General features: G+C 42.1%; 1 protein-coding gene across 1 annotated transcript; it reads left to right on the top strand.

The window, feature by feature from the left end:
• The first annotated feature begins 45,821 nt into the window (after positions 1-45,821).
• LOC128745391 (muscle segmentation homeobox) lies at positions 45,822-66,517 on the top strand. The gene is made up of 2 exons (XM_053842455.1): positions 45,822-46,793; positions 66,177-66,517. Exons 1-2 carry the CDS (start codon positions 46,196-46,198, stop codon positions 66,515-66,517), a joined length of 939 nt encoding a protein of 312 aa, XP_053698430.1. The 5' UTR covers positions 45,822-46,195.
• Positions 66,518-72,089: the final 5,572 nt, after the last annotated feature.

Below are 72,089 nucleotides of genomic sequence, written 5' to 3'. Positions count from 1 at the left end.
CAATACACTTGCATTACTTACTGGAAAACACAGTATTGCGACAATTAAGATTGCATTATCTTTTAAGAAGCAAACAGTATCGTGAGTCTGCTAAATAATTAAAATTCATTTTTACTTTTTCTCTAGAAATTTCAGATCCTTTGAATAAACACTTTAATATAACACAAATATGCTTTACCTTATATAAACTGTCGGTTTTAAAGGTGAGACTGATTGCGTGTCCTCTGGCTGCAGTATCTCGAACGAAGTAAATAATTAACTTTATTGAATGATCAAATAGATAAGTCTTCTGAGATTTTGCCCCCCTTTCATTTCCTCTTTCTAAAGCCTGGAAACGCTACTATATATTTAGTAGCTGTCCATAAACTACGTACTTATTATTGGTTATTGTAGACCCCCCGAGTAGTTTTCGTCCATACGTTTTATTATAATTTGTAAGGTGTGTTGTGTTTGGTCGTCCCCCAGCTTCTAAGTGCCCACGTGGTTCACGGTTGGCCCAATACGGACTAGTTTATATTGTTCTACATATGTATTGTTCATAGATACGCTACTGTTTATTTATTAGGTTTTTAGCTTAACTTTATGGTTTTGGCACAATGTCTCTCCCTAGAAGGGGTGAGATTGTGCCAAAATTCATGTAATTTTAATATTATCAATGTTCATTGTAACTAAACCAACTTTCTGGCAGTTGTTAACTAAACATTGAAGTACATATTGACAGGCTTTGAATCAACTCAATCGCTAAATTGTGTGTATAACAAGCTAAAGAACAAAAACCTATGCTTTTTTGGCACAATCTCACCCCGGCAGATGGTACATGAATTTTTGAACAGGCTCTGGTTGTTCAGGGAAAATTGATCAATCTTCAATTCTAACCATAAGTAGTCAAGCAGAGTATCAATTTTATGGCCACGTTTATAGACCACAAATTTATTCGGCAGAGAAGCAGAATGATAACGTTCACCGTAAAACGGTTTCCGGAAGTCTTAGAGAAAGTATCCAAACTTTAATTTCCATGAAAACTATTTCACCCGTCACATTAAAATGTTCAGAATCTTATAGAATCTTATGGATGTAATAGACTTGAAATTGGAATTTAAATTGTACCATTTTCAACAATTATTGAAATTGAAATTTAAATTAAACTTGAAATTGCACCTAAAATCGGACATGCAATTGAACTTGACATTGAACATTAAATTAGATTTGAATATTAGAACTAGAAGTTTTACTTCAAATCGGACATGGTCACGAAATTAAACACGAACTTTTATTTAAAATTATGATTGACTTTTTGCGTCTTTTTGCGTTTTATCTATTATCTGTTTCATTTTCATGATTTTTGATCACAATTTCATCAATTCTCGTTTTTCTTCTTTTTCTTTCGTTTCCTTTTTATGTATCCCGTGTTTCATTTTTCATGGTACCATTTTTTTTCATTTCCAGTCTCATTTTTTCTTATTTTCAGGTCTGTTTTGCCTTGTGTTTTCACCCGTTTTTTATTCTCTTTCCCGTATTCCGACTTTTTTGTTCTTTTCTTCTCCTTTTTTTTCGTTTTCAGTATTCATCTTTTTCTAACTATTTTTATCTCCTCCCATTCCCATTTTTCGTTTTCATCTGTTCAATTTTTCCTCTTTTTAATGTCTCGTTTTTCTTTTTTTCTGTTACGTTTATTCTGTTGTTGGCTTTTTTCCTTTCCTTTTTGGTTCCTGTTTCCAGCTTTTGTATTTTCCGTTTTTCGTCTTTTATTCTTCCGTTTTATCTTTTTCTTTGTTTCGCCTTTGCTGTTTTTCTTTCCTTCGTTTTCCTTCTATTTTTCGTTTAGCCTCCTATTCCCATTTTCCTCGTTTCCTCAATCGGTTTTCTTTTTTTCTCTCACATTATTCTTCCCTTTCCCTTTGGTTTTCCGTGTTTTCTGCACCATACTCCCTGTTGTCTCATTTCCCTCCCTTTCTCTCCCGTTTTTCCGCTGTTTCACTGTTTCGCCTTTCTCTTCATTTCCTATTCTTTTTTTTATGCTTTTCCTTTGTTCTAATTTTTGTCTGTTCCGTTTTTCGTTTTGAATAGTATTAGGCCCGTTTATTCTTTTTTCTGTCTCGTTTTTTGTCACTTCCCATTTTGACTTTTTTCTTTTCTTCGGTTCCGGTTTTCGTCTCTTTTTAATCCTGCTTTTTATCTGCTTCTTTTTTCCGCTTTCCTGTTTTCTTTTCATTTTATCCCTCGTGTTTCTCGTGTCTCCATTATCCTACCCGTATTCGGCTTTTCTTTTTTGTTTTATTTGTCATCATTTTCTCTCAGATTTTCTTCATCATATTTACTTTTCTCTAGTTTTTCTCTTCCATTTTATCTTCATCTTTAATCCGCTTTTCTTTTCTTCTTTTTCTGTTCCATTTTCCCATTTTTTGCCCAAGTTCTTTATATATTCCGTTAGGCCTATTTTCCAATTTTCCTAGTTTCCGCAATCGGTTTCCTTTTTTCTATCCGCTGTTTCCCATTTCTCCGTTCTTTCCTCTTCATTGCTTGTCCAATTTCTTATCCGTTTCCCAAATCCCAAATTTCCTCTGTTCCGCATTTTGTCTTGTTTCTTTCGTTTTCGGCCCCTTTTTCCTCTGTTCCTTCTAGTTTTTTTGTATTATTTTCTGTTCCTGTATGTTTCCGTCTTTTTTCTTTCAGTTCGGGACTCTTTTTTCAACCCGTTTTTCATTGTCGTCTGTTTCGTTCTTCCTCTTATGACGTCCTGCTTTTCAACCTTTTCTGTCACGTTCTGTTTTTCTATTCCGCCTGAGCCTTTATGTCTTCCGTTTGTCTTATTTCTCTACATTTTTTTGTTTTTCATTTCCTTTGTTCCTCTTTATCTGTTCTCGTTTCTCCATTTTTCTATTCCCGTATTTTCCCCTTTCCTTTTCCTTCTTTTCTGTTTCGTTTCTTTTTCGCTTCGTTTTCTTTATGCTTTTTCTTTCTTTTCTCTCATTTTTCTTCTTATCACTTCCGTTCTTCATCTTTTGCTCTAAAGCGTCCTTGGGTTTTGCTTCGTTTACTTTCCTTTTCTCTCCCTTTTTCTTCTTTTTTACTTTTTGTTCTTTTTATGTCGGTTTTCTCTCTCATTCTGTCATGTTTTTTCTATTTTTTATGTCAGCTTTTATTTTCCTACTCTAACGTTTTTCGTCTTTTTCTATTTATATTTATTCGCTCGTTTATTTGCCTTCCAGTAGGCCTCGAGGTATGATGCTGGCCTAATAAGCCAGTCGTCTTATGTTCGAATTCCAACTGGGAGAAGCTGTTAGAGTCAAAAGGATTGTAACAACTGGCCCTGTAATTCTCCTGTACTCTAACAGCTGGCTGAGAAGTGTGTCGTAAAACAGAAGGTCAAGAAATGTAGAACCTAAGCTTTGCTTTGCTTTTTATTACAAATTTACACTACAACGACTACAAATTTATTTTATAACTGGTCTGGATATCGGACTTGAAATAGAGCCAGCGTCGTAGCGTGCGGTTGGCCACACTGGCCCCCGCAAAAGGTGCTAACTTTTAAGTCCTTAAAAAGGACTTGTATTCAGTTGTAGTCAAATAACTGCGCTTGATGCTTAGTTCATACTGCCAGCTCCATCCCGTAGCGAAGAAGTTGGACATGGTGAAGCACCCGCTCAATAGAACCAATCTGGTATTTACAACATCCTCCCCCGCGGGAAAGCCGAAAGCGTTGAACGGAAGCCTGGTTCCGGACGCCCGATATTAGTGCGCGACCGTAACGTGCAGCAGAAGCTGAAAATGAAGACTAAGAGCAAGGTGGTCTTGTCGTTCCGCACCTTAGGCCGGGAGGTCTGGGCAACCGGCAAAACGGTGAAAAAGTACTTGGCCAAAAACTTTCATTTCTATGCGGATACGGCAGTCAAAGCTGACTGTGTCCAAGTAGCAGTTAATTGCCCAGAGAACGGCTGAAGGCGAAACAAATATTTTCGGCGAAGCACGATGCCGTAGTCATAATGGACGACGAAAACTACTTGACACTGGTTGGCGATGACTGGCTTTACTTTACGTCCCCCACCGAGAAAGCAACTGATTACGTCAAGCGTCAAGTACATCTTCTGCTTCAAGTTCTCGAAGAAGATGCTTCTGTGGCTGGCGATCAGCGAGAAGAGAATGTTTAAGCCGCTGTTCTTTCATTCGGGGTTTACAGTGAACGAAAAGATACGAACATATAGTAGGAAGTTCCTACCGAAAGCTGCCACCTTCATCAAGAAGTGTCGCGTAAACATTGTGGTCTTTTGGATGGACCTGGCCTCAGTCCATTATTCTAAGAGGTTAGTGGAGGAGATGAACTGGCTGAAGATAAACGTTGTACCAACGGTTACTAAATCGCGCTACGTCCCCCAACTGCAACCAATAGGAAAATTTTTGGGTGAAGCTCAAGCGGAGCATTTACTTTTATAATTTTGTTGCCAAAATGGAGAAGAAGCTGATTACCAATGTCACGAAAGAGTTGAATAATATGCCGACGTCTATCTCTAGAGCGGCCATAGCGAAGGTTCCGGTAGACCGCTGTAAAGCCACTTGACATGGCGTCCAAATATTGTTAGAGAAGGCTTAATGAACCTAGGATTTCAGGAAAATCGTTTTCATTGAACTAGTTTGTGTATTTTTTTTCATAACCGTCCGAAATAAGTCCATTTTTCCAAACTTACCATAGGTAGGGCGTAGTAATACAATATGATGGAGCAACGCTAGATTGATCTTACAGCGATTACTTGTCAAATCGCAATAAATATGTCAGTTTTATAGACCTATTTAAGCCCTAACCAATCCGATTTATTGCTGCTATTATGAAGAATATTAGAGCTTAACTCCGAAATCACTTTTTTTATGCGAGGCCAAATTGCCATATTCTAGCATATTGTTTTAGCACGCAAACAAAAATCATCCGAGCAAAGTGTTTTGCAGAAAGAAAGTTATTATCAAGCGGTTTACCTGTCACGCGAAGCAACTAAAATGATTTTGCTAGAAATTGAGATTGACTAAATGAGTATATTTATTTTGGTAAAACAATCGATTTTCGATTAAAATGGCCACATTTCAATGTTGCATTGATTTTATCCACCTAAAATGCACGATAAAATTCAATGCGTATGTTACAAACCAACGGAGACTGCTGAAAATTTATTAATTATTCCATGGGATATTTTATTATTGTAGCTTTGACCTGACCTATAATCGATCAAAATGATCTGACCTGACAGTAAAACTTTAACTTTTCTGCTCACATATATATGCTTTATTAAATTATGGAGGTTTATGGTTATAAAAACCTTCTGAAGAGTGGGCCCCTAGGTCGGAAGGTAGTTTTATAGCGACCATCAGAAAGTTCCCGTGGAGCTCATAGTTTTATTAGCGGTTTCAAGAACTTAGTCATGAAAACTACTATACGAAGGAAATAAAATTTAGAATTGTTACTAGCGTTATGCACTACGAATCAGGTCACATCTTTTTCTGAAAACAGAAATTAACTGCTTCTTGTGTTGGCTTGAGAGCTTTTATTTTTATCAACATACTGACGGGCTGTTTCTTGAAAAAATTGGTTAAATTTTCTTAAATCTAAACTAACTAAAACTAAAATTTTTATCCGCTGTTCAGATTCTGCCAAACCCCGCAAAACATTTGCTCATCGCTCGGAAGTGACATATAAACGACACCGGTGATTCTCAACGCTCGATTGTTCGCCATTTAGCGTCTTTGTGCGATTCCCAGAAGTAAGTAAATTCCGTGCTGGTCGTGTCAAAAGCACTTACGCGTGGGAAATTGTCATTTACCCGGGACGTTTGTCCAGCAGCGGGGGCCGCAACTAATTGATTGGTCAAACAGTTCGTCCGAGATGGGTCCGAGACACGGAGGAAAATTGTTGGGCTCCTTGGCCGGAACCATAATGCCTTGGCAGGCTGTCGCATCCCCTGCCGAAGCTGCTAGTTGATTAAAATTAATGACCGATTCGGTGAATACTTCATCCTTGATACAAATCAGCACTGATATAGAGATGCTTTCCATCGAAGGGAATTGAATTATTACCGTGAAGGCGCGCAATCAAAATCTGCCTACCAGATGCAGATCGTTAGGGGAGTATTAAAATTGAATGCTATCGTCTCGTAATTTTCTTTCTTTTCTGCCTAAAACGATTATGATTTCGCATCAGCAATAGAACCACCCGAAAGATAACCCGTGCTCGTAAAAACGGGAAAGCGAAAAAGGATCATTAAAATTTCTGCCGGATACCCTATCCGCTCAGCTTGTGGAACTTTTATTTTCCATCGTTATCAGTAGATTTCAATCATAATCCGCTTCTAACGAGGTGTTTTGTTTGCTCACAACATTGACATCGTCGTTCGTTCGTAGTTGGAGATAACCTAATGCTCGGAGGGTAGATCTTTCGTAACCGATTTCGCCGGCCAGGCCCGGCCCGGCAGCGCACCGAGAGAACGGATGAAAGAGATGATGGTGGCGCCCTTATGGCTGTTCCGGCAACGAATCCCGCCCGTACCCGTACTCCGAATGGTTTGCATTTTTCGCGTTTAGTTAGTAACACACGGAGGACGGAAGGTCCTTGCTTGCTAGCGAAATGCTGATCGGATGGCGATTAAAGCAAAGACTCGACCGCCGAATAGTCCGGCCGTTAATTGGATGCTGTGCTTTGTCGAGCTCGAGAGTATGATTACAAAACGACAGGAAGCGGGCAGCTGATGAATTTATCCGGCTTGATGATTAGTCGAACTGATAGGCTAATTGGAAAGAGTGATCGGTTGATTATTATTAACAACGGAGCGGTGATTGATGTTAGAGGCGAGTTAAAATTCACTCCTCTGACTCAATATCAAAAGCACCAGAACCAGAGGATGAATGGTGAATCATTCACTACCACCTTTTAGGTTGCCTTTTAGAAGTGTTGCATTCCAAAGCAATCGTTCGTCAGTCAGTATGCATGAACAGCGCACATGCGTTTAGCTTCTGTTGAGCCGATCGTTTAGCACCTTCCCGGCAGAATAATTATATTGTTGGATTCTATTACAATATTATGGCGCATTTAGCACGTCTCCGTGACCGCTGCACTCAGCTCGGTCTAAAAGCGAGAACTATGACGATAATTGTTTTATTCATCCGCACGAATGGACCACACACGACGCACAGCCTCTTTCGAGGCTCTCGGCTCTAGACTCTGGGTGCTAATCAGTCTATTATGGACAGCGATGAGATGGGCAATTTGAAACAAGGGAAATGACGGAATTCCTTGGATTGTTTTTTTCTTCTTTCAAACCAGCCAAAAAGACGCGGCTCGAACGGAAACGTTAAAATTTTCTTGTCGAAATTTTGAAAAATTAAGCTCTAATTGCGTGCAGCTTGTGGCATTCGAAGATTCCAACATTTTCCGCATCAGCACGATCGAAGGAGGACCGCCATTTCCGTTTCTGCTCGGATAATGATCGGAAAATTCGATAATGTGAGATCATTTCTAATGATGAAAACCATGCAGTGCGGTGCCTGTGTGAGACTGATCAGACTTTTTCACCTAATTAACGCATCCTCTGTCGAACGTAATAAATCCTGCAACCATCAGAAATATGCCACTAATGACCAGCCACAAATTTCCTCAAACATTTCGCACGCCATATGACGGATACAACTTTGTAGCATTCTCCGTCTTTCTCTGAGAAACCCGGTAATAAATCATCTCCTAATTCGAATGCAAAACAAATCCATCTCGTTCCCGAAGCACTAGAACGACTCCAGTTACCAGACCAAAGTCCGCAGAAAAAGGTTAATCTTCGGCCGCGATGCGTGAAATTTTTAAGAGCCGCTTTTACTCGCCCCTTCCCAATGCAACGGCAGTGATAGGCGAGCAAAATTAGCTGGCGCCAGAGGCGTATCCTTGCTAGAGCCGTGCGTGCGCACTGTGCGTTCACCGTCTGCTAGCTAGCAAGGATCATTTCCACTGACACATTTCGGAGTCAAATTATCTCGTTAATATCGGACTCATTTGGTAGGTCATTTTTCTTCCCTCCAGTACACGTTTGAAGTGAGACCGAGTGCCGACTTTACTTATAGTTCAAGCAAGTAGAAAAAAAATACGAGTGTTTATTTTTTCCTTCGGTCTTTTACAATGCATCGATCTAGTGTCGCATTTGAGTGGTACCGAGAAACAAATGTGACTTTAGTTACACACATTAAGCCGTTCGCCTGAGTGGCTGAGGGTTGTTCGTGTTCCAAAAAGTCCCTCCTATTGGCAGCACGGTTAAGACATGCCTTAGGACAACCCAAGCTAAGCAAACGCACAGCATCCAGCGGCCGCGGCGTGTCGGTTCCTTTTGAGCGTGGTCCCTCTTCTTCGGGAACGGAATATTATTTGTGGCCGGCTGGGTGTATCGGCTTTCGGTTCGGTTTCACTTTGCGCGCAGCGCGTAAACATGATCCGATGATTTATTTTGCGGTCAAAACATGTGTTCAAAAGCAAATAAAGCCTTAGTTAGTGAGCGGTTTGTTCTCGTTCACGTGGACTCACCACGCTTTCGGTAGGTCCAGTGCGTGAGTCTGTGTCCGTTTGCGTGTCTGTATGTGTCTGTGGATAAGTGAGTTCCCGAGGCGACTAGGCAGCATCGTGATGCGGCCGCTTAGAGGTCAGGTCAACTTCAGCACTGTATTGTAAAATTTATCGCTCCCGAATGAATTCTGCTGCAGCTTGGGGAAAGAAATTCTACCGGAGCTGAATTTCCTTACCATCATTCGGCACTGTTCAGTTCACTACAAGCCGTCAATGATCTATTAATTGTATGATGCTGCCAAACGGAATTTATGAGAGGAACGATCAAAGCCAATTGTCGGCTGCGAAGTTCCTCGTAGAAATTCCGAACAGTTACACATTGTAAAATGGATATATTGAACTATGGGATCATAAAATTGCCCGAACGGTTTAGGGTTTATTACATTTGTTCAACTTTACTATGTGTTGCTGCAGGTTTGACACTTTCGTAATTTCACGGCTTTTTTTATTGACTGCAAGGTTAGCTTGACTCAACTCAAGTAACAATTCTAACGCCACTTGGGTTTATTTAGGATTTATAATGGTTTTATTGCGATATTAATCATTACCTCGTTTAAAAACGTTTATCCTACATGTGAGTGAAAATTTTAATCACTGGCTGCGACACATCTCTTATAAACTACTATAAGTGGGATGTATAAGTGGAGCAATACAATATGGTGCACCAATCAAAATTGATTTTACTGCGGTTGCATCAAAGCATCCAAAGCATCAAAGCAAATTGTGAGTTACAATTACAATGATTTAGCAAGAAACTAAGGTTGACTCTTCGAATATTTATTTTGTTTAAACAACTGGTTTTCGAAACTTGCAATTTTAATTTAATTTTAATTTTAGCTACCTAACCTTCCAATATGTACGATACAAATTAATGCCCGTATGCTGCACAACTACGGAAACTGTTAAAAATTTATTATACAGTAAGATTTCGATTTTGGTATGCCTCGATTTTGGTAACAAAAGTATCCGTTTTTGGCAGCACAAAATATTTCACTTCCAAAAATATGCTTAACCCTAATGTGGGCGACGGGGTGCACGTGTACCCATTTTGATATTCAAATATCAGAGGTGGGCACAATTCCGCTAATCCGCTAACAGCTAACATTTTGGTAAGCGGTTAGTGTTTTCGCTAATTTTTAAAACCGTTAGCGTTTTTGTTAGCTTCCGCTAAATTTATGTGCCGCTAAATAAACCGCTAACTTTTTTTAGCAAGAGGAAAATTGTTATAAAATATGACATTTTTCTTTTAATTTGACTGTTTAGCTATTATCTATCAATATTATCGTATAGATCTGGATCGAAAGATCCCAAAACTTAATAAACTTTTGTATGCGAGCACGGTTGATGGACTCATGAAATAAATTAATAATTAAAAAAGATATATTCTTAGAAAACCTCAAGAGAAACTTTCCGATTTATTTACTTCATTTACATCGCATACATTATTTTAAAAATTCATAAGTATTGAAGCATCATTTCAAAAATGTTGTGAAAATGAAACCATTTGATTTTTTTTAATGTGGTTTTAACCAGTGTGTCATTCACCACGCAAGAAAATGTAACCAAGTTTACACAACAATCCAGCAAAATTATTATCTGAAAAACAGTTTTTCACAAAATTTTTCGTGGAAGCGAAAAACTCCATAGCAAAATTAAATTTCCTAAATATTTTTTTTGTTTCTTATTCTTGTTTTACAAGGTCGGTAAACGGCCGGATAATGCGGAATATAGACCCCATAGTGGTCGTTAGCCTCTTATCCAGCAACTCCGATCCCGACCTCGTCGTGGTACCAGCCGGAATACGAGCAACCTTAGCGGAGATCGGGTAACCAACCCCGGTGGAAACTAAGGTCGTATACTAAGCGGGAAGGAGGTAGTGAGTCTCGGCACTATAAGATGGCAGCCCCATCGCGAGACTCGGTAGTGTTACCCCAGTACGGCTACACACCTAAATAAACTTAAACTAACAACATTCAAGCATTTTCGAAGCGGAATATTCGGCATCGACCTAGGCGACGGAATAAGGACGACGAATGGAGACTCGGGACTTGGAACTGCAGATCGCTAAATTTCGCAGGTTGCGAGCGGGTGCTGATTGAACAGCTGGAACCCCGCAAACTCGGCATCGTAGCTCTGCAGGAAATCTGTCGCAAAGGAGAGAAGGTATGGAAGATCCGTGGCGGAAAGGCCCAGTTTTACCAGAGTGGTGGCGCTACCAACGAACTGGGAACGGGCTTTGTAGTGCTGGGCGGAATGCAGGATCGCGTGATAGATTGGAAAGCGATCAACGAGAGAATATGTGCATTGAGGATAAAGGGTCGTTTCTTCAATTATAGCATCATTAACGTGCACTGCCCGCACGAAGGTAGACCCGACGATGAGAAAGAAGCGTTCTACGCGAGGCTGGAGGCAACGTACGACAGCTGCTCGTCACGGGACATCAAGATCGTCATCGGGGATATGAACGCCCAGTTCGGTAGGGAAGAAATGTATAGACCGGTGATAGGACCCCATAGCCTGCACACCGACACAAACGATAACGGCCAACGATGTATAAACTTCGCAGCTTCCCGAGGCCTGGTGATCCGAAGCACCTTTTTCCCGCGCAAGGATATCCACAAAGCCACCTGGAGATCACCTGACCAACGTACAATGAACTAAATTGACCACGTTCTCTAGAGGGCCGGTTTTTCTCTAACATCACGAACGTACACTCCCGTCGGGGTGCGGATATTGATTCTGACCATTATCTAGTAGCAGTACATGTGCGCTCAAAGCTGTCCACCGTATACCGGACACGTCAAAGCCGCCCTCCTCGGCTGAACATCAGGCAGCTAGATAACCCACAAGCTGCCGAGAACTACGCGCGAGTACTGAATGAGGCACTGCCTTCTTCCGAGGAGTTAGGTGCTTCAAACCTCGAAGACGGTTGGGGCAGAATACACTCGGCCATCGGAGAGGCCGCTACCGCGGCACTAGGTATTGAGGCTCGGAGTGCACAAAATGATTGGTTTGATGAGGAATGCCAACAAGCGGTGGAGGAGAAAAAAATGCTTGGAAAAATTATCTAAGTATTGCCACTAGAGAGAACCTGGCCAAGTACCGACTAGGAACAAGTTGACCACGATCCTGAGGAGAAAAAAGCGCCAAAAGGAGGACAGAGATCGTGAAGAATTGGAGCAACTATTCCGAGCTAATGACACGCGCAAGTTTTATGAGAAGGTGAACCAAACTCGGAAGGGCTACACACCGAAACCTGACATGTGTAGGGACGAGGGAGGGAATCTAATTACAAACGAGCGCGAGGTGGTCGACAGGTGGAAGCAGTTCTTCGATGAACACCTCAATGGCGAAGTCGCAGAAGGAGGCGGAACGGAAATTAACCTAGGAGCGCCCATGGAAGATAGTAATGTCCTAGCACCTGATCTCCAAGAAGTCAAACGAGAAATCAGGTTGCTGAAGACCAATAAAGCCGCTGGGAAGGACCGCCTACCGGCAGAGCTTTATAAACATGGCGGAGAAACGCTAGCAAAGGCTCTACACTGGGTTATTTCGAGGATTTGGGAGGAGGAAAAGCTACCGGAGGAATGGATGGAAGGAGTGGTTTGTCCCATCTACAAAAAGGGTGATCGGCTAGACTGCTGCAACTATCGCGGTATTACGCTGGTAAATGCCTCCTACAAGGTACTCTCCCAGATCCTGTTACGCCGCCTGCCACCGATAGCACAAGGTTTCGTAGGGAATTATCAGGCGGGTTTCATGGGGGCTCGCGCAACTACGGACCAAATTTTTACAATCCGACAGATCTTGCAGAAATGTCGGGAGTACAACGTGCCCACGCATCACATCTTTATTGATTTCAAAGCAGCATACGATGCAGTCGATCGAGACAAGCTATGGCAGATAATGCACGAATACGGTTTTCCGAACAAACTGACGCGACTGATCAGAGCTACATTGGATCGAGTGATGTGTTTCGTACGCATCTCTGGGACACTCTCGAGTCCCTTCGAGACGCGACGAGGGTTGAGACAAGGTGACGGTCTCTTCTGCATGCTGTTCAACATCGCTCTTGAGGGGGTGATCCGACGAGCGAGTATCGAAACAAGAGGCACGATTTTTACCAAGAGTAGCCAACTTCTAGGCTTTGCAGATGACTTCGATATCATTGCCAGGAACTTTGCGACGGCGGAGGCAATCTACGCCAGACTGAAAGCGGAGTCTAGGAGAATTGGGCTAAAAATAAATGCGTCGAAGACCAAATACATGAAAGGAAGAGGCTCAAAGGAAACAAATGTGCGCCTCCCACGGACGGTAACCGTTGACGGCGACGAACTAGAAATGGTAGAAGTGTTCGTGTATTTGGGATCGCTGGTGACCGCGGACAACAACACTAGTAAGGAAATTCAGCGGCGCATCCAAGCGGGAAATCGGGCCTACTTTGCCCTTCGTAAAACGCTACGATCAGGAAGCATACGCCGCCGCACGAAGCTAACAATGTACAAAACCATTATTAGACCGGTAGTTCTTTATGGACTTGAAGCCGTGACGCTGCTTACGGAGGACATACGCGCCCTTGCCGTGTTTGAGCGGAAAGTGCTGCGGACGATATTTGGCGGAGTACAAACTGAAAGCGGAGAGTGGCGGAGGCGTATGAATCACGAGCTACAGGCACTGCTTGGGGAGACTCCCATCGTACATCTAGCGAAAGTTAGCAGGCTACGGTGGGCCGGACACGTCGTAAGGATGCCGGACGACTGTGCGACGAAAATAGTCCTCTTCAACAACCCCACCGGCACCAGGAACAGGGGGGCCCAACGTGCACGATGGCTCGACCAGGTCGAAAGCGATTTGCGACTTCTGAGACGACTAGGAAATTGGCGACGAGTGGCCCAAGACCGAGTTGAATGGAGACGAGTGCTTGAAACAGCACGAGCCACCCCGGCTCTATGCTGCTGAAGAAGAAGAAGAAGAAGATGAAGAAGGGATTAAAATTTCACGATAGTGTTATTTTTTATTTCTGTGATAGTGTGATGACCAAAAAGGTCGAATTCCTAAGATATTTATAGCAGCACAGCAGTCCCCTAAATTAGGCGGTGAGTGGTGCTACATGCCCACTGCATTTTCTTAGTTTCCTGTTAGTCAATTTATTTGGTTTTTGGTAGTTAATAAGCTCATAACGGGCTCTAATAATATACCCAGAATTAGTTTTGTTGATCGATAGATGATCTGCATAGCTGATGGGCGAACAGCATCACGCATCGCCTTATTCGGAGAATTCCTGTACCACTGACAATTCATATCTCAGGAACCAAATGTATGGTAGAGCTAGAGGTAGAGTAGGATTTTTAAATGAAAATGTTAGTGATTTTTTTTGGCAATCCAGAAAAATATTGTTCGGAAAAATCTTTTAAAAAATTTCCACAGAAAAAAACTATGCCCTGCCTCATGGAAATTGCCCTCGTAATTTCATTTCATCCAATTTAAATGTGGTAATGTTCTTCAAAACATTTTTTTTGTGAATGCCTGCAATTTTTTCACGAAATTATTTCATGTTTTTCCAGTACATATTTTTTCTTATACCTTTGCAACGAAGATTTTCTTATTTTCAAAAATGGTTTTTTAAAAAGTATTGCTAAATTTGTGCTGCTAACAAATTTAGCGGTTAGCGGGTAGCATTAGCTTCCGCTAAATTTTGGGTTCATTTATCGGTTAGCGGTTATCGAAGCTAACGTTTTGGATTAGCGGTTTAGCTGTTAGCGTAGCTAAAATTTCGGTTAGCGGTTTCGGTTAGCACCTCTGTCAAATATTAATAAAATCTTGTAAGTGATGTGTATCACTATAAAACTTTCTGACATCTTCTAACAGGTCACAATGAACTAGGGTTGTTGATATTCTGAAAAAATATCGATATCAGCAATATCGATATTTGGACCCTCCGCGATATTGCCATCGATATTTAGGCCAGATATCGATAGTTATATCGATATTGCAAAAACCCCGAATCTTCAAAACTGCGTAATCGCACGAAATAGTGTGGTTTTACTTTTATGATCTTGATGCATTCTACACATGTTTTCGTTGTAATTCAAGGAATAAGTGTGCCAAAGGCATCAAAACCCGTTAACGTGAAATCGCACTTTTACCTTTTTACCTTTGTTATATAATATAACAAAGGTTTAGGAATTGGTCGAAAAACACGAAGTCGATCTGAGGCCCGGAGGGCCGTGTCACATATACCAATCGATCAGGTTCGACGAATGAGCAATGTCTGTGCGTGTGTGTGTGTGTGTGTGTGTGTGTGTGTGTGTGTGTGTGTGTGTGTGTGTGTGTGTGTGTGTGTGTGTGTGTGTGTGTGTGTGTGTGTGTGTGTGTGTGTGTGTGTGTGTGTGTGTGTGTGTGTGTGTGTGTGTGTGTGTGTGTGTGTGTATGTGTGTATGTGTGTGCGCTTCAATTTTCAATCGCCTATTTCTCGGAGATGGCTGAACCGATTCGTCTGCTATAACTTTTATTTGAAAGCTATTTTTACCTAGTATATCACTATTAAATGGTTTTGTGGTCTGACTTTTAGTTTAAAAGTTATTAGCAAAAATGTGAAAATTACGTGACACGATTTTCTCCGGAACAACATAACCAATTTCATCGATCTTAGTACCAAATAAAAGCTCTTACTATTACTAAACTTCACGCCAATTTTTATTGAAAACAAACAAGCGGTTTAAAAGTTATGCTTAAAAAACCAGTTTTGACCAGGTTCAAATGATCGCCTGTTTCTCAGAGATGGCCAAACCGATTTACGTGCTATTAGTTTCATTTGGCAGGTAATAAAGCCGGATAGATCACTATTGAAGGGTTTTTTGATTGGATGTTTAATTTGAAAGTTATGAGTAATTCAATACACCACACCAAAATTAACAATAATTTATAATGATTTTAACCAAGAAAAATAACCTAATTTCAATTATTTTAATATCAAACGAGAGGTTTTCACACTACGAATATATATGCAAAATTTCATAAGAATTGGTTTTACCGGTCAAAAGATATTAACCCTCGAACACTCGCGCCAACTTTTATAACACAGTTACTCGCGCGCAAAATAGCCCCAAACCAAAGAACGTGTGCACTAGAGTTTTGACTGGGAAAACTTGGTTTTAAGTTTATCAAACCTTTGGAAGAGTTTCTTAAAATTGAAAGTTCTATCGTCTGGTAGAATTCGAATTTTGATTAATCCCCCTAAAAGTGAAATAAAAAAATTATTTTCCTTCCGTTTCAATATAACACATTGATGTGTTCTGCAAAGTTTTAGAGCATGTAATTACAAGAAATTTTGCTGAAGACAGTAACCTTCTATCTCTTCAACGAAGAGATCTTATTTATTGTATGTGAATTTGTAAAATCAGTTTTTCTATTTTAGCTCTTTTGTAATTGTTGTATGACTTTTTCATGTATTACAAAGTTGTATAAATAATAAAAATACACAACTTTGCTGAACATGTTTGCTTGTTTACGAACTGTAGAACTTTGATTATAAAAAATACCCTGATTTTGACCCCGAATTACTCGACTACCAACAGACGGATACATTTTAAACATTTTACATTTGCTGGTAGTTTTGCTGCACACAGACACCATTTTTCCATATGAAGAAACGAAAGAAAATTCCAGTTGGGGCCAATTGCGGACACCTCACATGCTACTTGCTTCGTTTCTGTGATGTCGGTTTATGCTAATCTATTTTCCTAACAATTTAAAGTAATAATGCATTGAATAATTCTGACATTTTGCTCATAACAAGTTTATTGAAGAATATACGTTAGTAGATACGTAATATACGATTTGCAACTATATAACGATATGGCATTCAAAAACCTATATATGGAGTACAAAATACAGCAACGTGAGCAACCGAAGGTTCATAAAAATTGATGAAATTTATTCAAGAGAACTTTATTGTTATGAATCAAATGGAATGGCGTTACAGGAAATTATGCATAGTTCAAAAACTTATAAACTAGACCTTTACTACTCAATGTATATGTTAAAGAATAATATTTCATCTTACACCTTACTTTTACTTGCACTTACCCTCATTAGTAACAACTTACTCAGCAATTTCATGAGAAAAGAAACTATCAAAATTTATAAGTGCTTCTATTTGTTTCAAATTTTGTAAACTTATTCAATTTCCAAAAATTTCATGTAAACCAAACGTGTCGATTTCTATCTCAAATTGCAAGTAAGACGGTATAACAAAGGTTCCTTTCACCACTAGGTGGATTAAATCAGGTTTTTTATTACATTAAACTCGGCCGGGTGAAAAATATCAGCAAAACTGTGATAGTCACAAAAAAAATTCGCTTTGCGTTACATTACTGCGTTATTTACGGTTTCTACACAAAATTTAATTGTTGTTTGTGACAAGACAACGGAATAAAAAGTTCGCATTTCTTTATATGAAACTAGCTGACCCGACAAACTTCGTATTGCCACAAATTAAACTACGTTGTACATAAATCGTGAATCTCGGATGACCTTTGTCACAATCTCGAGTTTTGCAAGTTTCTGAGGAGTTCATGGGTGTTTTATTATACAAATTTTCCTCACAGTAAAGTAGAAAACAACTCCCCCCATCGCTCAGCCTGATAAAATAAAGCGAATAGCATTTAAATATTCGCCATCATTACGAACCATTTCGTCGAATACCATTTTGCGGAACTCCAATTCTCGGTTAACCATAACGCGGAATATAGAGTTTCGCAGAATACCATTTCGCGAAAAACCTGACGCGGGATGTACCATTTCATGGAAAATCTTTTCGTAGAAAGTACCATTTCGCAGGGGTGACCCAACTGAAGGAAAGTAATAGAGTTCAGTAGATCTAGGAAAATAAATAAACCTAGATAGAGGTGATCTCTACGGGGGGCTGCCCTCGCAGTGGCCGGCACTTCCGACGGCAGGTCGCCGGCAACACTCGCGGCCTATGGCCTACTCGCCCTGAATCATCTAATGGTAGTCTTGTTATTGATTAATGTTTTATGAAAGAGTCTAAAAATTCTCGAGTTCGATTAGTTTTTGAGTTACGCAAAAATTTCTGTTTTTTTTGTACGAGAGTACTTATCCGCCTACCACAGAGGTGAGGGGTTCAAACCATCATTAAAAAAATTCCTGGCTCCAAAACCCCCCACATGCCAAATTTGGTTCCATTTGATTGATTACTTCTAGAGTTATGAGGAAATTTGTATTTCATTTGTATGGGAGCCCCCCCTCCTAAAAAGGCAAGGGGTCCTAATTCATCATAGAAAAAATTCAAGCCTCCAAAAACACCCACATGCCAAATATGGTTCCATTTGATTATTTAGTTCTCGAGTTATGAGGAAATTTGTATTTCATTTGTATAGGAGCCCCCCTCTTAAAGTGGGAAGAGGTTTCAATTCACCATAGAAAAAATTCTTGTCTTCAAAAACACCCACATGTCAAATTTGGTTCCATTTGCTTGATTAGTTTTCGAGTTATGAGGAAATTTGTATTTCATTTGTATGGAAGCCCCCCCCCCCCCTCTTAAAAGGGAGAGAGGTCATTATTCCCCTCCTAAAGAGGGGAGGGGTTTCAATTCACCATAGAAGAAAAAAATTGCCTTCAAAAACACCCACATGCTAAATTTGGTTCCATTTGCTTGATTAGTTCTGGAGTTATGAGGAAATTTGTATTTCATTTGTATGGGAGCCCCCTCCTAAAGTGGGGAGGGGTCTTGATTGACCATAGAAAATAGAAGACGATCATTTTTTCCAAAATCATGGCGAATGCTAATAAAACAGTCTAAAAACTTATTTGCCGCCCGTGAAATGAACTGAGATAGCTGTCAAACGTTGCCAAAACATCAGAAGAATCAAACCCCATCCATTCCATACTGTGCGAAATGCAAGAAAAGTCCATTTTGACCAATTCACCCCTAAATACACAGTAAAACCAAAAGAAAGACGAAATTATCACCAATCGATTTCTTGCATTTTTTTACATAGGAATAGGTTTCTTGTAAGATTCCAAACCAGCGGCTTCAAATTACACTCAAGTCGATTTTTATCGCAAAAAAAACCGCGTAATTTCCAAAATTCGCGTAAAAAAACCGCGTAAACTCCAAAATTCGCGTAAAAATACCGCGTAAATTCCGAAATTCGCGTAAAAATAGTCGCGTAAAAAACAAACCGCGTAAAAAGCGACTTCAGTGTATTGGGATTACGAATTCAATTTTGCCCATTGTGCATTAGCGGATCAAGCGTGCGTTTCTGAAGAATTTCCCCATTTTTGGATATGGCAGTTGCAGTAAATTATAATTTTTGTTTAATTTCTCTTTCCAATGTCAAGCAACTACCAAAACTATGTCAAACATTTACTAAAACTAATCTTGCTTTTCTTATGATACGTTAAAGCCTGTTTCAGTTAGAATTTGGTCGCCTGAAGTAGGATATTTCTCAGCATGTAAATAAGGTATAAATAAGGGAAGGATGTCGCTTTGTAGGTTTCTTAATAGGTGTAAGGCCAAAAATCGTGAAAATTATTCGTTTGGTGTTCGGATGAATTTTCTAACTTTTTGTGTGATCATTTGCTTAATTTTTCACAGTACTGCTGGTAACCGTATTTGCTTTCTTGTTCCATCACTTTTCTATTTACGCTGGTTTATTGATGGGTTTGCCACATTTCTTCAATTTTCTTTGATGATTGCCTAATATCTCTTGATTGGACGAAAAATCGGACAAATTGGTGAATTGATAGTTTTTTCATTGAAATCGATATTGTTCTTCTTATACCACTTGACGACATCCCGGCTGTAATGGCAGCTTACCAAGTTAGTCCAGAACTTCACCGGACATTTGTATGATCGAACGAATGGCAAAGTCCTGTTCTGAAGACTTGTAAACTTTGCCATTCATTGTTGCCCCAGTGATGAAAACCTTTGATTTCTCTCCATTATTACAGATCTCTTACCAAATCTTCAACTTACGGGCAAATTTATCTGCGTTATGATTTGAACCTACCCGTGACACTTTCTTTAAGCTTGGCAATTTTTCAGGAGGGGGCCTTGGGGGAGCACTTTAAAAAAAATTCGTTATGATCCTATTACACCGGCTGTCACCGATAGCACAGGGTTTTAAGGAAATTATCAGGCAGACTTCATGGGAGCCCGCGCAACTTCGGACCAGTTGTTTACCATCCGACAGATTTTGCAGAAATATCGGGAGTAGGAGAATGTCCCCGGTTATGAAATAGGTTTTGTTTCTTGGTCATAGCTTTTGAACGGATTATTTAATTCCAAATAATTTTATAGCATTTGAAAGATTGAAGACTTACGTATGTTTTTGCTAAGGACAGCATATATTTTTTGCTTGAAACAAAAAAGTTATAGCGAAATTGGGAGACATAGAATTTTTAAACCAAAAAAGTGCCTCCCGATTGTGAAATACTTCGAAAAATCCATAAAAGGAAATAAAAATAAAGAAGAAGATAAAGAAATATGAAATGAAAATAAAATATTACATTCATTTATTAACGGAAAACACCTTAAATGCAAAGTAATTTATCAGTTTCTTAATTTAATCATCTAAATCTAAATTATAATCAATGCATGTATATCAAGAGGAGAGCTACATTGGATCGAGTGATGTGTTTCGTGTGCACATCTCGGGGATACCTTCGACCTTTGATAGGCAATGGTTGAGACAATGTGAGCGATGTGATCGCTGGTAATCGCGGACAACAACACTAGTAAGGAGATTCTGCGGCGCATTTAAGCGGGAAATTAGGCCTAATTTTTCTGCCGCAAAACGCTATTATCAAGAAGCGCATGCCGCCGTACGAAGAACATACGTGACATACGCGCCCTTGCCATATTCGAGCGGAAGGTACTGCGGATGATATTTGGCGGAGTACAAACTGAAAGCGGAGAGTGGCGAAGAGGTATGAATCACGAGCTAAAGGTACTGTTTGTAGAGATTCCCATCGTCATCTGGCGAAAGTCAGTAGGCTACGGTGGGTGGACAAGTCGTAAGGGTGCCGGACGACAGTGTGACGAAAACAACTCTTCAACAACTGTACCGGTACCAGGAACAGGGAGCTTCATCGTACAAGACAGCTCGACCAGGTTGAAAGTGAGTTACCATTTCTGAGACGGCGGGGAAATTGCCGACGAGTGGACCAAGATAGAGTTGAATGAAAACGACTGTTTGAAACAGGAAGAACCGGGGTGGCTACTAGGCTACTGACGACGTCGGCAATTACGCGTTTGCGATGCCTAGTGAGTTAAAAAATACATCTACGCAGTGGGAATTGGCCTGACTTTTTGTCCGGTTTATAGATTCCAATGGGCGAAAATTTCTGGAGGGGGCCTGCAGACTTCTGGGGGGGAGAGGGCTGGTCCCCCAGGCATGGAAGGAAGGAAGTCCCAGGGTTATTGTGGACTGTTTGAATCACCTTTGCCTGTAGATCCCGGTCATATGTTCCACCTCTACGCCTGATTGGTTTCTCTGTCACGGTCCAACGTAAACTATTTTATTAAAGTGGAGAAGCGTTTGGTGAGATGAATGGTAGACTGGATGAAACTGCGAAACTTCGATATGAGGCAAAAAATAGATTGCGTAGTTCAATTGGTAAGTGGGACTCTAATCCACTCTCTCTCTCGGTAGGCGCCTGAGTGTTTTGACAATTAAACTATCTGCACACGGTACCCTATATTAGAAACTATGCCATACATTTTTGGCCTCATATCGAAGTTTCGCAGTTTCATCCAGCCTACCATTCTTCTCACCAAACGCTCTTCCATGTTTTATGCCCGTAGAGAACAACCGGTCTAAAGAGGGTCTTGTACATTCGTATGGAAACTTAGTCTGGTCGACTGTAATTTGTAAAGCCCATAGCCTAAAAAAATATTGCGCGAATATTCCCTTTTTAATTTTTGAAGAAAAAGGATATTCAGAACAAAATGATTAACCACAAAATTTTTCTATGAAAATTTTTATTCTTTAGTTTAATTTTATAATATATCTGAATTGAAAAATAATTGGAAAGAGCGTTATTTATGGAAAACGAAAAAGAGAAATTGAAGTTTTTCCTGCCTTGTGCTTCTTCAAATAATTATTTTTGCAACAAAATCAAAACTTGAGCTGATTTCGGGTCTATTTTCATGAAAAAATTGTCATTAGCTTGATCGAATCGTTTTAACAATGTTGCCCGTTCGAGGGTTAAATGCTAGGGATGCATCGTTACAGTTGCTTTCGGCTTTACTGCGCAAACATTCACACAAGAGAAGCATGCATTTTCAGCATTGCGAATGACGACAGCTGACACTGACCAGCGAAGCCTAAATGCCAATTTGCTCTCTTCGGGATAAGACAAACTGGCACAATTTCTTTGAAGCACCCCCGGAACGAAGTTAATTATAGCTCGCACCAGACACCACACGGCTTGAGACAAGATACATGGCAAAGCAGGAAAAAAGTGGCCAGTGGACGTTAATACAGGGCAGCAAAAAAAAAAGCTTCACTACCTTCAAATTGCGGCAATACCTGCTTTGTTAGTCCGTTTGCATTCTCCCAGCACCACCCGCCACCCGGAGCCAGGGAAGGCAAACGATTGCCAAACAAAACCCGAACGAAGAGTGTTGTTGTAATTGTTTCTCGATATCCATTTTATGACCCGCAGCAGCGACAGCACCAGCAGCCAGCGTCAGTGCACTGAAAGACAGCCAGCTTCGGGCTCTATGGGAACTCCTGGGGTGTTTTCGAGAGCCCACTTCGGCCAATTGCATTGTTTTGGCACTCCAATTTGCGCCCTCCGATCTGTCGCCGCTAGCAGCTCTTTGTTCTGTCACACGGCGAGGTTTCGCAGGAATTTTAAGGGTGTCATCTTCGCCGGGGCTCGCTCATTAGAAGGTTCGGCCCGGTTCCGGACAATGCCGGACGATTCGCCACGGGTTCTCGATCAGCTTTGAGCCAGATAATGGAATGTTTTCGTTAGGTGCGATAATTTTCAGCTGCACATTTGGTTTGGCCGACCGACCGGCCGGCCGGACGGGCGGTTTGCACTTAAGCTGCAATCAATTCACAATATAAACGTGGTCCCGTTCTGGACCTTTTGAGAGTTCGCCGCCCATCCGAGTGTTGGCTTCTTGAGAATCGTATTAACGTTATTTATTGATCAGCGCGTCTTAAGAAGCTTAATGTGCCTCCGCCTCTGCGACCTTCGGCGGGCGTCAATAAATTATCGTTTAATAATTCTTGAGTTTCCCGGCCGCGGACGCGGAGACCCACCGGAACGAACGAAGTGCAATATCCATTTGCCAAAATCAATGATCTCGGCCAGGCGGCCGATTGCTGAAACCCTGAAGGGATATAAATTTGGAATAAATTTAATTTGCTGACATCGTTAAATAATTGGAATCATCCACGAGTGGCACACTACGGAATCCGGACGGACGGCAATTGCTGGCGAGGCTGGCAATTTATGGCTCCATTGTGGCGCAATTAGCATTCGGCGGCTGATTACGATTTCGTCACGGGCAATTTGCGTCGAACGGTGGAGTATTTTTGCTGCCATCTAATCTCACAACAATATGCCTATCGAAATTGAACTGGCAAAAAGCGAAACGGTGTGCACATGCGCCACGACTTCAATCCGCAGCTTCACATTTGGCTATTCTTTATGTTACCACAGATGAAAAGAAGCCTTGTAACTTTCAAGTGATCCTCATTAGAGTCGTATTTACAACCGATTTTCCTTACCCCTCAACGACCCAGCCAGCCAGAATCAACCAATGCAAACCGAGAGCTAGCAAGCGTCCTGGCCACTCAAGGTGTTGTCACAGTGTGACGTCCTAAGTTCGTTCCCTTTGTTTTGGCAGAACGAATCCTTGAACTCTGCAGTGCCTTGCCTGTGCAACATTCAAACATAAAGCAGGCAGGCAGCTGGCCATGATACCTTGGGCAAAAATTTTCCCTCGCCACACCGCAGTTGTCCTCAAGCGAAATAGGAGAAATAAAAAAAACTGTCATTTGTTTGTTGTTAATTTCGAGGACGTCAATCGACGGCAAAAGTGCCGTTAATTGGGCACAATAGGATGACTGCTACTCATTGTACAATGGCGACCGTTAACGTTGTTGGTTGCATTTTGTTGATGCTCGGGATGCTAACCGCAGAAAAGGTGCATCATAAAATCAAATTTATATACACCGGTAATTTATGAGGGGTTCCCTTCGTATATTCTCCTTTTCGACAGGGCCAGAGCAAACGGAATTGCTTTTTATAGCAGATTAATTACCTCTAATTATGGCCAGACTTGTCTGCTCTGCGGTAAAGGAATGCCAGCGTTCGTTATATGGACGACACGGAGATCCTTAATCTGTGATCGATCACGGCAAAAACGAGAAGTCTGAAAATCCCTGCCTGCGGTGGGTTCAGTACAATTAAGACGTTCATTTGAAGCTCATAATTCATGTGTCATAAAACGATAATAATCTGCTCAGCTTTGGCACTCCGGTGATCGATCGCTTCGGTACAGTTTGGCACATTGACACATGTGGGACTCATCTCTCCCGTGAGAATTGACTGGGAAGGCTGTCACTGCTGATGAAGCTTTGATTGACAACTTCGTTTGTGTCATTTCCAATGAAATTTTAAAAGATGTTTATCATTTATTTGCAATAGGTCATGAAAAGATCAGCAAAATGTGTGTCAAAAAAGAGTTTTCAAGACACAATTTCCCCAAATGACACAGATGATTTCAAATGAAAATGGTTTATTGATTTTAGCTGAAGGATTTCAAATTTATGTAAAGCTTGGTTCATTTAGAATTGGAACAAACTTTTGCTCATATTGTGGCGCTCTTGGTGGACGGATTTGGAAGTTGTTGGCGCCCACGGGTAGGAAATTTTGTTAGCTTCACCTATGTATTTTTGAGATTTCGCCAAACGACTGTATTTTGTAAACAAACAACATGGAAGCCGAAAGGAGGAAAAAAATTGTGCACAGTTATTTGAAAAATCCATTGTAGTCTGCATCTAGGCTAGCCAAACAGCTAAAAATTGCCCAGAAATACCGTATGGCGCGTTATCAAACGGTATAAGGAAATATTGACGACGATTCGGAAGCCTCAAGTTAATCATCGAATTTGAAATGTCGACCGGAAACTGCGTGGTTAGATTTTGAAGACCATCAAGAGGAAACCCAATCTGTCGGACCGTGATTTGGGCAGAAAACTCGGTGCAGCCCATAGCGCCGTGAGGAGAATTCGACTCCGGGAAGGAGTCAAGTCGCCTCGAGCTAGCAAACAGCCAAACCGAACCATAAAACCGAATAGTGTGGCCAAAATCCGTGCTCGAAAGCTATACGACCGGGTACTGACCAAGTTCGACGGGTGTCTTCTGATGGACGATGGGATTCGGATTCGGAGGGATATTCCAAGCAAATTTAAATTTGTTTTTGCCGACAAATTTGCTTTATTTAAAATTTATGATTTGGCAGGGCATTTGTAGCTGTGGCAGAAAAACGAAAGTTTTACAAGTAAGACAATGATGTCGGAACTGTACCAAAAGGAGTATCTCCATAAACGAATTTTGCCGTTCATTCGATCCCACGTGATGTTTGGGCCAAACTTGGCAAGCTGCCATTACAGTAAAGTCGTTCAAGAATGGTATGGAGAGAAAGGGGTCCAGTTTGTTCCGAAAGGTTTTAACCCATCCAATTGCCCCCAATTCCGCCCTATAGATAAATATTGGGCTATCATGAAGAGGAGACTCAAGGCAAAGGGAAAAGTTGTCAAAGGCATCAATCAGATGAAGACCTGATGGAACAAGATAGCCAAAACGTTGGACGAAGAAAGTGTGCGCCGCCTAATGAGCCATATTACAGGATAAGTTCGAGAATTCCTTCGAAACCGAGACGAATAATTTTATCCGTATTTTTTATTAAAAGTATGAAGAAAATCACTAGACACAATCGCGGACAAGACACTTCTGCACGTTGCACAAAAAATTTATTTGTTAAATAATGAAGAAAATGCTGTATTTCTGTAAGAAATATCTTGAATTCAGTAATAAATAACTGAAATACACGCAATTGTTTTTGTTCCAATACTATTTGAAGCAAGCTTTTTAAGGATTAATCGCTGAAAACCTTAAGTTTTTGAAACAACCTGATATCCATAGTACCTCAACCTCCAGCCGATCGAGATCGAATCTCGATCGGAAATTTATCCTGAATTTAGGTTAAAGATTTAACCGCGCACGCCGATCATGTAAAGAGCAGACCGACGAGCGACCACATTTACATTCGTTTCATTTTAATTTGCTTTGAACTGCATGTTCTAGAATACAGCAGGCAACTCGAGTCCGAAAAAGGAAACAACGGCATGCCTTGGCGTTGTGAAGCAGTACGGTCGCTTGACGCACTTCCACGCCCAAGTGCGCCTCAGCAGAACAGCATGCTGAGTGCCCTTGAAAAATAAAAACTTCCGTGGTTGCACAACACCCATTGTCAGTGACCATGCACGCAAAATCGCCGGCATGGGTGCGCAAGGGTTAATGGCTCTGGAGACCGAGGGTCTCTAAGTACCACACGCGAGTGAAGAGATCTCGCGCGCCGCGGATTAAATTTAAAAACAATACACTCATCCATCCAATACAATCAATCGTCCATCCTCCAGCGTCCAGCGTTCAGCGTGCGGCGTCCAGTGTCTGGCGTTAATCGTCTAACGTCCAGCGTCTATCGTCTAGTGTCCAGCGCTTAGAACCATCGAATAACATCCAGCGTCCAGCGTCCATCGTCCATCATCCATCGTCCATCGTCCATCGTCCATCGTCCACCGTCCATTGTCCATCGTCCATCGTCCATCGTCCATCGTCCATCGTCCATCGTCCATCGTCCATCGTCCATCGTCCATCGTCCATCGTCCATTGTCCATCGTCCATCGTCCATCGTCCATCGTCCATCGTCCATCGTCCATCGTCCATCGTCCATCGTCCATCGTCCATCGTCCATCGTCCATCGTCCATCGTCCATCGTCCATCGTCCATCGTCCATCGTCCATCGTCCATCGTCCATTGTCCATCGTTTAGCGTCCATCGTCAACATTTAGTGTCCAGCGTCCATCGTTGTAAAACTTCTAATCTAGCGTCCGGTGTTCGGCGTCTAGTGTCGAGCGTCTTACGTCCAGCCTCCGTCGTCTGGCATCCTGCGTCCATCATCGTCCATCGTCCAGCGTCCAACGTTCAGCGTCCATCGTCAAGCATTTTGTGTCCAGCTTCCAGCGTCTATCGTTCTATAACTTTTAATCCAGCGTCTGGCGTTCAGCGTCCAGCGACGATTCTCAAGCGTCCAACGTTCAACGTCTGGCGTGCATCGTTCACCATCTAGAGCGCTGCGTCGAGCATCCAGCGTCCGGTTCAGAGCACAAGCGCCCAGCGCTGAGCGTCATGCGCCTATTTTCTATTGTCCAGCGTCCAACGTCTGGGGCATATCGCCCAACGCCAAGCGTCCAGCGCCTATCGTCTAGCGTCCATCGTCCGGCACCCAGCGTCCGGCGTCCATCGCCCATTGTCCGGCGCTTAGCGCCTAGTTTCCATCCTCTAGCGTCCAGCGCCCATTCACTGGCATCCGGCGTCGAATGAATAGCGTCCGGCCTCCAGCGTCAAGCGATCAGCGTCCAGCCTCCAGCTTTCAGCGTCAATCGTCTATCGCTCAGTGTCCGGTATCTATCGCCTAACGTTCATCGTCTGGCATCCATCGTCCATCGTCCAGCGTTCAGTACCCAGCATCCAATGTCCATCTTCCAGCGTCCAGCGCCCATCCTCTAGCATCCGCCGTCCATTGTATAGCGTCCAGCCTCAAGCGTCTGGCGATCGGCATCTTGCGACCAGCGTCCATCGTTCAGCGTTCAGTCTCCAACGATCAGTGGATAGCCTCCAGCTTTCTGCATCAATCGTCGATCGTCCAGTGTCCAGCGTCCGGTATCCATCATTTAACGTTCATCGTTTGGCATCCAGCGTCCATCGCCTAGCATCCATCGTCCAGATCCAGCATCCATTGTCTAGCGTCCAGCGGCCAGCGGCCAGCGTTCAACGTCCAGCGTCTAACACCCAGCGTCCATCGTCTAACGTTTAGGGTCCAGCGTTCATCGTTTCATAATTTTTAATTAATTTTTAGTTTTGGAAAATATTTTGTATTGTATATTGTATTTTGCACTTTGCATTTTGTGTTTTGTTCTTTTATTTTGTATTTGTATTCTGTATGTTGTATTTTGTATTTTGTATTTTGTATTTTGTATTTTGTATTTTGTATTTTGTATTTTGTATTTTGTATTTTGTATTTTGTATTTTGTATTTTGTATTTTGTATTTTGTATTTTGTATTTTGTATTTTGTATTTTGTATTTTGTATTTTGTATTTTGTATTTTGTATTTTGTATTTTGTATTTTGTATTTTGTATTTTGTATTTTGTATTTTGTATTTTGTATTTTGTATTTTGTATTTTGTATTTTGTATTTTGTATTTTGTATTTTGTATTTTGTATTTTGTATTTTGTATTTTGTATTTTGTATTTTGTATTTTGTATTTTGTATTTTGTATTTTGTATTTTGTATTTTGTATTTTGTATTTTGTATTTTGTATTTTGTATTTTGTATTTTGTATATTGTATTTTGTATTTTGTATTTTGTATTTTGTATTTTGTATTTTGTATTTTGTATTTTGTATTTTGTATTTTGTATTTTGTATTTTGTATTTTGTATTTTGTATTTTGTATTTTGTATTTTGTATTTTGTATTTTGTATTTTGTATTTTGTATTTTGTATTTTGTATTTTGTATTTTGTATTTTGTATTTTGTATTTTGTATTTTGTATTTTGTATTTTGTATTTTGTATTTTGTATTTTGTATTTTGTATTTTGTATTTTGTATTTTGTATTTTGTATTTTGTATTTTGTATTTTGTATTTTGTATTTTGTATTTTGTATTTTGTATTTTGTATTTTGTATTTTGTATTTTGTATTTTGTATATTGTATTTTGTATTTTGTATTTTGTATTTTGTATTTTGTATTTTGTATTTTGTATTTTGTATTTTGTATTTTGTATTTTGTATTTTGTATTTTGTATTTTGTATTTTGTATTTTGTATTTTGTATTTTGTATTTTGTATTTTGTATTTTGTATTTTGTATTTTGTATTTTCAATATTCAATATTTTTCAATTTTCAATGTTCTTTGTTTTTTGGAAGCCTGTAACTAGAAAAGCTATTAATCTTTTTAAAAAAGAAATAACGAATAAACCACGTCGTAGACTGTCAAAGCCATAAAAACGTCAAAAAATGGTGTCCATCCATATAATAAACAAGCATAATTAGATTTTTTTCCAAATCATATTATCTACCTACCTGCAACGTCTTCTTCAGCTTTTTCCTGGAACAGGATGGCCGCCCAGCCGCTGCACACTTGTGCCAAATAATTACCACTAATTTTGAGCCAATTTTTTCCGCATTTTTCTTCCGTTAATCCTCTTGAAATCTGGTTCTGATGATCATCATCACCTTTTGCAGGCACCTCAAAATTCCCCGAAAATGAAAACTCCAAGATCAATTCGACCGGGCCACCTCTGAGTGACATCGAATAGGGTTCAGATTGTAGCCAACGGCAAACAAACAACTCGACAAACAGTCAAAAAAAGTCAGCTGAACAGAACCAAAATCCGAACTCTGGAAACGAAAAATAATTGACTTCCATCTTTTGTTGTTCCGGAAAGTCGTCGCCTGCTGCGACCGGGATTCCATTACAAAAGCCATTATGTCGATGTGTATACAATACGCATCATCATATACCTAGCATACATGGCGCGGACAATAAGAGAACAGACGAAGGTACTCGAGATTTGCACACATATAAAGCCGCGTTCGTCAGGCACAAATCGCACCTTGTAGCAAGGACTGCAGTCCTGCAGGAAAAGTAAGAAAAAAAAATCAATGGTGCACAAACTCGTGCCTTACCAAAAGATAGGATCCACTTTTCCAGGGAACAATTGTTGTCAGGCTGATTTGGGTGTTTAAAAAGCAATTTATTACCATTGACTGATTTCAAATACGCAGCCAAGCCAGTTGGTATTAGATCCCTGGAGAAAATATCGATTGAACTGTGTTGCTGGCAAAGGTAGATTGAAAATTTACATTTGAATGACATTAGTCTTTCGTTAATGACAACGCAAAATAAGAGTGCACTGGATTTTATGCTGACTTTCGTCTTGCTCGGGAAAAGTTTTTTTTTTGAAACCACGATTCAAATCAGTATGGAAAGTTCTTGTAAGGAGTGTGCTCTCCGCTTGTACGCATGCCATTTCCCTCCAAATATCCGGCCTTTTGCGTTCATTGTAATCACGTGGCAACGAACACTTTGAATTTCCGCTCTCGCAGTGCGCGGGATCGTTTATTATGGTTTTGGAACCACCGCATCACCCATTCCGGTTCATCATCGTGGTCTACTGTGATATGTATTCAGATGCGCATACTCGTAGACTGTCGTAGGCAGCCATGCCATCGTCGTCGTCGAGGTTCGCTCAATTCGAGTAGTCATAGGGGAAAACCAGGCAGCAACTAAGCTCAATTACAATCACTTATCTCGTTAAAATATTTGTTTTCCCTTAGTGCCGGTTTCCCCTCACACCGCGGCGAACTAGGAAATCTGCTGGGTGGAAATTGTTCGGAACGTAGGGCGAAAAAGTGGTTCCGAGATTAGGCATATCTCCGCTGGGCCGGGCCTGCACGGGGGACAACATGATGCGAAGCTATGAGGAGTCTGTGAGGCTTTTTCCATTTCGTCCTTTCACTCTCTAGCTATACAGTCGGCCATCGCATCGGTGGGCTAATGTTTCGAACAGCAGGACGCTAGCAGAGGGCAACCGTAATCGCCGGTTGGCGAAAAATTCATTACCACACATTTATTTTCCACTGGCATGGCATTCACTTGACGGTAAAGGCAGCACCGGGTGCGGTGCCGCTGCATCGGAAGTTACGGGCAATGTGTCCTTCGATTCGAAATAGGAGAATAGTAGTAACAGGGAGGCCAAATGTGGTAAAGTTGGCTGCTTTTGCCTTGAAACAAGTTTGGTTGCCTAAATATTTTGGATTGCAACTTTATTGTGGGGTCAAACGGGAATGAATTTGGGAATGATTTGAATCATCTCGACTTCTATGCATGGGATCACATGCTAAGAAAAGTAGGGAGCACCAAAGAATTAACTTGGATAAATACTTTCAAGCATCGTTTGGAGAAGATTAGCAAGGAAATGTCTCAGGATTATGACTGTTAATTAAAACAAAGGAAGAAAGACTTGAATTGGACTAATTTAAAACAAATGTTATGGACATACTTTACACGAAATACACTCAAAATTAAAATTTTTGCAAGCTTCTTATTTTTGTGACCATTGACTTTACTGACAGTTATTACTACTCACCCTGTAATTTCATTATCCTTCCAATGAATGTTACGATTTTTCCTGTAAATCAACGTGATTTTTAGGTGTAACAATAAATTTTCTCACAAGTGTCCCAAGTTCGCGTTTACCAAACGATTTTCTTGTTACAATTATTAAGAAAGTTGATTAACAAAGTAAGCTTTCACCGAATGTTAGATGCAAATACACACGTTCTGTGGGTTTTGTAGTATTATTGTCCGAAGGATTCGTCTGCGAGAAGGATTTCGATCTTTTTGGGCTAGTAAGCAACCAAACAGGACACTGAAGCAAAATCTAGTGACCTAAAGACGTCCGCGGAAGATGTACAATGAGGTTCTTACAAAGTTCGAAGAATGCATTTTTCACATGCACGTCAAAAAGTATAAGACGAATGATTACGAGAAGCTTCCCGGACGAAAGTTCTATAAAGTAATTGGACGAGGTGATGTCCGGTAAATTCGCAACAAAGCTTATGATCAAGACAACGCAAGATATTTGCAGCTGCGATGGTTTTTGTGACTAACAAGACTGAATGTACAAGCAGAGTTGCCTGAAAAAACGTTTTCTTCCGTACAGTAAAGCTCACAATGGACCTGTAAAATTGTGACCTGATTTGGCAAGCTACCATTGCAACGAAGAAGTATTAGGAGGCCCACACTCGTGTCGGCTAATTTCGTTACACATTCGTACGTGTACGCCGCCGTAAGCATCTGTGTATTTAGCTAACAACTACAGTCGTCGCTTCCGTTTGTCATTGCAGCCCGAGCAATCGCGGCTCCCGCCCGTGAGTAGAATCGAGGACGAAGATGAAGAAGAAAGGAAAAAGTAATGCCAAATTTGTATCCCAGTATGCCACCAGCTCTCACGGGCATCCGGTTGCTCACGAGTTATTTGTCTCGGGAGTGGATTATGCAGAAAGACGATATGAGACTATGCGTTCGCGAGTGTGTAGGTAGTAGAATGTCAACACACAGCAACGGCGGCTATTAATCTTACGCTAGTGAGAGTGGCGTAAGCGTTAAATGCTATGCTTCTCATACTCTCTCACGTGAGAGTAGCCATCGTTGGCTTCTCGGTCGATTTGCAACATTGGTGATATCGAGGCAACGGAGTGGATCTCTTCAAAAAAGACATCAATCCATCCAATTGAGAAATATTGGGCAATGTCAAACAGAAGTTTAAGGAGAGTAGTAAGGTGACTCGAGATGCGATAGAGATGAAACGATGGTAGAACAAAATGGCCATTCAGGTTAACCAAGCGTGTGTTCAAAATTTGAAGAGCGAGTATTAATCTTCAGCATAGGATGTCGCCCGTGTGCTGCTGCTTTGTTAATGACCAGGACCGATGAAAATTGCAAAATGATGGCTGGTAAAAGCATACTAAAGGGACAGTACATTATTCCTCATTGTGCAACCTTATCAGGTCCCTGCATGCTGATCAATACCGACGCCGATCACGTCCGAATACGGGTCCTGATGAGTTTAAAATATTAGTCCAATATTTGTTGTAACTAAAGACCACGGAATTCTCTGGATCTTCACAAGCATTTCTGGAAAGGGAGCTAGATAAAGATCCATCGTAATATTATAATGTATATAATCGATAATGCAACAGATACCGTAAATTGTTTCGTCTATCTTGGTAAATGAATTGCTTATTTATGTCGGCACACGATGTTTTGTCTTAAAATGTCATCGAGACATATTTGAATACCTGACTCCTCTTTCATAAACCCGATATATTGGTAGCGAAAGTCATCAAACGTTGTTTATTCGTCAGTATAAAGAGCAGTATATAAGCACAAAATTACGCGCGGGAGACTTTGATATCATCGTTAGTTTAATGCATCGACCACGAGAACTATCCGACATCGAATTCGAAGGCCGTCCACCCGAAACAACACGATATCTCTCAAAGAAGAGAGTCATTATCCTCCCTCCACAGAGGTGAGGGGTCTCAAACCATCATAAAATAAATTCATGCCTCCAGAAACCCCCACATGCCAAATTTGGTTCCATTTGCTTGATTAGTTCTCGAGTTTTGAGGAAATTTGTATTTCATTTGAATAGAAGCCCCTCTCTTACCCCTGCATAAAATTGCTCTCTTACTCCTTCTATAAAATTGCTGGAATCAGTGAAAGCAGTTCTTCGATGAACACCTCAATGGCGAAGTCGCAGAAGGAGGCGGAACGGAAATTAACCTAGGAGCGCCCATGGAAGATAGTGATGTCCTAGCACCTGATCTCCAAGAAGTCAAACGAGAAATCAGCATTGGCGTAGCTAGGGAATTTCCCTGGAGGGGGCCTAGGGGGTACCTTCCAAAATTTTTTTGATTATCTGACGCAACTGAGCGGAGCTGCATTGGAGAGAGTGTTGTGTTTCGTGTGCATCTCGGGGATGCTTTCGAGTTGCTTTGAAACCCGGCGAAAGTTGGGACAAGGTGACGGCTTATTTTGCATGCTATTCAACATCGCACTTCAAGGGGTGATCCAACCAAATCAAAATCTAGGACAAGTGTTCTAAACATAAATGCGGCAACGAACTAGAAGTGGCAGATGGGTTCGTGTATTTGGGATTGCTGGTGCACACGGACAACAACACTAGTAAGGGGATCTAGTTGGGCATTTAAGCGGAAAATTAGGCTTCCTCTGTTCGCTATGTTCGAGCGGAAGATACTGCGGACGATATTTGGCGGAGTGCAAACTGAAAGTGGAGAGTAACAGAGACGTATGAATCATGAGTTACAAGCACTGTTTAGAGAGATTGTCATCGTCATCTGGCGAAAGTCAGTAGACTACAGTGTGACGAAAACTGTTCTCTTTAACAACTGCACCAGTATCAGGAACAGGGAGGCTCATCGTGCAAAATAGCTCGATCAGGTTGAAAGTGATTTGCGACTTCTGTGACAGGGAAATTTGCGACGAGTGGCCCAAGATGTAGTTGAATGGAGACGAACGCTTGAAACAGCATGAGCCGGGGTGGCTACTAAGCTACTGACGATGTCGACAACTACGCTTTGCGAATGCCTAGTGAAAAAGAAAATATCTACAGCGGGAACATATACACTGAGTTTTTCCCCGGTTTCCGATTCTGGAGGGAGCCTGCAGAATTTTGGAGGGGGCCTGGTACCCCAGGCACCCCCTCTAGCTACGCCAATGGAAATCAGGCTGCTGAAGACCAATAAAGCCGCTGGGAAGGACCGCCTACCGGCAGAGCTTTATAAACATGGCGGAGAAACGCTAGCAAAGGCTCTACACTGGGTTATTTCGAGGATTTGGGAGGAGGAAAAGCTACCGGAGGAATGGATGGAAGGAGTGGTTTGTCCCATCTACAAAAAGGGTGATCGGCTAGACTGCTGCAACTATCGTGATATTACGCTGGTAAACGTCGCCTACAAGGTACTCTCCCAGATCCTGTTACGCCGGCTGTCACCGATAGCACAAGGTTTCGTAGGGAATTATCAGGCGGGTTTCATGGGGGCTTGCGCAACTACGGACCAAATTTTTACTATCCGACAGATCTTGCAGAAATATCGGGAGTACAACGTGCCCACGCATCACATCTTTATTGATTTCAAAGCAGCATACGATACAGTCGATCGAGACAAGCTATGGCAGATAATGCACGAATACGGTTTTCCGGACAAACTGACGCGACTGATCAGAGCTACATTGGATCGAGTGATGTGTTTCGTACGCATCTCTGGGACACTCTCGAGTCCCTTCGAAACGCGACGAGGGTTGAGACAAGGTGACGGTCTATCCTGCATGCTGTTCAACATCGCTCTTGAGGGGGTGATCCGACGAGCGGGCATCGAAACGAGAGGCATGATTTTTACCAAGAGTAGCCAACTTCTAGGCTTTGTAGATGACTTCGATATCATTGCCAGGAACTTTGCGACGGCGGGGGCAATCTACGCCAGACTGAAAGCGGCGTCTAGGAGAATTGGGCTAAAAATAAATGCGTCGAAGACCAAATACATGAAAGGAAGAGGCTCAAAGGAAACAAATTCGCGCCTCCCACGGACGGTAACCGTTGACGGCGATGAACTAGAAGTGGTAGAGGAGTTCGTGTATTTGGGATCACTGGTGACCACGGACAACAACGCTAGTAAGGATAATCCAGCATCCAAGCGCGAAATCGGGCCTACTTTGCCCTTCTTAAATGGCTACGATCAGGAAGCATATGCCACCGCACGAAGCTAACAATGTACAAAACCCTTATTAGACCGGTAGAAAGCGATTTGCGACTCCTGAGACGAATAGGAAATTGGCGACGAGTGGCCCAAGACCGAGTTGAATGGAGACGAGTGGTTGAAACAGCACGAGCCACCCCGGCTCTATGCTGCTGAAGAAGAAGTAGAATAAAATTGCTGGTCATTTTATCTATCCAACGAAATAGAAATTGTTCAGTTTCGTTCAGTAATTTAGTAGTTATAAACATTTGAAATCTTTCATTCAAACGCTACACTTCTATTTTCGTTTTCATAAAGTGCTACCCAGTCCCAGTATAGTAAACAAAGACGTAGTCCTACGTCATAAAAATATCTAAATGGCTTTAAAATAGTTAATTATTACATTTTGTAATTTTAACTGCCGAAAACCACGATCCTCTGAGATCTGCTTCCTAAAAACATATTTAGAACAAAACACGAGGCCAAACCAAACTGGCATCCCAGTACCAGTAACCGCATAGCTAGTGTTTCGTCTCCAAACGGTATCTATCTACGCACCATTCTGATTTGGTTGCCCCTCCCCCCAACCCTCCGCTCCGGTTCGAATTTCAACCACGGCACCTCCCCCATCGCATGGGCCGGCCCGCGCTCATCCGGTCGATTACGCCGAAAATTTTATTGTTGTTACTCGTGTGCGCGATAAATAGAAAAGCAATATCGTTTGTCTATTGCTCTTTTATAGCTTTTTCGCATTCGCTCCTCGTATCGTATCGCACAACACGGACGCTCGGTTTGCTCTCTCACTTCCGCTCCCGCGTGGTACCTCTAGTCCAACAACAACCAGAGCCGGAACGAAGGAGACAACTTAGCAGTATCATTCGCATACACATTCACAGCTTGTTGGTTGCTGCTGCTCTGCTGGTGCTGCTTCTGCTGCTAAATGGTCCTGATGCTCTTATAAATTGTCTGTGACAGGGGTGAATTTCAATCGAGCAAACTTCAACTGATAACGGCTGGTCTCCCGTTGCCGTTCTCTTCTCAAATCGCTACCAGCAAGCGCACCGTTTCCACAATCTATTATACTCATAACGATATAATAGACTTACGGGAAGAGTCTTTTGAAAAACGATGACGATGCCGTCGTCCTCGTCGTTGTCGTCGTCCTGAGGCAGGGATTTGTTGCCTGGAAAAGGATGCACCTTTTTAATGGTGGCTTTTATGGTGGGGGACCCCTCGTTCATCATAGCTGATTGTTATAGTAGTTTATCTGCCCGTTTACCGCTGCTGTTCCCTTCCCCGCTTTTCGTACGTTTTCGCCACCCTATAGGACTGGCAGAAAGGATCTCGAGTTGTGAAATTTTCACATTTTACGACGATCTCGAATCTCGGCGTACCCGGGGTGGAATTTTACGATTATTTGATTGTGCTACTTTGGCTCCACAGCCATTGTAATGCCGTGCAGGGGGACCGTGTTGGACGGGGAAACTGTTCCGGTCCGGCCATGGCCTGTCCGCCGTCCCGGCCGGAGTCCTGTCTCTAATTAACAATAACAGAACTAATGAGACTTAATTTTCCCCTTGTGCGTTGCTCTTGCCTCGGCTGGGCGAACAGAATCCGGAATCCGGGTGGAGCGGCGGTAGAAGCGAGTTCGAGGTAAGGTAGCAGAGTAGAAACTGTTACGGTTCATCGGTGGTCTAATTAATGGCATATTTTGTAAGTATTGCGCTTCTTTTTGGGTTTCTTATGTTTGTGACGTTTTTTTTTTGGTATATGGGTTGATTCGGTTCGAAGAAGTGTTGGGTAATAAATCACTTCAGCTCGGTTGACTGCCGATGAAGCCTTAGGTCGAGAGACGGACGTGTGTTTTTCCGGAGCGAACAGCGAACAGCGGAGTGCTCAGGATATTTGTCCGAAACGGCGACGGTCAATCGAGCGACTTCCCTAGAATTTACGCAGATGGCGGAAGACGAAATGAAGAGAAAACAATCACTGTTTGTCAGTGTCATTTACTTAGTTGCACGGTTGACGCCCTGACATTACTCACTAAAACTCGTTACGCTGAAATTACGATTTGTGTAAGAAAGTCTTGATGGAGTCACCCACTCGTTTGACTGCCTTTCGAGCGGCTCAGACTGAATCGTACGTAGAGTGTTGCGATTGCGTGGGTTGTTCGGAATTGCGGTTAGAAAATTGGCTTCAATATTGTTGGTTAACCATCGCATCGTCGGGACCTAAGTACAGCAGAGGTGCAGTGGGCAGCGTTGAATGTTATTGTTATTGTTCAATTAACGGGATTTCTTTTTCTCGTTTACTCTTGATTCCGACGGCGGAGAACTTCCGGATTCATGGCTGTGAGGCAATCGAGCGAACCGGGGGGAAGCTGACAGAACAGTGCACCATAAATTGGCCGCTAGTGGCACGGGGAGTTGCATTTCGGTTCTGGTTATAATCCTATTAGGGACTGTTTAAGGGCAATTTGAGCCCGACCCACGCGCACCGTTCCACTGTGTTATGCTGGGCAAAACGAGTGAATTGTGGCACAGTTTAACTAACAATTTGGAGCTAATTGAAGTGCTTTCTTTAATCGGCTCACGTCCGCCGGGGGCTGCCGAAGCCGATGCGGGCTGCGTCGGGATGCATTGGACTTTAACGAGATGTTAACTAGAGCAAGGAACGAAAATGTCAGGAAGTCGAGAATTTGTTTTTCGCCTTTCAATGAAATACCTTCAATCTAGGGAGAAAATGTAATTATTTATCACACTGCTGATAAATCTTGCATTTATTGTCAATAAGGCGAACTTTTTTCCAACCACTCATAAGGCCATTTCGCCATAAGGCGAAAAACAGATTTTTTTAATCAGGGAAAAAAATAAATAAAGATTTTTAGTAATTTTTGCTTTCGATTCATAGGGTATGTTGCTGTTTCGTCGTAATTGCCGATTCCCGTCCTATCCAACTCAAATTATTAAAAAAATCAGCGATTTTTATGACACACAATGCAAAATTAGTTATTCCCTAATATTTTAGTTTGTTGACTATCATACGCGATCAATCAAAGTGAGCTGAGATCCTTTTAAATGCTTTTTTTTGACGTAGGACTACGTTTTACGGCAAGTTTTGAGATAGGGTGTCATTCCAAAAAATCGAAAAATGCGAGCGTCACGTAAAACGAAAGGTTTTGAGCGCTAATAGCTCAGCGGTTTTCCGATCGATTTTCAATATTCTTACACCAATCTATCGGAAAATCTTCTAAGAATTGACTCAAATGAAGAAAAGTATGGATTCTTGATGTTGAACTAGTGAAAAATTGAAAATAATGAACCTATGTTTTACCAGAGTTCTCGCTTCGTGATTGGTTGGAAGATTCTATACGATGATCTAAACCTATACCAATTTGATATCTGTGCTTGGGAAGTAAGCCAAAAAAAGTGATAAAGCTTCCTCATTTCAACAAGATTTCTTAACACCGCGGTTCAACCTAGACCATTTTGATGTCCTTGCTTGGGAAGTACGCCAGAAAGAGTGACAAAGCCCCTCGTGCCAACAGATTTCTTACGAACGCGATTAAATCTAGTCCAATTTGATGTCTGTGTTAGGGAAGTGAGCCAGAAAAAATGACACAAGCTCGTTGTCCCAATAGATCGCAAATTCTTTACTGCGAGACGATTAAACCTAAGCGATTTTGAAATCTGTGTTGGAAAAATGTGCTACAGCTGTAGTGTTCGGTTACAATATGACTCTGTATGAATATGCATGCTTGCCGTTTCATTAGAAGTGTAGTGAAAATATGTGCTGTTGATAAAATAGGATTGAATCTGTAAAATCGCTTCAACGTGGGAAGCCATGGATAATAAAAACAATCTTTAATTTCAGTAAGGTAGCAGGAAAGCAATAGTTTGTGTTTTTAATTTTGTTAAATTGTTTTCAAATGCACAACCTTTTGAGAATTGAACGTATGCAATGTTACTACTTTGATAAATGTTACATACAACGCATGTAGCATGTATATATGTTACATATAGCATGTATACATGAAGAATCGAATGATTACAAGCATGGATACATGCTACTATCACTATACAAAGAGACTTACGTAGTCCTGCGTCACCTATATATGCGGTCGTGTCTTGTACACAACCCCTTTGATTGTTCAATAAAGAATTCCTAGCAGCCTAATTTTCTACGTTTTTTCGTGCGACGAAGAAGAAAATGTCGACTAATCGTTTCAATTTCCGTCATTCATAAAATGCAAAAAGCTCACGCAACTCATTGTCGTTATTTTGCAGCCGGGAAAACTTGCTTGACCGGCAGAAATGTTGCAGAATAACATCTGTCATCACGTCCTACACAAATACATACGCGCAAGTTTCGTAAACATTATTGTGTTTTTAGTTCGGACGATGAAAAATTTTGATGAACGGATTTTAAAACGGTACGACGAATTTTAGAAATAAAGTCAGTTGCGTAATTTCAATAAAATGCTTTACTATAAATCGCATTAAAATCGCTTTTTAGTGAATTCAAAGTGCACGGATCGGAAGGTAAATATGTTTGAGTCAAATCAGCGCAAGAACTTTTGTGGTATTTATTAAATCCACCTAAGAAATGATGAAAATTGAGTGGCTTTCCTTACTACGACGGGAATTAGAAATAAACCCTACATTGTTCTTTTCCAAGCAAAAACCTTTCAAAATAGAGTCAAAATCGAAAAACAAAATTTTTTTGCCGGTTTTCGGAAGCTACATTTTTTTTACTTCCATTTTTGATTCATGATAGAAGCGTTAATACCCCGCACACTCTTTTTTCGGGTTCTTTAGGCTGTAAAACCCACAGATAGTTGATTTTTTACAAAAACTTTTTACTCAAGTTTAACAATTTTTCCCCCCCGATTTTTAAAGACAATTTTGAAGGGCGGGGGGACAAAAATTTTAAAAATAATTTGCCATGGCCTAATTATTTCGAACTCTGTACCTTTATTGGGATTTTAGACTAGTAGACGAGACTTACTATTTGAGTTATCATATAATACCACTGATTCACTGATTCAGTCTTAAATCAAACTTTAAGCTAAAATTCAAGCCCAAGTCAAGTAGAATTTCAAATTTAATTTCTATTCCAAATTCAACTTTAGTTTGTAGTTTAATTTCAAGTCCCATCTCACTAGAATTTGCGGTTCCAATGCAATTTCAGCTTTAGTGGCAACTTGCAGTTCAATTTGAAGTTAAGCTGCTAATTTAAATTGGTTCAAGCTTAAGTCTCATTTCATACTAATTTTCACGGCAAATTTCCTATTTTGGATCCAATTTCAAGTATAATTTGAAGTTTAATTCTAAGTCCTGGTTCAGTTTTTATTCAAAGTCGAATTCGTGATCGATATCAAGTCATATTTTACGCCTATATTCAAGTTCAATTTTATGTAAAATTTTCTGTTAAATTCAAGTAAAACTAAAAGTTCGATTTCAAGTCCAATTTCAAATTAAAATTAGCTAAATTACGCATTCGTGCTCATTTTTTTCAAATTTTAACTCCTATTATGATTAACCAATTTTCATGTCAAACAGCCCAAGTAACAAATTTAGTTTTGTTGCACTCTTATGATGGTAAAAAGCAAAGCAAAGCCTAGGTGCTACATTCCGTTATCGAAACTTGACCTTCTGTTTGTATACGACAAACTTCGCAGCCAGCTGTTAGAGTGCAGGACAGTTGCAGGGCCAGTTGCTACGATTCTGTTGATCCTATTAACTCTAACAGTATAACAGCCTCTTCCAGTCGGGATTCGAACATACGACGACTGGCTTATTAGGCCAGTATCACACCGCGATGCCAACTGGGAGGCAAACTGGGGAAACTCTTATGATGGTATTTATGACCAATTTTGGGCATAAAAGTTAACATAAGTGTGTAATAAAATCCTCATTGTTACTTGGGAGAGAAGAAACTAAAAGAATCGAACAGAATAGTTTACTCTATTGAGAAGTGTATTAAAATGGGAAGATTTGTGTTAATGTTGCCATGCGGTCAATACGAACTTGCATTTTTCACTTTGACAGCAGATAGAACACTCTTATATGAGTTAAATGGCATTATATTCTTCACTCTGCACTTTCAGACTTTCGCTTTCTGATCGTAGTATATTCCCATTTATAGTAATAATAATATGTTCCTTGCTGGAGTACGGCAAAAAGGCAAAATATTCTCATTTCCATTTTTTCCCACATTTTGACAGATTCTAATATGATTTCTGTAGTGCACCAGAACTTCAAAATCAAGCGAATAAGATTATTTTTAACCAAGTAGCAGGAATGCAGGTTCTATATGTATTAATGATCCATCTGCTTTTAGACGCGATAATTAAAAATTTTCGACATTTACGCCTTCAGAAAATGAAGAAAAGATGACTAAAATACGTGGAAAAGACAACGAAAAGATGGCGACAGGATAGCGGAAAGCTTTGTTTCTCGCGTGTAAATCTCAGCCGCATACATTCAGGCTTCATAGCATCGCTGAATATACGAATATCGTATACAACGCAAAAGTGCGAAATAATACGTTCTGTTGCTTCAAAAGTAAATGATATTACATTAAACTATTCTCTATTCACGGTAATACTACTTAGAACACTTTCTGGCATTCCCGGGTATATTATATCCATTAAATCGGCCGCGTTCAAAGTTCAACATTCAATTTTTGAACGAACTTATGATGTTCATGATGAGCTATACTCGTGATAAAGTCAAATGCCGATAAATGCATCTTCCGCAGAAGAAGACAATAGTTAATGTTCATGAGGGACGTTCATTTGTCTCTTTGTCGAGATAGTAGCATGTATCCGTACATGTAAGCATTCGTTTCTTCATGCATACATACTATATGCAGCAAATACATATATAAATGCAACAATTCGTTGGCACGAGGGGGCTTTGTCACTCTTTCTGGCGTGTTTTCCAAGCAAGGACAACAAAATGGCCTAAGTTTATGCGCGGTGTTAAGAAATCTTGTTGAGACGAAAAAACTTTGTCCCTTGTTTTGGCTTACTTCCCAAGCACAGATATCAAATTGGTATGTATAGCTTTAGATCATCGTAAAGAATCTTCCGACCAATCACGAAGCGAGGATTTCCAGTTGGACAATGCTTCATTATTTTCAATTTTTCAATAGGGCTTTGGAATCAATAGGTTTCATTACTGGTGTAGATGCGTAGAAGATATTCCGATCGATTGGCGTAAAAATATTTAAAGTTGATCTAGAAACCGCTAAGCTATTAGCGCTCAAAATCTTTCATTTTTCGTGACGCTCGCATTTTTCGATTTTTTGGAATGACACCCTATCCCAAACTTTGCCGTAAGACGTAGTCCTACGTTAAAATTAAGCAATGATTTTGTTTTTTGCACAAAACTTATCTGTCAAAATCGTTAGCAATGATGCCAGAAATGAGGATATTTGTAAATATGTTTCAATTTTTTTGTTTTAATGTAAGTTACGAAAATCGTACATATGTACCAGAAACAGAGGAAACTTACAAACTGAAGTTTCCCACACTAAAGAACATTTTGAGTAGTTTAGTGGTTTAACCTAAGTTTAAGCACAGTTTAACATATTAAAAATTAAATACAATGAGAGATTCAAAAAATCTAATAATTTGAGTATGACGAGAAGCGGTTAAAATGATTTCCAGATCGATTTTCAGTATTTTTGCATCAATCGATCGAAACGCCTTCTACGCATTTTGTCCATCAAATATAGTATTACAAAGGTAAAAAGAAAACTATTGATTTGCAAGTATGCGCTGTTGAAAACATGGCAAATTTCATGCCATGGGTAGTTTTTGTCATTTTTGTTTTCTACCTCGTTTTCATACAAGTCTTCAATTTCTAGCGTATTCTTACAATTATCGATATTATCGGTTGAGCGGAAGAGATGGTTGCTCTTTTCTACGACTTCATTTTACGTTCAGAATAACGATTTGGTTTAGCTTCAATGTTCAACTATAAAATTGGTTAAAGATAAAGGGTAGTTTTACACTTTGTTGACTTTCAGCGCAACAACTTGGTTTAGGCTTAATCGAAATAAATAATTTTTTACGTATTGGACGGGAAATCCTTGTCACTTTTTTCTAAAGTCTAGGTAGTTGAATTCGCAAGTGTCTAAACTTGCCATCGCGGACCAAGATAGCAAAGTCCTGCTGTTGGAGGCAGATCACCGCGTTCAGGAAGTGCAGTTTGGATAAACTTATTAGTCTACAGCATCATATTAATTGCTGGATAGACCGGTTAGGGGAGAGTGTCGTGAATGTTTGGGCGCTAAATGAATTGATCTTAGACATCCTCCGAAAGCTCGGTTCCCGAGAGAGAGAGAGAAACGTTACCATCTTTCCGCTTTGGTCCGTGAAAGTGAACATCATTTATTTCCGTCGGATTATAAGCGACGCTTTAAAGCCACAATCACTTGTAGGGCCGCGAAAGGCCAAATTTCGATTGATGTCTGTTTATTTTCCCAGTGAGCCTTGTGACACACACAGTGGTCCGTCCAACAAGCTAGTCATCGTATATTCCAATCTCGCCTGGGAGGAACTGGTAGTCTATTAAGTCGTAGCACTAACCCGCAGTTGAGTTGTACACCAGCAAGCAGTTGGCTATGAAGCCTGTCGCACAAAAATTCCGGTAATTCTCCAAATGGAATATAGCACAAGGACTTTGCTTTTTTTAACCAGCCAGAAATGATGGTTTACAATTATGAATTAATTTTATTAGAAGTTTTTCGGAATATGCGTTTTTAAAATTAAATCCAACTTGTTGAATCGCAAATGCGCATACTTTAGAATATGTGGGGCCAGAAATCCTATTTTCAGTGTCACTGGAAGTCAAAACTGTAACATTTCTTTTCAAATTGTATTTCTATTATTTTCTCATTACTTGTAATTCCAGCACATTTGCTACACTTGTACCAAATTTGAAGTCCGTGTTAGTAAAATTAGCTTTATTACTTGGATTCAATTGGCGATTTGAAACAACAAATCGTTAACGAGACACTTTATTAGAAATGAATAATTCCAGGGTTAAAGTCATTTTAAAATAAATTATGAATGAATACATAATTGTCATTTCGCTACTGGATCAAATTCACCGAACAGTGCAAGACCAACCATATGCCGTCGGAAGACGGTCCTGACGAGTTGCTCAACCGTCTAATACAAATCTTGGTTCACTTTCATGTTTTATTCGCGTCTCGAAAAAATATTCACATTATTCCATTCGTTTTCAGCTTAATTAACACAGGATAATAAAACAAAAAACACAAATTTGATGCGCGGTAATTATCCGCAGAACAAATCATTGATGGTGTCGAATCTCGGACAATAATTATTACCAGTGTATATAGCTACAGCGACCCCAATTTTGCAGCCGGAAAATGGGAAAAACATGAACACGCGTGAGTGCGGCCCGAGTGCACGAAACCCACAACCCCCGAAAAAAAAGTAATAATAAGTAAGAAGTACGAAATTGGCCAAAGCTCAGCTTATCAGCAGCACCGCATCGTTTCGTTTCTGCTGGTTGGCATGGAATCCATTAAAAATTAACAAGAATAAAATGAGCTGAAATAAGGAAAATTACCCTCAAGCTTGCCAGCGACAGCAGCAGCAGTAGGGGAAACCAAGCGAAGAGACTATTTTGTCCAAAATTAATTACACAGTAAATAAGAAATTATGGAATGAAAATTGAATATAATCGAGGCCCCGGTTTGCTGTTCACTCGCTCGCTCGTTCGCTCGTCGCCATCTCGTTTTCGCTCACGCGAACACTCCGCGGGCATGCAGGCAGCAGCGAAAAACGAGAGGCTAATTGAATTCGCGCTCCCTAAAGCAAAAGAAGCTGACTGACTGACAGCAAGCATGCCATGCAGCTTCGCATACAAAACACACACACATAGGCGGATGTGCATAGCGCAGAAAATAGGAGCAGACGAGCGAACGCCAACTTTGACACCAACACCACCACCACCCTGCCGGCCCCCAGACGAACCACCAGCCCCGCTGTCTACATATCGTCGAAAAGGTTGCTCTTCTGGGGGTGGAGAGGTTGGTTGAGGTAGAAGATACACGCGGACATAATCGTAAAATATGAACAACTTCATTTATTGGAATAAAGCCAGAAGCAGCGCAAAAGAAGGGAGAATGGCGAGGTAAAGTAGACAGGCCGTCCCCGCTCTAACGCTCTAACGCAAGTGAGTGAATATGTGTGTAAATGCAATCAACAAAACCAGCAACCAGGAGGCTTATGTACTTGGCGCTGATTGGTCTGTAGGACGGTGTGAAGCATCGAGAGGTGAGTATCACGGCAAAAGGAAGAGTGTGACTCCGCCCCTCGTGGTCGGGTTTCCGAGGCAACTTAAACAGACCGATGCGATGGTGTGAGTGAGACGAAAACGACAGCAAGAACCGGATCGCTTTCGGTTGGGTGCCCTGCCAGTGGACAAACTGGTTGTTTGTCAGTTGTCAGACAGTCGTAGAATCGTACGCACGCAATTCGCAAGTTGATCGAGACAAACCCGTTGACGTGTTCAGTGCCCTGTCAGTCGCCGTTGTTTTTGTTGTGTTGACTCTCTGATTCCGACGTGCTGCCGTCGTTATACGTAGAGGCTTGTGCTGCCAATAGACGTGGTGAGCAGATCTGAGATCGTGTGACGTGAAGCGGGCCGATAGATAAGCGATATCGATTTTTCGGTTTATTCTATTCTTCCGTTGAAGGTTGAAAGTGTGCGAAATTAGGCTGGATGTAACACTTATAGAAGACCATACAAGACAAGTAGTGCGTTTCGAACGGAAGTGCTAGATGTTGTTTTGATTTTGGAACGTTTGGAAATTTTGCTTTCGAGTGTGTGTTGTTCTGAGGAAGTGAGTTGGCTGATGCGAGGAAGCATCTAGCAGCCAGCCGGAAGCTGAAGAGGCCGCCAACTACTTATATATGCTAAAATCATCAGGAATGACTGTAACTCCGGTACGAATGGCGATGACCAGCCCGACGGTTCCCATGCAACAGAAGAGCACTTCGCGGATCAGTAACTTCAGTGTGGCATCGCTACTGGCGGACACCCGACCGAGAACACCGTCCAGCGTGACGGCTGCGACGGAGATCCTGTTACCGGCTAACCTATCCCATGCGAGTAGTTCTCCCCGATCGGCACACGATAGTGGTTCCATTAAGAATGACCTGGATCGGTCGGACACCCCGCACAGTCTGCTGGAATCGGATGATTACGACTCCAATCAGGAAGACTCGATTGTAGACATTGAGGATATCAACAATGATAACAGTAGTTCCGATCCTGGACATCCGGATAAGGGTTCGCCGGCTCTGCTGCAACAATCGGCGGCTCTGGCAGCCGCGGGCCATGTTCCTATCCGACCTACACCCTTCAGTGCCCTGGCAGCGGCAGCAGCAGCTTGGGGTGGCATGAGTGGCGGAATGCCCTGGCAGGCGGCCGCAGCACGACAGATGGGTCCCTTCGGACCGCCCGGTCTATTTCCCGGCCAGGGTTTCGGCACGGGACAGCTTGGTGGAGGTGAGTTCTCTATTTGCCACTATCTATTTGTCCTACTATTTGCTAGTTAGTTCAATGACTTTCCTGCTGGGTCAATTAGATTCTAGTTGTGTGTGAGCTTTGCCCCGGCTTAGCGATTCCCGGCGCGGTGGCGCTCGAATTTGTGTATTAATTAGTGGTTTCGAGTTTGCTCTGGTGACGAACGAGCCAGCTGGATCGCTATTACGGGTTTCCGTTAATTAGTTGGAACGTTAATGTCTTAATCGAGCGAATCGAATGCCGTTGAGCGAGCAAAATGGCGATCATTTTGAACCCGGGAATGCGTCTTCGGGTCTGCAATCCACCGAAACGACGATAGTCTAGTCAACCAAACTGTAACTAATTACCAACACCGAACGGGGTCCGATTCCCGGGTGAAACACAGCGCCTAATTAAATTGGAGAATTTAGATTGGGAAATTATGTTAATAAAGAGTTGGCACTCTTTCACTTCGTGACTAGGTTTGGCCTGTTCGAAGGGGAGAAATTTATCGCCTCCTTTCGCAGCCTTCGCCACTGGATAGTTTACGAAAGTCTGTTGAATTTTGGCTGATAGTAGATGGCCTCTACTGATGCACTGCAGTGCTTCGCATTATTTGCAATCTAATTAAATCGCCATAAAAACTATAACAACAAAATCAAACAAAGGGTTGGGCAATTATGAATGAACTTCCTCTTTTGCCGATTGCGCGGAGCCTGCGAGAAACTAATTACAAGATGATTAAGCCATTTGGCAGTTCATAAAAAAACCGAAGCCCATTAGCTTAGCCGTTTCTTTCCAAACTAAAACGCGAGTTCGCCGGACTGTGGGAATTACTACCGCTCCGGCGAGAATTCTTCCACCGAAGGAAGCTACCTGGTTCGCTTTTTTTGTGTTCCTCCTATTTGTCGAGATAAAAACCCATGTATCTAAAATCTATTAATTAGCGTTCTTATCTGTTGTCCACCCGAGAATCGAAAGCAGGAAAAAGCAGAGAAAAAAATCGGTCCAAGTTGGATGAACGAAACATGTCAATTTTTCGAATTCTTTGCCGTTTCGACTGTTTGCCTCCTGGTTTGCCCCGGCGCGGAGACGACGGGCCAGACGCAAGGAAGCACACTCGAAACCAATTAATTATGGTGTGTGATCGATATAAATTCGAGGCGGATTCTGGGAACCTGGAAGTTGTCCTTTTTTTCTCCTACCGCTTGTCATGTTTCCTCCGTTTTGCTTCGTTTTTTGTTTATGTTACTTTTTTTTTCAGTGAACCGACGGACTTTGAAAGCCCGCGCCCGAAATTGCTCCTGCTGCTGCTGCTTCTGCTGATGGAGAAGACAGTGCGGCAATTAATTTGAATGTTATTTATAACAGTTTCGGTTCGTTTTTATTGATTTTTTTTCGGGTCTCTCGTCGTATGTGATGTTGGGAAAAGAGCGGACAGCGAACGGTTGAGCCGGCCGGTGAGATACAAAATGCACTTCTACTCTTTGTCATCGCCAACGTTGGCGACGGTTTCGATGATTTATTCGATTATGATTTAACCGTTTACTTCGACTGACATGCCTCCCAGCGCCCAGCGATTATCCTCGATTTTTTTGGTCGGAGTTTTTTTGCTGCACGGTGGACGCCACATGTGCGTTCGTTCTCTAATATGGAGCGTGTAATTAGGTTCAGTCACAGCTTTAGTTCTTGCGAGAGAGAAAAAAAGTAACCCGAAGCAGTCAAAACTCTGGCAGGCAAAGCTGTTGTCTTCAATTAGCTCGTCAAAGTGGTTTTTATTGGACGCTTCCGGATAAGATTTCGGCAACGGCGAAGGGCGCACGGGGCACGCATGTGTGATTTTGTTGAAATTCACGGGAATTTTTGGTGCGGCCAACAACCATCGACCGAACGGGTTGTTGTTGTTGCTGTTGTACCGGCTTGAAGATGCGCACTCGGAGTAAGCGATACTTCTGTGGGTGACACTATGGATGGATGGATGGCGGTCATGGTGAGCGAGAAGCTGGCATCTGCTGTCGATGTGAATAGATTGTGGATCAGTGGAAATGCGGATGACACTGGTAGCTTGCTGTGGCACTGTGGGGCAGCGGAGCAGGGCGAGTTTTGACAGTAATAGGCAGGCTGATTCAGTTTAGTGGTTTCTTTTTAAATTTTATATCTATCATTTTGATAGTGATTCAAATTTACACGTGTTAGAATACAATCGGTTATAGTTGATGACGTCTGTGTTAGAAAACCAAGTTTGCTGAAAATCATTCAAATTCAAATCAACATTCAAATTTTGTTTCGTTTATGAGTGTGAAGTGATTTACTTTTCCAAATTAAACTTCTATTAACTATCTTTACATAAATTATTTTGAATTTATTAAAAGTATTGATATCTTCATAAAATAATGGAATGTAGAAAAGCTTATTAATAAGAGGTAAGAGCTCTTTTTGTGTCATTTGTATGTTTCCTTAACGAAGTAACTTGCAGTCCATTCATTAGTTTAACTTCTTTGCACCAAATTTTGATAGAATTTTTTTCTGGTAATATTTGCACTGTGATCGATCAATCGATCAACATCAATCGATTTACAATCACATAAATTGATTATAAAAGCTGAAAAAAGATGAAATCTAGATGATACTATTTACAACGTAAATTGAGTCTTAAATTTGCTTATGCCATATGGGATCAATTATTCATGCAATGTTACTTGAATTGTCACCAGGAGTATAAGATTACTCCTAAAGTCGGTTGAGAACCAACTAGTAATACCACTTATAGTGCCGCGGAGAGCCAAATTTCGTCTGATGTCCGTGCTCCGTGGACACTGATCCAACTAACTCGGTTGTAGTCGGTATTCGAATCTCGCCTGAGTGATACTGTTAGAGTCAATGGGATCGTAGCACCAACTCCGCAATTGACTTGTACACCAGCAGTTTACTATGTAGCCTTGTCAAGGAAAAAATCAAACAATTCTCCAAATTGGATTGTACAAGAAATTTGCTTCGTTTTTTAACAAACCGTAATTGACGGTTAAAACTAAGAAATTGATTTAACGTTTTTCAAATTGAACCGAATTTTTTGAATCTCGAATGCCCACAGTTTAGTCACCGGGAGTCAAAACTGTAAAATTTCTTTTTAAATTGTATTTCTCTTATTTTGTCATTATATTTAGTTCCATCACATTTGCTCCACTTACACCAAATTTGAAGTCCGTGCTAGAAAAATTAACTTTATTACATGGATTCAATTGACGATTTGAAACAACAAATCGAATGATAAATTGAAAAATTTAAGCCTTTCCGGAAAACCTGCACCCCGCTTCGGATCGAATTTGTTCGAGGAAATCGTCCGTCCGAAGGCATAGTTTACATTCCACTCTTCTCCTCGCCCTTCGTCGGACACCAAATCTCTATCAACCACTTTCAAACGCTCGCGAGCGAAGATTTGCATTTCAAATTTGCAGCTTCTTCGTCGAATTGAAGGCGAAATGAAATCGTTACAAAAGTTCCCTTCTACAGGAACAGACTCAACTCGCAAAAAAGCAACAAAAAAAAAAAAAAACAAAAAGAAAACAAACAGAAACAATAGTTTCCGATGTAGTTTGTCTCTTCTTCGGGCTGATTCCGATGCACGGCTCAAATTTGCAATCTCAATCGATTTTGGCCCCCTGCGCTCGAACTTCCAGACCTCCTTCTTCCGATTTCTGGGACAATCAACATGAGGTCGACGACGATGAGGCAGCCGGGTAAAGAGTACCACAACCCACAATAAAATCATAAACTATTGCTGGGTTTCTTTTATTATTGTTGGCCGATTCTTAGCGGGCCGATTTGCGGGAGACAAAAACAATGGGGTAGTAAATTATCTTTCACATCCTCGGTTCTTCCGCGGAGTGGATCCAATTCCACAGCGTCGTTGTCGTCGTCCGCTCAGCTCAGGTCTCACCGTCGATTCCTAGCGAGCAACGCTTAATGATAATGTTAAATCGTTGTCCTGCATAAATTCTCCCGGCTTGCAGGCAGCCCGAGGGTGCAAGCAATCGATTTGTCCGTAGAGGAATTCCTGTTGACACAATTTTCCCCATTTACCAGCGCATGGTGGAACGCCATTTTGAATGATTCCGAACGGGTCGAACAACACGGAACAGGTGTGGGGGTGGAAATTAGTTCGAAAATGACCGGCCTACAAGGGACGGACGGCCGGAATGGCTTAATTAAGTCCGAAATAGGGCGAGGAAAATGGTTTAATAATTCCAGCCGGGGCGGCTTTCTTGGTGCGTTCGCGAAACAACCAAACTCATTAGCATGCCGAAAGAATCGATTTTGACATCTGAAAGAGAGGGAGAGAGAGGGACGGACTGCTGGGAGTCAAATCAATTAATCAACGTCGGTTTGGCCGGAGGGCGGAAAAAACCCGCGGAGACAGTGACGATGCAAAATGGCAGCCAACCAAGCGGCAGATCGCACGGAGCTCAGGCGAACACGATTTTGCACGATCAATTACGGTTGCTAATTAATGTTAAAAGCCAGAGAGATTAATTAATTTAGATCTTCTTCGGCTGCGCTAGAGACTGGCGAGGTCTTTAAAAACCGTGATTTTTCCCCCCGCGCAGCCGAAGAACATTCGAGACGAAGAAAAACATCGCATAATTAATTGAAATTACACTTACGCTTACGCTGCTGCTGCATGTTGTTGCTTTTCTGTTGCCAACGGCCGAGCCGAGCTGGCACTGACGTTGTTGGGTCAAAGGCTTTGCTAATCATTCTTGGTGTGGAATTTTGAACAAACAAACGACAACAACAACCAGAAACCGGTACGAGCTAACAAATTTTTGTGACTAGTCCGACGATCCGATGACGAGAGGATGGAGGGGGAGAATGTTGCCTCCCTCATTGACATTTTGAGCGGGCTTGCTAGAGGGTTGCTGTTTTTCAATTTAATCGTCCGCTGTAGGCCAGAGGCCGCCGATCCAAGTAATCCGAACCGGGCAATAAAATGGCGGACGCATATAAATTGATCAATTGCAGGGCCCCTCATGTTTTTATTTTTATTTTCGAGGTAGCCGGTAGTGGTTTTGGTTGGCTGGAATTGTTTCCTAATTAGATTCGGCTAAATTTTATGTCTTGCTAGGTTTCGTGAGAGGAAGTGTGTTAGACTAGAGTGGAGCAAGCTCTGTTCCCTGCCTTTCTGCCGTGGACAACCGAATCGGAACTAATCGAACTGACCTACTGATTTTCAGTTCGGACAGATACAATTTTAAACCAAATCTGATTCTACCTGATAAACCACCGACTTCAGCTTGTTCGGAGTAAATTAAGCCATAAAAGCTTCTCGCAATCCCGGTTGCAGTTGAATCCCCCCAACCAGCCGCCGAGCCAAAACGACTGTGAGCAAACAGAAATTAATATTAATTTCCACTAATTACAATAAATAATAATAAAACGAAATAAACTCTCGCTTGTGCGAGAATGGGCGAACCACACCGTGGATCCCGAACACCGAACAAATGGAAAACACAGACTCGCATAAGCGAGCGCGTTTTCGAGGTGAGGAAAAGCAAGCCCACAACAGAACAAACACATTGCGTGCCGGGATGCCATTACCGGTGCGAATTTCTGCCCGTTCCTTGTTCCCCGCCAGGCCAGGCTAAGAGTTCGCCGGTCTTCAGGCACTTCAGACCCCATCGAACCCGGTTTTGAGTGACCACGGCGAAGTGATTTGAAAGTATTATTACATTAATTTGATACTTGTTTATAATAAAAGAAAACATGGAAAGATATTGTTGTTAATTTATTTGTTATTATAATTTTTAAGTAGCCACTTTGCTTAAGCCGTTGCTCGGCAGACGCTCCGGCGTAGCAGCGCCGGTGGAAAGTGGAGCTTAATTTGTTTCGTTGTTACTGCGCCTCCGTTCGCGGACCGTTGCGAGTCTTGTAGACTCGAATCCGAAAATTCGGTAGGAGATCCAACGGGCGGATAACTCCGGTGCGAGCGAGTGACATATTTTGGCTGCTTCGCTTTGGTGGAAACTTCTTACGGTCCGGCCCGGTTTGGCTCGGATGCTGTGCGGCAGTCCTCCACTAATTGGGCTTCGATTCAGGTTCCGGATCTGCTGCTGCTGCTGTCGTCACGTTCGTTCGTTTGGGAAAAGAGAATGGGCGAAGTTCTCGAGGACGTGCCGTCGTCGCGTCGCGTCGCGTCGCGCCGAGCATGAATCGCGCAGCTTGCCATCAGCCAGTGACGGAAACCGAACCAGCTGATTGACAGTTGACAGTTTTTACAGTTTCAGGACTTATTGCTGTGCTGGCGCGCCGGCGAGGGAGAATGCTTGGGGTTCGTGGCGTTGTCGTTGATTTCTATCGATCGAAATTAGGAGTTGTTCTATATCATGAGCACTTGATATTGATCGATTGGTGGCAAGAGCTTCTGCATGGAAAAGTTAGAAGATATACTTATGCAACTCATAGATTTGGTGGTTATGATAAATTAATGCAGAAATATCAATGAACCAGGCATATTTTCTCTCTTCTAATAGTAGTTTCTAATCATAGCACTCGGAGATTTGACATCCGATTCAAGGCTATCTTGGTTTTGATTTGATTCGCACACTTTTTAATGTCAGTGTCGATGTCCAAACTTGTAAAATCGTAAATGAATGTAAAATCGTATTTTGCATTACAGATAGTAGGCGGTGGGTAATTGAAGGACAAGGGCCTAACTTCTATTTCTATTTTGGACTAAAAAAGCAAAGTCTTGGTTCTTGATGACTAGACCCTACTTTATCGACAGACTTCGCAGCCGGTTATTAGAGTACAGCACAATTACGGAGATCGTGCAATGATCCTACTGACTCTAGCAGCACCGTCTAGCCGTAATTCGAATATTAGACGACTGGCTTGTGAAACTAGTTTGTGTGGTTTTGAACTATATTCTGTCAATAGCTAACATAAATATATTGATTATAGATTCTTTTTCGTTCAATATAGATAAATCTTATGATAGTACAAACCAAAAGTTGAACTTCTAGGGTACTTTTTCAGTAAAAATTAAGTTGCAGGCTATAGCTGGTACGTCGTGTTTCGTGTTGGAGTCGTTGAGGTCGTGATGGGTAATGCAACTGAAGAGGGTATAGCTACATATTTCCGCTAGTATTTTATGGGCCGTCGAAGTTTTGATATCTTTCCGTCGTTGTTCAGATGAAGTGACACCGATCAATTAGCAAAGCTCCTCGTAAGGTGGCCAATTATCCGGATTACTGCACGGTAATGTGCGGCATACACTTTGCACAAAGCGTTTCCGGATGCTTTCAATCTGCCTAGGTCCAAAACGCAAACCGTGGATCCCATACAATACGGCTTGTTTCAAAGAGTGATCGTACAAGTGATTTGCAATGTACCTGGGTCTCGAAACTCCTTCCCATTCCTTAACTAATGATAAGCCCGAGTTGGCGATTAACCTTGCTAATTATGTCATAATACTATTGGAAGTTTAGTACAATGCCGAGATCAGTTACAACATTACTACGATGCAGATACTGGACACGAATGCAGTAGTCATAGACCAATGTTTGCTTCTCGCGGAAGAAACTAATAACTGTACATTTCGTTCCGCTGGTTGTCAATTAGTCGCACCACTCCCCAAGCAGTACATTCTTGGTATCTTTCGATGTAGTAACTTATTTATGAATAAAATTGGACGCAAATCGGTTGCTACAACTGCATCGCAACAACTGTGCTAGTAGGGTCCGCAAACGTGTTGATCAGCTGATGCAGTCTCAGGCAGTCCATTTCGGTGCGGATGGTTGTGTAAAATGTTGCGTCCTCTTTATGCATAAAATAATGACGTGCGAGGCGATAGAATTCGAGCTAAATCATTTATAACCAACCAAAACAGTAAAGATCCTAGAGTGCTACCTTGAGGTACTGCTGAGCAATTTCCGATAAAAGGCAAGTTATGTTGTAAAAGTTGCCGAAGCTCCGAGTTGATTGAGTTTAGATAACAAAATACCATGGCCAACTCGGTTCAGGCTGCCTTCAGGTTGGTATAAACGAGGTCAACCTGCTCTAGTTGGTCCAGCTGGCATGCACAAGGATGTAAAATCTATCAAATTTGACTTCCAAAACGCTTGAGTAAGCACAAAGAGAGGTAATTCCTCGGTAGTTTTCTACGTTATGCTTGTCACCTCTCTTGAAAGCCGGAAACACGAAAGACGACTTCCAGTGACTAGAAAACTGCTGGCGCTTAGCAAAGTGAGATTGAATATCTCTCGGTGACCCATCGGTGTTTTTGAGACATTGCAACATTTCTTCAGCAGTGCAGCTGTAAAAGTTGTGGTTCCAATTTCGTTGTTGGGTGCAAACCACAATGCTCTGGCAATATTGTCAATGTTTAGCAAACAAGTTACATTTTCTGTGTAGAGAAGTCGCTTCGACGTCATTCAGGAAATACGCTGGAGGATAAACTATCCTCCTGAGGTTTCTTGTTTATAAATCTCCGAAAGCTTTTAGGATTGAACTGCTCAGATTTCGCTCAGCTTTCCGAATATAACTGAGATAGAGGCTCCTATTAAGAATTTTGTATTTTCTACTGTATTTTGTTCTCCGATAACCGCCCGACACTAGGCATCAACTGTCTTCGTCAAACTACTTCGTAATGATTGTTGAGGTCCATTTTTGAGAATCATGGTTATGCAATTTCGTAAACCACAGAGGAATACTATGTGTGCTGAATCCAAAATATTCGTGATTGCTATGAAAGACACGTTATTTGCAGCCAACCAGAATTATATAAGCACACTACAACTTGGATTCTTTCCCGAGCGATTTGTAGAAACAAATTTGGTGAACTTCAGATCGTTCTGCCAAAATATTATGAGTGGTAAAGCCCAAGTTGATACAGTTTATGCTGATTTGAAAGTCGCTTTTGATACCGTTAATCATACTATTCTTTTGAGCAAGTTGGAGAAATTTGGATGTACCACAAGATTTGGCAGATGGTTGGAAACATACCTTATGGATAGGTAACTTTTCGTACAACTTGATAACTGCCGGTCTGCCGCGTTTAAAAATGGTTGTGGTCTAGCACAGGGTAGTAATTTGGGACCACTGCTTTTCTGTATCTACATAAACGATGCAGCGTTACTACTCAATGAAGGTGGAAGGCTTTTCTGCGCTGATGATTTGAAAATCTATCTTGCAATCAGACGAATCGAGATCTGCACAATCTTACAGAAGCTTCTGGACTTGTTTAGTTGCTGGTGCGTAAGGAATCAATTGTTATTGAGTGTGGAGATATATTGCGTCATCAGTTTTTATCGCACTAGAAGGGAGATAGAGTTTTATTACGAAATTTCCTGAGTCAAACTGAATAGGGTAGAACATCAGCGCTCTATTACTCTATTGTACGGTCAACGCTGGAATTTGCGAGCATCGTTTGGAACTCGCACGAGTCTATCTGGTCCACCAAACTAGAAAACGTCCAGCGAAAGTTTGTTCGATATGCACTTCCCAGCTAGCACCAACTTGTATATCAATGTACGAAAACTATCGTAAATATCTCCTAACAAACTCGAAATGGTAACTAAAGCTGGATAAAGTGGGATCAAGTTGATTTTCTGTCGTATATAATGATAAAGACTGACATACATACGATTTTCGGCACAAAATCGTAGAGTAGTACGGAGCGACTCGCGCTTAATCGGAAATTATCGTATATAAATACTTATATAGTCGTAACGCTCGAAATTATTCGTAATCACGTATATCGCCTCCAAAATAGTACGGATATGCCAATTTTGCGCATGAAATACGATTTATTCAGCATGTATATCTGTACGTAATGCTGATTTTTACCTTTTTTATACATATGAAAATGCTAGCTGGGTTCGTCATCTTCATTGGAGGGATCAGCAATACTTAACGTCGTACGAAGACCATTGTCGTCTGTTGGGTTTAAGCACGCTAATGAATTGTAAATTCAATCCCGCTGACGACGCCATTGTGTCGGATTACGTTCAGATTCGATTTAGGACTTCACTGAATCAGAAATTGGGACTCTGGAAATTTGAGTTCTACCGATTGATGTGCAGCCATTTTGCACTTTGCACTAGGTTTTGACCAGTTACTATCGGCTCTTCCGCTACTTCTGACACCATGTAAGCTATTTGTTAGTGAATCAACTGACGTTTATTCAAAGTACATGTAATATATAAAGGTGTTATAATAATAGAGCTTTCTGACAGCTCAAGCACCCACACTAGCGAACACGAAATAAGCGTGCATATAAATGATGTTTGCCTCATGTTGGGGAACAGCTGATGCTGGAAGAACAAACCAAAAAATAGGGTTTATTTCTAATTCCCGTCGTAGTAAGTAAAACCATTTTAATTTTCATCATTTGTTTGATTTAATGAATGACTCCATGATTTGTTTGATTTAATGAATACTCCAAAAGTTCTTGTGCTGATTTGACTAAAACACACTTACCTTCCGATCCGTGAACTTTGAAATCACTGAAAAGCGATTATTAAAGCAGATTATTGAAATTACGCAGCTGACTTTATTACTTAAATTCGTCGTACCGTTTTAAAATCCGTTCATCAAAATTTTTCATAGTCCGAACTAAAAATCACAACTATGTTTACGAAGCTAACGCGCATGTATTTGTGTTGGACGGTATGCCAAATATTATTCTGCAAAATTCCTGCAGGTTAGGCAAGTTTTCCTGGCTGTAGAATAACGACAATGCCTTGCGTGAGTTATTTTCATTTATAAATGACGGAAATTCAAACGATTAGTCGACATTTTCTTCTTCGTCGCACGAAAAAACGTACGAAATTTTGCTGGTAGGACTTCTTTAATGATAAAAAGTATTTAAATAGATCTCACCTCACTTTGATTGAGCGCGTATGATAGGCAACAAACTAAAGTATTAAGGAATAACTAGTTTTGCATCGTGTGTCATAAAAATGCTGATATTTTTGCTGAAATTGACGTACAGTACGTTTGAACGGATGATTCATGGTAAGCTCCATGCAAGGCTTGAGAAGCTTGGCGCTTCCGCAGCGTTCTGCAAGGATGTCTACAATCGTACCTAACACACTGAATGTGGCCGAATGTGAAGATCGAGTCTGAGTTTGCCGACTCGTTTTGCAACATCTCTGGCGTACCACAGGAGAGCAACCTCACCGCTCTTTTATCATTTTGTAAATGTATTGATGTAAATGCTGTAAGAAAAAAATAATAACATCAAACCTTCAATACTAAACAAAAGAGAAGAAACCAGCGTTTATTTAACCATGTTATTATGAATTTAGTACACAAATTTTGTACAGTACTTAAATTCCAGTTCAAACCAGACCAAACTTTAAAATTTTTCGACCCAAGCACAAAAAGTAAGCATCCTGGTAGAGATGAACCAGTTTGATAATAGTGGAGTGCCACAGGATCACCTTAGGGAGCCACAAACGTATAACTTCATTTGAATTTTGCTTTGAACTTGCGAAGAGAGGAGACGCGAAGAGAATCTCTCATTGTCACATAGGTCTATTTGAAAAATTGCCCGAGACTTTATTTTTTTGCCCCTTCACATTTCGAAAACTTTTGAAGGGAGGGGCGACATAAACTTTTTTTCAAATTTGTATAAGCCTAATGTAGACCACAAATTGACAAATAAATAAATCAATAAATAATCAGTTTTCAGATGAAAGTGTTAGTAGAACTCGTGTATGATTCCTTACTAACTGTGTCTTGGTAAACTGTTAAGACTAGCGTAGTAATAAGTGCGGAACGTTACATTCCAGCATCCATCTTTTCGCACAAGACATCAATTATGATTAGATTCTTTTAGAATATCAATCCAAACTGCCCAACCTGGGGTATGGTTGCACACTTTATGAACTCATTTTACGTTCAAGACATCAACTTCGTTTAGGTTGACCGCAAAGGGAAATAATTCGTGACCTGTTGGGAACGGAGGGCCTGCCACTGTTTACAGTATTGGGAACGACTGAAATCGCACGCATAAGTGGTCAGCAGTCAAAAATGTTCTAGCACGTGATTGATTGATTCGTTAATTATGACAATACCAATACAATACGTTTATGCATTTATGAATAGTAAATAGTAAAAATTGAGAAAGATTTTTAATCGAACATATAAGTGCAAATATCGTGAAGTCGTTGTCATTGTTTCAGTGCAAGTTTCTGTTTCTGGCTTTTTTTAGTGAATGACACCCAACATGATATTAACACTATCATGAATAACAAAGGACTCTTTTCCGATTGTTCCTTCCCCCGTCCCAGTCGACGACAAGCAGCAACCAGACCACCTCTCCTCCTGTCAGCGACAATTAATTAGAAATGTACCAAATGTAGCGCCAAATGAATCGCCGCATCGGATTTGCTCGATTGTGTTTGCCAAATTGTGGACGCAAATAAATTTATCCACTCCAAGCAGGAGGGAGTGCTGACGGTCGGTGGAAGCCCCCTCTCACTCGGCCCATATCTACCTACCTACCAACCGTTCATTCGGATGACATCTCGTCAGCATCCCAGAGCAAAAGCAGAAGGTACTAGCCGTAAATGAAGCCGTTAATTTATATTTCTTTTATTTAACGGCGCATTTCGTTGTCGCTCGGGGAATGCAGCAGCGCAGCGCAGTCGCGTCCCGCGATGCATTCCGGGAACTTGGCTGAAAATTAATTTTCGCGTGCGGGTTTTTCGTTGTTCTCTTCCTTCTTTGTGGTCCCCGGACAGTGCAAGGCAGAGCAGTGCGGTTTTAGTCCAACAAAAGAAACTCGTAAAACACCGTTTTCCGACCGGCGTTTTCGGTACTATTTGGCGATCGCTATCGCGCCTCATCGAGGAAAAGTGGCAGCCAGGGGGCGGTGTTTGGAATTACAAAACTAGCATTTACGCGATATGGATCTAATCGCGCCTTCATGCGGTTCGGTTCGAACTGCGCAGCCCGTCGCGAACCCTTTTTCGGGCCACGGGATACAACCGATGAAATATCAAACGCGCCAGTCCAGAAATGATCGCCAGCCTGAAGAGTGGGCAATTAAAGCAGGTTAAATGAAATATTCATATTTTATATTTCTCGCCCAACGGCTCTTCGACCGGAGTGCAAACCCTGGCAGGCTTTTATTCAATTTTCGGTACTAATTAATTCCATGATGACGGTATCATGTCGTAAGATCTCGAGCCGGTAATTTTTGGCCCCTCCCCGCGCGCTGCCCTTGTGCTGCGTGCTGAGTCGGTAGCCGTCGAAAAGCGACCGGGCTCGAGAGTAAATAAATGATTAACACAGGCCAAACAAAAGTGTAAATAACGATAATAAAGGCTAAACACTCTGACATGGGTTCCGAACTACTACTGGGCTGCTGGTGCTGGTGCCGTCGCTTTCTAGCACTGCGCTGCGCTGCGGTTGACGGTTTCATTTTTCCGGTAATCGCGAAGGGGGAGAACAACAAGCAAACAAATATCGGAAGTTTCAATTTAGTCCACCCATACTCCGACCGGTCCGACGGTGGTGATGATTGGGGGGTATAAATTAAGCAATAAAAATTAATTGCATTATTGCCCGATCATAATTTTTCTGGGTTGGGCTGGGTCCTGAGCGTGTTGCGGCGATGTTGGTTTTATTCCTTGTTGGGGTCTCGGACCGTGCACTGATTGGATAATTTTCAATTGGTTACCGCGTTGACCGTGCGGACGGACGGATGAAATCGTAACCGGCCGAAGGCCGACCGGGACCGGGGAGGGGTGCGTGATTTATGAGTACATTTGTTTGTGCGGAGGAATTATGGTTCGCCAGTTTGCTGGCTCTGTTCCGTTGTCTCTCATTGGTGAAGGCTGCCAAAAGTGTCAAAATTATCGTTGACAGGGTAACCGGATAAACAGTCTACCAGTCGGAGACCAAAGTTGTTCACGGAAAACGGTTCGAGTTCGAGCTCTATTGCACTTTTATTCCTCGGAACCCCAACCGGACCGGAACAGAAATTGACGTAAATTACGAGTGGTCCGGACTGAGCACGAGGCCTAGTGTGTCCCATTGAACCGGTCGGACCAGCAAAATTTGCCTGTTTATCGCTTGCTTTGATAGTGAATTTTAATTGGCTTCTGTCTTGGCCTTTTTCGTTGGTTTTATCTCATGAGCAAACAAATTGATCTGGCTGTGAAAGCCCCGGCAAAGCTTGAGTAGCTCTTCTAGCTACCCGCTGTCGTTGGAGCGAAAAAGCTTCAGCAGGACCTTGCGAATTCAGTCGACTTATTATCAGCTAATGAGGCGATAATATGCACACCCCGAATGGAAACATCCGCCGGGTTCAGAAACGAGTCGAATTACGCGCTTATAAATTGTATTGAGCCATTAAAATGTTTTATCACAGGTGTAATTGATTTAATTAGTCCATTAGTGGTGCAACGGAGCTGACGGTTTCGCAGCTTTTTGTCGCTCATGCGTTCTTCTGCGGTGGCTCCGCCGCGTGAGTTGTGCGAGCTCACAAGGAAACCGGAATGAAAAAATAGCTAATTAGTGAGAATATTCAGCCGAGCAAATTGGATTGCGAAGGGGGGGTGGCTAAGGGGAGCATCGAAACGTTAGTGACAAAACGGATGCACAACGGTGCTTCTTCGGTGGAAGGTGTCCAATAGTTGAGAAACCTCATTTTTTCTAAATTCAACCTAAAATTGGGTTGATTGGCGACGGAGTGCGTGGCGGGTTACGCTACCGTTTCCTCAATCAGCAACGAAACAGCTTGGATCAACGCGCTTCCGTCCAAAAAGGGGTGTTTAATTAGTTCGAAAATTAAATTACAACCACCTTTCGTAGGCCATCATTCATTGCGAGTGCAGATGTTCCACCCTGGACGCTCCGGAAGACACAGAAAACAAAAAAAAAAACAGAGAACACATCAAATTTTATACGACTAGATTGTCACCTCCGATAAGTCCGCCAGCAGTGGCATACGCTTATTTATGAGTTTCCGATGCGTTCGACGTTGGAAAAAGGGTTAATTATTGCTGCCCTTTTTTCTGTGGTCCGAAACTTGGCCTCGTCGCAGAGCGTTTGATGTTTTTGTTAGTTTTTATCGCTCGCCTAGCCGGAATATTTATGAAAGCACAACGTTGTTGGGCTCCCGGCAAGGATAATTACCTGCTGCTGGCAGGCCGCCCGGCCGGGGGATGGGACTTTTTATCGTTTCATCCCATCTGGATCCGGGAATAAACTCGGTCGAACCCGAGAAGGGGTCGTTTATTGATTCGTTGAAACCATCCGTCCGGCCAATGGAAAACCAGCGCAGGCGCATCTCCTCTGTCTCGCTCGCTTCATGTTGGCTCGTTGGTTGGCAAAGTCTCTGCTGCTGATTGAAGCTTCAAATCACTGACTAATTAAGAGGGTGACCCTTTTCGCAGTGCAAACCATCGTTTAAGCGCACCATTTCAATTAGAATCAAATTAAAATGAGCCACATTCATCGTGCTCTGTCTCTTCCGCTCGGTGACTCGCAGTTGAATCATTCGGGAATTTACATGAAAGTGAAGAGAGAAATAGAAAGACAAGAAAAAACTGCAATTCAACATGATTGCATGCAAAATACCGCACCACATCAAAGTAACAGCGCCGGATCGAATCGAGGCTAAGGCCAGCGGAAGCCGCGCGGCCAACGACGACTGACTTATGGGGTGAGGAGGAGACAGGCGAGAAATAAAAGGGAGGGCTAGAATTTCACATATTTGGCAGCAGACAAAAGCAAGCACCGGCCGCGGCTGCGGCGGCCAACTACAACTTGATCGTTCGATGAGAAGATCCACATGATTGCTGCTGTTGGTTTTTTGAGAGGACAAGCGACGCGCGTGGTAGCGACGGAAATCGCTGTAGAAATTCCATTCGATTTGCAGCGACTTGGTGTGAGAAAACACAATCGCACTTTGCAGCCAGTACAACAACTAGGTGATCGTGGTAGAGGAAGAGGGGGAGAGGGCGAAGACTATTTGTCAAAAGATTTGCCTCTGCAGCTTCGCGGCGAAGCGCGAAATTTATAACATAATCAGCAGCTTGTTGCGCGAATCAACTGACCATCGTACGGGCCGAGCAAGCCGTTTGATAGTTATTTATTTGATTGTAGCTAATGAATTGCTGCGGTTTGATGACCGAGACACCGACGAGGGTAGCAGTGGAAAGCAGATGGCGCGAGGAAGCAGCCTCCAGGCTAAGTGCGCAATCAAGCAGTGATTGACTGACTGACTGACTGGATGGCCGAACCAGGGTCGACACTGCAATGACTGAACGAAAGGTTAACAGTGAAATTCCACTTCCAGTTTTCTTTTTAAATTTTATTTCTATGATTTTTGTTTTTATTCGTTCCCGCTACTGCGTAACGTCATTACACACTACGGCGTTGATGTCCCGAAAGAGAATATAGTGCAGCGACCGTGCCGAATCGATTCCGCGTTAAATGCATATTCATGACCTTCTCATAGCAATTAGAACCATCATCGGTTCGGTGAGTTTAGGATTTTCTGTCCAGCTGGGGCTTGTGCCCGAGTCCGAGAGCGCGAGCGGGCTAATTTTCATACGTGTACGGTGTGCTTTGAATGCCTCATGCAAATGTGTACCCGCTTGCCCTTGCCCATTGTAGCCGCGACAGCACCTTTCCTTCCAGTCGGCTGGTAACCGGTGCTAATCGATTCGCTTGTACCGGCAACTACCGAAAGAGTGCGAAAGGCGGTAGCGAAAAGGGTGGGGTACAAATTGCAGAAGTGCAAAATAGCTTTTCCTCCGGTGGCACGTTGGCAGCCGAATCCCGCCACCTCTTCGGTGGGATCGTGTTTTGAAAAGGCTATAAAATTAATTTATTAAACTGCAATTTACACATTGTGCAGTACCATCGCGGTGGAATCCGAGTGCGGAGAGGTAAAGTGAGCAAGAAGCCTGGAAAGAGAGTCACTTTTGTTGTTGTTGCAAGCGATGTGTGCCAGGGAAGACAAAACAAACCCGTTTCGCTCGCTCGCGTAGAGAGGCAAAAGTGAAAATTATCAAGCCAAATAGTGTAGCGATTGCAGCAGCCATGCATGATGCTGGTTGCGCCTATGTGCAATGGCTGTACTGCTGTCTTCGTCATCGTCGCCGCGATGCCTGCAAACGTTAGCGAACGGTTCGAAGAAGGCCTACCTTTATTTGCTGCATTCACACCTTTTGCGGAGTCGTCCGGATTTTTCACCCGGCAGGGATCAAGCCTGAAGGGGTTGTGCACCAACCGAAGCAACACACGAAAGACAATAAACCAAAAACCGCAAAACGGCGAGCTGCAGAAATCCGAACACAACAAATTAAATGCCGTCAATGGAATTTTGAAATGCAACCATAAACTATGTTGCCTCTCCGTTGTTGTTGGCCCCGCTGCTGGCTGGAAAGTAGGGACCACAGATTGCCGCACAACCGTGCATGTCTAGTGGCAATAAAACATTACTTTTCACCGTGGAGTGCCCGCTGTCAGCCACTGTTTTTGTCCTGGGTGCTGCGTTGGGTTGGAAAACTCGATTCAGTCGGTCCATTTTCGGATGGAACCCTTCCGCCGCTCGTACGAGCGAGCGCGTCGCACAAACACATGCAGTCGAGACAAATTTGCATTTCTGTCGCCACGGAATAAGGGAATGCAGATCCATACCTGCAAATCGCAGTGTGGAACCGGCAGGGAGAGCGATATGAATGTAATTAATTTTAATTGAGAAATGTTGACTGGCGGTTTTCCACTGAGCTGGCAACCGTTTTTGTTTCGCCTGCGGAAGCCTGCAGCTGGCTGGTCTGGCTAGCGAGCGAACAACAGCTCTATCGAGCGAGCGCATCGAAGTACAAATAGTTTTATCTGCTGAGCTGCTGTGTGCTATTGCAGGAGCTGGTTTTAGTTTGCTTTCGGAGAGGTAGGCAGCGACGAGGATGATTACTTAATTAAGCAATTTCAAGGAGTGCTGCAATCACCACAACGAGACGAAAAACAATAAAACACAATTAATCATCACCGGTTGTTACTAACAAACGGAGTTGGTCGTGACTGGTAACCCGCCCGGGAGCCTCCTCCCCGAGGAGGGGGTCTCACGGAGAGACCCTGAGCCGGTGAGCAATATGAGAAGCTGTTGAACTTCATCGACGGACGGACGGAGTTTCGTCATCCATTTGTTGGCAAAGTTGGCGTAATTACGGCTAAGGTTGTCGCAGCAGTTTTTGAAAGCAGGCTATTAATCTTGCCCGAAATTCCTGCCTGAGGCAGAGTGAAAAAGAGTTGCCCCACAAACATGTGTCAAATCGGTTGAAATTCCTTGTGAGCTTCTAAGCGCAACAACAAAACATGTCACTTCGGTTAACAATCCATTCAATTAAGCTTCTAAGCCAAGCTACGTCAGGGGGAAGTCAACCTGCCGATTGAGGTTATAATTTATTGTGTCACTTACTCGACGAACTGTTTAACAACACACAACAACGCCGTCGGAGGAGGAGAAGTGGTAGGTTGGCGGAAGAGCAGCGCATTATTGGCCGCACCTCTGCTTCCTCGGGCGCTACCGTGAGCAACCACTTTGAAAGCGTCTCATTGCTTCAAGTGTCTCTTGAAGACAAGAGTTTTCCTTTCAATTAACTCCCGGTCGATGACGGTGCGCCGTACCCGGGGAGTGAGGTCTGGGACGGGAGCCTTGACAGTATCAATTTAAGCTAATAGTCTATTAGTAGCGTTCTCGAGTTCGTCTGTCCTCCTCTTCAAGCGCTTCTTCGTCTGCTGGCATCCGACGACGACAGGAGCGCAGAAGAACACAGAAATAACATATCACTGACAGCGTTCCGCGTTGCCGATTTCCAAAGCAGTCGATCGTTCAAACATACTTAACTAATGAGATGAAATAGCTCGGCGACACGATCGCGTTGCTTTGTTGTTCTTGTTGAGGAACGTCGACTTTTCCAGCTAAATCATCGATCCTTGCTGCTGGGCGGCAAACAACGCGGCAGCGCCGAAGCGCGTGGAAAATTTATTATGATTTCAAACTTTCTCCGCCTTTCAAGAAAAGCGCAGTTCATTAATTTCACCCACACAATCGTCGGTGGCAGCACCAAAACAGGAAGATGCAAGACACCGATCTAGGCGCTAAGTGTGACGCTGTGTCTTGAAGCTGTGACATCTGGTGAATTATGGTTGTTTTTATCCGACTGGAAGTGAAGTTTGTTTCTCTGACAGTACGCCGGCAGATTAATTCTTTTGTGGGGTCACATTCTGTTCGGTGCGATCAATCGTCGTAGTTGAAGCTAAAGATTACATCACCCACTGGAATATCATTTGAACACTGATAAACACTTTAACCGATTAACGCAAATCCTAATCCTGATCTTATTGGTCTTTGTTTTCCAGATAACGAACCCCCCCGCATCAAGTGCAACCTGCGGAAGCATAAACCGAACCGAAAGCCCCGCACGCCGTTCACCACCCAGCAGCTCCTCTCGCTGGAGAAGAAGTTCCGCGAGAAGCAATACCTCAGCATAGCGGAGCGGGCCGAGTTCAGTTCGTCGCTGCGGCTCACCGAAACGCAGGTGAAAATCTGGTTCCAGAACCGGCGGGCCAAGGCGAAACGGCTGCAGGAAGCCGAACTGGAAAAGATCAAGATGGCGGCCCTGGGGCGGGCGCCGGGCGCGCAGCTCTACATGGGCTACTTCCACCCCAGTCTGATGGGCGGAGCGATGCACCTGGGCTGAACGGACCGGACCACCACCACCCGCGGCCCGCGGCTACTTCTGTGAATATTAGCCCGTAAGCGAGCGCAGCGCGCCCCAGAGCGATGTGCAACTGTAAAAAGTATCTCCCGAGAACTGAAACCAAATGTTTTCCCTAAAGCCGGAACTCCTGCTCTCAATCTAGAACGCTCTCGCACATTCGGAAAAGGAGGCACCGACGCATGAGGGGTTACTTCTTTTATTTATTGCTACCCCTAGGGCGAATATAATTTCCTGTTGGAGTCGGTTCCGTTCCACTGCACCGTCGAGCGACCTGCCAGTCAATCAGCCAGTGAGCAAAAACTGAGTCATTCAGGCAGTCAGTCAGGCCCGGAGGAACCGCAACCTCAACCGATGTGTTTACCTTGGCTGGAGTCGAAATCTCAAACGTCGAGTCGTCGAGTGTAAAACTGTAAATATTAGCCCAAATTAAATCGACGCGTAGTGGTACGACAGAAATTAATTTTGCCAAGCACTCAGTCAGTCCGGACCACTTCAGGCTGATCGATGGAATGGCGGGTAGCGGGGTGCCGAAGTTTACCCCGAAGCCCCCGAAAGTAGAAGTGAGTGCGTGTAAATATTGTCCCGCGAGCAGGCAACAAACCAACAGGCCGGAAAAGTGAGGTTATCGGGCTTAATTGCCGTCAAATACCGACCGCCAGCTAGCCCCCTCCATGGCCCCCGGCCTCCGGTGCCACTGTAAATAGTCTCGTTTGGCTGTGTCGAGTACCACTTCGCCGGCAGAGGTCCGTTTCTCTGTTTTCTACTGTAAATATAGTCTGTAAGTTAGGCGGGCAAATTAAGGCAAAAAACTGTATAATTACGAGACAACAGAGTTCAATAAAGTAAGCAGAGCAAATGCAAATATTATTATACGTCACGTTAGATAAGGTTATGATAATTAATAAACTATTGAAACAAATTCAGAGAAAATTACGTCAGTCGTTGGTTTGTTTGACAAGTCGAAGCATCCCGAAACCAAATCAAAAGCCGCATCGCCATCTGGACAGAGATCTGTCCGGGCTGTCGTCACCCGAAACCATTTCGTCTCCTTTTCGAACTTATCTTTATCCCATTTTACCAGCGGCTAATTTGTGTTTGAATTAATACTCCCTGGCTGGCTGGCTGGCTGCTAATCTCAAGCTACAATCAATTAAACGCTCGACAGCATCCCGACGAAGTACTGAGCTGAGCTGATCGCCGTTGTGGCTTCTTCGCCAGCTGTCGCTCTGTCCGTCGCGATCGCGATCCCATCAAAATCCGTTCCGAGCCAGAAGCCAGACAGCGAGACCGCGCTTACTGATTAGAATCTTGTTTGATCCTCCTCTCCTCTTGCTTGTTACTCCTTGAGCTCAACGGTTGGAGCTGCACTTCTCGGAACGTATTCTAAATCGGCTTCTGCAGGCGGGGAGCACACAGTGTCCGATATGGCACGCATCGATCTTTCACTCTCACTTACAATTTAGGAGGCACACACTTACCCGGCACACAATGAAAGGTGTTGTTTGCACTGTTTGTTTTGGGGCGATTGTCGTTGGTTTTTTTTATTGCTAATTATATGAAACATAATTACCATTACACGCATTCACTCGGGCTTTAATTTGATTTAATTAATTCCGAGAAGTACGTGCCACGTTCGACAATGCTCCGGCTGTGCCGTGTCGTTCGTTCGGCTGTTCGGCTGCTCCCTAAGACAGCAGCGTGTCAGTTTGCCCCGTGTTGACAGTACAGGGAGAGAGTGATATTTTAGAACCCGGATTGGGATCTTTTTGTGGGTGTCATATGCTCTAATGGTATGCTTGTAGATTCGATCAATTGTTTGGAGAAGCGTCAATATGTCGTCCTTGTTTGAAAGATGTCATATGTTATCTCATATGTCATATGTTAATATGTGGAAAGTTACATCTGAGACGCTACAAGTTTAAAATAGAAAACTTGTATGTTAAAAGTGGTTAACATTTTGTCATATTGTGAATGGGCGAGTTATTTTATATTGCCAAAAACGAAATTGAGGTCCTTTTAACTTGCCACAATGATGAAGAGTACAAGTCGTAACCAAAATACGTGTAACAGTGAAGGTCGCAAAATGTCTCATCTCATCTCATCTACCGCTGCATAACGCTGATTAACGCCGTTTACATTGGACTTTCCCAGAACTTCATCCATCCCCAAAAGCTAGGAATTTCGCCAAGACAGTGAATACCAGGCCGTACTACCACGGATCAAAATGTCACACTCCAATAAATCGTTGTTGAATGTTGGGAGTACAACGTGGCCACGCATAATACTTTTGTGTATTTCAGGGCAGCATACGATACAGTCAGGCGCGAAGAACTATTTTAGATAATGTACGAGAAGGGTTATTCGGACAATCTGACGCGGCTAACCAATGCCAGCCTGTATTGTGCAAGTATAGTGTTATATGTTCTTATCGAAACGTGCAGAGGGTCGCGCCAAGGGAATGTACTGTAGGTTATGTAACATTGCTGTTGAGGGTGTTTACCTTTCCAATCCTCACTCCAACCCCCGTTCCAATCCCCGTTCTAATCCCTGTTACATTCACCTATCCAATTCCCGTTCCGATCATCGTTACAATCATCGGTTGAATGCCCATGTTAATCTCCATTCTAATCGCCTTTCTAATTCCCGATATTAAATAATCCAATTAAAGTACAATAATAATAACACGAGTCACCGTTGACTGCATGATTCCAAGTTATTTTCCGATGTCCCGATGAAAGAGCTGATTTACTCTAAACTACTTCTTACCCAGATATACGAACAGTTGAGTCGAGCAGTCGAGTCGAGCTGTTTAGTCCAGTCGAGCAGTCCAATCGTGCAGTCGAATCGAGTAGTTAAGTCGAGTGGTCCACTTGTTACCGTTTGCACATTTTACCCCATATACCATATACCAGTAGCCAATTATGTCCCATACCATTTGTTATTAAACCGTTAAAGACAACGGAGTGAAATAACTAATTAGTAAAGTATATATTGGAAAATAAGAATTATAAAAGATCGAAGTGAGGGAAAAGTTGAAGTCCAGTACGAAAAGAGAGAAGTTAAAGATTAGCAAAATTGGACAGAATCGGGTACGATTGGCTTAAGGAAAATTGAAGGCTGAAAAAGTCTAGAAAAGTACCGTTTGTTCCTCCCTCCCCAACCTCCAGGACCCATTATTGTCCATTAGCTGTAAGTCAACCGCGTGGCTGGTAAGCCGCTGTCCTTTCCAAACGAGTCGAGTGCCAGTATTATCATTAGCCTGAGATTGTCTACTAGACCTGGCCACTACAAACGACAGCAGCAGCCACGCTGCTTGAAGCAGATCGCAGACCCACCAGACACCACCACCCTATTCGACACCGTCAGATCCAGCATCAGCCGGCCGGCCCATCACTTACACTTACACTATCACATCCAGTAAGTTAAGAAAGTTTGTTTAAAAGACCGTGTTTGGACTTCCGCTTGGTGTCACATATTGTCCGGGAGCCGACCTTGAGCCTCCGAACCTCACGCTCGAGCTAAACGTAAAAAGAGATCTTCGGAGCCCAGCCCCGGGCTGGGGTCGATTATCGTGGTCCTTCCGACGCGTAAGTAACACACTCGAGCAGTTAAATCGAGCTGTTCAGTCAAGCAGTCAAGTTGATCTATCCAATCAAGCAGTTGAGTCGAACAGCCGAATCGAACAGTTCAGTCGAGCAGTTCAGTCGAGCAATCAAATCGAGCAGTCTAAACGACCAGTCCAGTCGAGCAGACTAGTCAACCAGTGAAGCAATCTAGCAGTCCAGCAGTCGACCAGTTAGATGACTGAGAATACAACCCATTGGTAGGAAAGCATGACGTACTGTCAGAGACCTGGTTTTTGGTACAGACATAAGCCTCTTATATAAATAGATAGATAAGAATCTGTGAGTGCCATTGTTTAAGTGAATGTTTAAAAGACAAGAGCGAAATATTCAGATTCAATTCTGCATTGAATGCAATGGTGGCTTTGAAAATACGTGGACGGCGTTTCATAAGTACAACGCCTGCAAACTTTGAGACATAGAGATTTCTTTTAAATATCAGTTGTGTGCATCATAAAGGTTGAAATGGGAATGAATGACCAGCCCACAATTTATTGTATTGAATATGATTATGCGTAGCTTGCTATGTCTCAATAATCTTATTTTAACTCGCTTGTGGTCTTTAAAAGGGTCATTGGCTACAAATAACATTAAAGCCAAACCACGTTCATCGCAAATATGACGTGCCATTCGAATCTCCTTCTCTTTTCGATTCACTGTCTTTTGCTCCGAGAAGGTTTTACTGGTATACTTTCACAGCTTACCGCTTGTTACATAGCAGAAAATATAACACATACGCAAAAGTTTCTATTTTATTTGTATGAGAGTCCTTATCCTCCTACTACAGGGGTGAAGGGTCTCAACTCATCATCAAATAAATAAACTCATTATAAATGCATGCCTCCAAAAACCCCCACATGCCAAATTTGGTTCCATTTGCTTGATTAGTTCCTCAGTTTTTAGGAAATTTTGTGTTTCATTTGTATACCCAAGTAACAATCCAAAAGCAAATTGGTCTTATGCATTTCTTATAGTAGTTTTAACAGAGCATTGCAAAATCTATCAGGCTTTATAATGTTTTTCCTCAAGTGAATGTTATCTTATTTGATTAACATTTCTGAAGTATGATTGAAGGAGACTTGAAGAAACACGCATAAAACTAAAATATCAATAAGTGTAATTCACCTTATAAGTGGTTTTAAAGGATACTTGATTTCTGCTCAAAAACGACGCTCCTTAAAACCTAGCAATAGTTTTGACAAAAATTTATGACATTTTTCTGCAATATTGGTTTGTCTTAACCTTTATATTAACCTTTAAAACCTTATATTCTTGTAAGAGAAATCATACTCTGAAGAAAGAACATTCGAGCGTAAACAACTGACCTGTCAAAATGGGCATCTGAACCAGGAGAAAATTTAACAAATATGGATCTTTTAATCGAAATTTTAGCAAGAATTCATATGAAAAATCAGCGAAATCAAAAAACAATGAAGATTTCCAAATGAGCTGAGGAAGGACTATGCCGGTGATGATGCATCAATGGTATAGATTTGAATGTCATTAGAAAATTTGGTTCGATTGTATTTTGGCGGAGGCGGTGCCGGTGCCGGTTCATTGTATTCAATGTACGTACTACGTAAGTACGTATCTGCGAAAGTTGCCTGAAATATAATAGAATTAGAAGGATTTTTTTCTCGTTTATTCGTGAGTTCTACTAAGATGCTTGAAAACAATTTATAATTATTCTTACAGTTTTGATTATAATTATAGCCTTAACTTCGAAACATTTGGAAGAACCTGGAGTTCGATGGTGACTAATTCCAATTGGAACTATTTACTGAGACGTTAGGAATTTTGATTACAACGAATTAAATCCATTTCCTAGAACTTCCTTTATATGCTTGCAACACTAATTGGCAGCTTGACTCATTGTTCATAGTTTCGATCCGCTCCGAAAGCTTAAAACCTCTAACCGTCTGTTATCG

Source organism: Sabethes cyaneus, chromosome 1 (genome assembly GCF_943734655.1).
Source record: "Sabethes cyaneus chromosome 1, idSabCyanKW18_F2, whole genome shotgun sequence".
Classification (NCBI taxonomy): domain Eukaryota; kingdom Metazoa; phylum Arthropoda; class Insecta; order Diptera; family Culicidae; genus Sabethes; species Sabethes cyaneus.
Note: the sequence above shows the minus strand (reverse complement) of the source record. Positions and strands in the feature narration are given on the sequence as shown.

Coding starts and splice junctions, on each gene's coding strand:
- LOC128745391 (XM_053842455.1), top strand. CDS start 46,196: ATGCTAAAATCATCAGGAATGACTGTAACTCCGGTACGAATGGCGATG. Junction 46,794..66,176: donor CACGGGACAGCTTGGTGGAG/GTGAGTTCTCTA, acceptor TTTGTTTTCCAG/ATAACGAACCCCCCCGCATC.